The sequence below is a fragment of the Dasypus novemcinctus genome, chromosome 8 (assembly GCF_030445035.2).
Source record: "Dasypus novemcinctus isolate mDasNov1 chromosome 8, mDasNov1.1.hap2, whole genome shotgun sequence".
Classification (NCBI taxonomy): Eukaryota; Metazoa; Chordata; class Mammalia; order Cingulata; family Dasypodidae; genus Dasypus; species Dasypus novemcinctus.
The window spans coordinates 114689352-114761440 of record NC_080680.1 but is presented as its reverse complement, the minus strand read 5'-3'; the positions used below and the strand labels follow the sequence as shown (position 1 = coordinate 114761440).

General features: G+C 39.0%; 1 long non-coding RNA gene across 1 annotated transcript; it reads left to right on the top strand.

The window, feature by feature from the left end:
- Nucleotides 1-31423: 31423 nt before the first annotated feature.
- On the top strand, nucleotides 31424-66132 carry LOC131279631 (uncharacterized). Its single transcript, XR_009187027.1, has 3 exons — nucleotides 31424-32108; nucleotides 52264-52373; nucleotides 65906-66132. It is a non-coding gene; the product is annotated as an uncharacterized lncRNA (long non-coding RNA).
- The last annotated feature ends 5957 nt before the right edge of the window (nucleotides 66133-72089 follow it).

The window sequence follows — 72089 nt, the reverse complement described above, 5'->3', positions numbered from 1 at the left end:
GTGACTGTAAGGTTGTGTTCTCACCTGGAGGCTCGGTGGGAGAAGAATCCACTTCCAAAGTCATTCAAGTTATTGGCAGAATTTATTTCCTTGTGGCCTATAGGAGCTGAGGGCCTGACTTCTTCCTGGCTGTTGGCCAGAGCTCACCTACCAGGTGATTCTCTCCCCAGATAGTTCAGAACACAGCAGCTTGCTTCTTCAAGGTCAGCAGGAGAGCAAGAGTGAGTCTGCTAGCAAGAGGATGTCTTATATACAGTCCCATCACCATTGCCATATTCTATTGGTGAGAAGAGTCACAGGTCCCTCTCCTGCTTAAGGGGCCTCCCAAAGCTGGGTTGGAGTTTCCTGTGGGAAACTATACACTTTTTTACTAAGAGGTGAACTTTTATCCGAGAAAGTTTGATGAGGTGTTGAGCTTCAAAAGGGGGGGCATGATGGGGAGAAGGTGACCCTTGCCTGGGTTTATCACATCAACCAAACCAACTTGGGGCATCAATATTGCAGCCAAATCTTACACTGAGCTGATGCCTGGGCAAGCCACTTACCTTTTTTGAAGTTCCTTGGTTGCTATATTGGGATCTTTAACTACTTACCTTTTGGATTGTGGTGGGATGGTGGATGCCAAAATTTTTTTTTGCAAATATAACAGAACACATTTAGGACTTACATTCCTGCCCAGATTCTGGATGTCTACCCACATCAGCTTCTGAAAGTTGGCCTGTGGCCAGCTTCCTTTCTTTGAATTCATCTGCCCCTCCCCCACAAAATAAAAATGCAAACACTTTCTGGCATGATGAAAAATAATGCAGCGATTTGCACATTTTGGATGCTTAAAAATCAACAGGGGCCATTGTAAAGGGTCTTCCAAGCATCTTTTAAAAGGACTGACATGTCATCATTTTGCTGGGAGTTTTCATCTCTTTTTCATTCCACCTTATAATTTTCCTTCTGGACCAAAAAAAGAAGTTAAAAAGCAGCAGTGAAAGAAAGCCTTAAGAAAACTCTCCATGCCTCACAGTTATCCAGAGGTTTCTGAAATGGTCACTTCCTGCCTAATTCTGGCCTTGAATCCTTATTTGGATGCCTGTGTTGGGAATTGTTGGTTAACACAAAATGACCATAATGATATCTTCTATAAACATATGCTCACTTCTAAAAAGAATTCTTATGGTTACTAGAATATTAATGTTTTTTCATCTCAAGGATTGGCTGAGTTGGATGGTTTAGTTTTTGATGGTTCCAAATCTCTACATTTTCTCTGACAAATGGTTGGATGGACTTGCCTTTAGCAGTCTTAAGCTTGTGAAATTAGGTGGTTGAGCTCAATTTTGATGTGGATTTTCTATACCCCTTCTGAGGTTCCCATGAACAATACTTAGCAATTTTTAAAACAATTGTTCTTGCAGTTTTGTGTGTAATAAAAATTAACTTTCACTATTTTTGACTCAGTGGTTGCATTCAGATTACTCACTTTGAATTTGAGGAGGACATTGATTTTGACACTTCTGGCTCCTCCAATCCCTCCAGAACATAGATTTACTGGTCTCATTTCCCTGTGCATAGATCCCCCCAGTACACTTGTCTAATTATTGGGTTTGGTTTCTTTAGGAGAATTCCCTAAAAAATTCAGTGGTATTCTAAATGAATCTGTTAGAAAGAATCTGCATTTTGGAAACTATTCTCTCAGAAAACGTTTGTTGAAAGCCTATTGTGTGCCAGGCATTCCGCTTCATGCTAGAGTACAAGGACAAATAGTCTTGCAATAGTTATTGGTTGTAAGTTCCACAAAAGCTATAACTTGTTTTACTCACCTTTGAAAACACCAACTACAGGCATTTATAATGTACTAGTAATCATGAAATAATTAGATAACGTTGTTATAAAATTATTGGTAAAATGTTCTGAAGCCACAAGCTTTTAGTGGTGAGTTATTTCAGAATATGTAAGAACAGATGCATGAATTATTTTCCATAGCATACAAAAAGAGGGGATTCTTCCTGTCTGAAGCATCTTTGTCTATAGTTGGAAGGTACTTTATCTTCTGAACCTTCTTCCTGTGTTTTGTGTGAGTCTTCATAAGAGACAGGGCCTATCTCCCAACAACATAAGCTAAAATGGCGATATAGTGTCTTTCCTTGGGCCCAGCAACTGGGCCTTGTGCAAGTGGCCACCCCAGGGTTTTTAATCTGAATGAACAGGGCAGTGCAACAGAGCATAGTTTACAACTAATATTTTAGCCCCGTCGTGGTGGCATCTAGTCCAACAACAGCAAAGCCTCTTCCCATGGGAAGACCCTGGCTGCGGTTTGGCATACCCAGTTGTCCTTGGGTCATGGGCTCGGTCTTCACCCTTGTTACTAATCCTATGAGTGATCCACCACTACCAATCAGACCCTTCTTTGATTAATTTTTTCAGAGTTGGTATCTGTTGTTATAGTACTATTTGATAGTACTTCTCAGATGGACTCTAGTCTTCTCCAGGCTAAACAGTACCTGTTTCTTCAACTGTTATTTTCGGGTTATTAAATTTGAATCCACTTTCCTTCTAACTTGCTCTCACGTAGAAACCTTTCTGTTGTTGTCAACCAAAAACCCCAAATAGTACAAAAAATTGCCACGAGAGGGTTGACCCTGAGGGAAGTAAGGAGATGCAGATGCATGCGCATGTGTACATGTACATATATATATGTGTGTGTGTGTGTGTGTGTGAATTTATTGGCCTCAGGTGACAGTTGGGCACTGAGTGTGCCTCACAATGATCTGAGTGGTACCCTGACCCTATCCCATCCCATAACTGATTTTCTATTTCTTGAGTGTATATTTGGAATACTATAACTTTAGCAATTATAAGAATTCTCACTTTGGCTCTCTGACTCTTGTAGAAAGGGGTTGTATGGCCGAAAGAAAGCCCCTGGAACTCTTCCTCTCTGCTAAAAATATGTATGCAAAGCAATACTCTAACTTTGGGGAATGTGCAGTGAGTAGTGCCTCCATGAAGGCATAAACAATCTGGGGATGGGTATTCCTTTAATATTATATTTAATTCATCAATATATCTCCAATAATGTAAATGCACCATATAAATACATTCTGCATAATTTTGCAGTAGCATAATACTGATTAAAAAAAAAAACCAGTAGACCATTCTCACTAATAACTTTGATACAAAAGTCCTAAATAAAAGGGTAGCAAGCTGCATATAATAGAACATCAAAAGATTCATCCATCATGACTCAGTATGGTTTATTCTGGGGATATGAAGCTAGTTCCTTTGTTTATTCTAGAATGGAAGAAAACTGATTAACCTGATACACAGTAACTCTAGGTTAAAGAACAAAGAGCTATATGATAACCTTAGTAGATAATGAGAAGGCATTTAATAACATACTATTCCAGATTTTAACTCTTAAGAAACTAAGAATATAATTTTTTTCTAAAGATGAACTGTTAAAAACCAAACACCACTACACTTAATAGTGCAACATTAAGGTCATTGCTACTGAAGTCAGAAACCAGATATTTTTATGTAACTTTGTTCTGGAAGTTCTGGGCCATGTACAATAGGACATCAGACAAGAGACATAACTATTGCAAAGGAAGAGACAAAGCCATCACTGTAGGCATGTGTTTATATTCCTGGAAATCCTAAGAATATCTATTGTAAAACTCTTTAAAACTAATAAGACCTCAGTAAACTGCTGAAATACCAAATAAATATCTAAAAATAATAGAATTTCTGTGTATAATAGACAAAATATTAGGTGATATGATAGAGGAAAAGATCTAATTAAAAATTACAACAATAAAAATAGTAACAATTTTGAAACCTGGAGAAACTATTTTTAAAAATTGTACTGTGTAATATACAGAATATTCAACCACATGGAAAGACACAGCCTGTTCTGTTTCTTGAGGGAGATGTCTTCTCTGTGGAGGGAGTTGCTACAATGCTGTGTTGTGGAAACACAGGTTCAGGGCACAACAGAAGCTTTCAGCAAATGGTCCCTTTATTACTTGCACAGACTAAAGAGTCCAGAAGGACAAATAATCTCCTTGTCACATAGTGCAGAGTCCAAAAGAGCAGGGGAAGAAGTCCCATCATGGCCGGTCTCCCAGGATGCCCCAAAACTGCTCCCGATTGAGGCTCTGCAAGCCTCCCTTCACACTGGAGAAGAGAGACAAATCAATTCCATTTGAGTATAGTTTTCATCCAGCTTAAGAGGATGGGGTCCTGCTATTAAGAATTCCTGTTCTGATAAGCATCTGGGACTGCTTGTTCCTTGTTTTTGAGTTTGAGGTCTAGTCAGTCCTTTTCATTAGACTTAACACCTCCCCCAGGTTGTGCAATGGCACACAATAGCAAAGGAGGTTGGGAATAGCCGAAGGCCTGGGGATGGCCACTTAGTGTGTGTTGGCAATTTCCCTAGAGAAGGAGGTGGGGCAGGGAAGATCCCAGTGATTTCCTTAACATGGCTAGTGTGAAAATGTCCTGTTCTCTCAGAGGACACTGTGCTCAGGTCTTCCTAAGTCTTGTCAAGCAGGACATATGTGGTGTGGCCTGACCATAAAACAAGACATCATTACCTTGTTGTAATCCACATGCCACTGCATTACCATTATGTAATCTATGGACATTATAGCACTGTAGTATGGCTTGCTAAAGACAGTTTTTGAAGCAGCTATATAAAATATCAAGGTGACATGGTGGGGATGCATGAAACTTAGTAGGTTCTCACTTGGATTTCCTTACCATGGACAGATCTGTGTAGCCAGGGCTGGCTTCCTGGGGTGTGTGGTGTGTGCAGTAGTACAAGACCCTGCAGTTAGAAGTGCCCCTCACCTGGCTGTCACTATCTTGAAATGCTTTATAATTTTTGAACAAGGAGCTCTGCATTTTCATTTTCTGTTGGGCCTTGTAAGTCACTTAACCTGACCTATGAAGGGAAGTAAAACCTAACTTGTATGCTATGTCAGAGTATTCATCTTTGTCACTCCTCAAATCTAGCTGCTGCAAGATGAATTCATATTTAATGCTATACCAGTCAAAATTATACTTTTGCTCGCCGTCACACCCCAGGATTAACATATCATTCAGTGTGTCATTAGGGACCTACTCAATAAAAATAGTAACAATTTTAGAGTGTGGAGGAACTATTTTTAAAAATTGTACTGAGTAATATAAAGACTATTTGGATATGGAAACAGCATGTTACAGGAAGAAACCTGGATAAATACAAGAGGTTTGGAAGATGGACTGGAGGTAGAGAGATGGATGGGGGCTATGATCAATTAGGAAATTCTTCCCATATGATACATGACATAAGATACGAATCACAAATGAAAAATTATTTCCTTGGGTTTAAAATACTCATATTACGCTATTTCCCCCTCAAACCTTTATAGTTTTTTTTTGGTTTTTTTTTTATTTTTATTCTTCTATTCTTCTGACATCTTACAGAGAATTCTGAGACCAGTCTGAGTTTTATTTCCTTCAAAATAACTACTTTTTTCTCTGGATGGATTTTCTTTCTTGCCTGTATACTTTACAAAATTTCAGATATCTGGCTTTAAGTTTATTTTTCTGCATCAAATATTAAAAAAATAATGAGAATATTTTCAGTTCCAGGAAGTTTTCTTCAGTTACGTTTTTATTTCTTCTTATCCAAGAGTCATGGAATTCTTGTTTTTCTTACATTGTGTCAGTATTTTCTTTCTCTATCTTTTCATTACTTAACTAAATTATTTAAAAATTTTTGCTCATCTTCTTTGATTTCTTAGGGACTTCAGTTTTTCTTCCACATGTGTCTTGATTTTTCACAGCACTAATTCTGACTCTGTCAGAGTTATTATTTATGCCATTGCTTTCTAATCTCAGCTGACTGCCACTTTAGTCTCAGCTAATTGTCTTGCATCTCATTCTATTATCCTTTCATCTCTCTTTTTCCTTTCCTTTTAGTCTTTTATTTAATCAACATCATCATCATCATTATCATCATTGAAGCAGTGCTGTGCCATCTCTAGTCCCATCTGAAATTAACTGTAATACAGTAAAATTCCCTTTTGGTATTCATATATTGTTATTTTTCAGAGATAGTACATGTCCTCTGAATATTCAGGATGATAGTATCCTTTCTTCTTGCTGTGCTTTTATATCACATGCTCTATTGCTCTATATTGAAATTCTTTTATTTACCTCCAAATAAGGGAATACCTCTTTATGCTTGCATTTTCACAGACAGACTGCACAAATTGGAGTTGACCTTTTGGTTGTCTTGTATATAAATAAAACCGTATCTCACATTTAGAACTGGAGGGCACATTGTTGTGAACATATTCTGGACTGGCAGGCTGAGGAATGATCATCTTCTACCCAATCACCTGTTCTCTGATATTCTGAAGCAACGGAGTACATAAAATATGACTATTTCCAGCATGGACTCTCTGTATCACCTTATAGCACTTTACCTCCTAAGATGCAATGAACCACAGATATTATCTATATGTTAGAGGAAGTTTGATTATTAAGCTATAAGTACCACATGTAATAACAGGTTGACCAGATGACATTCTTGCTGAAAATGGTTTATTAAATATTGATGATGATGATGATCATATGTAACTTGGATCTCAGAGCTCATGGTGTTTAGTTATCTACTAGGACCAGGAAGGACAGTGTATCAGTTTCCTGGAGCTGCCATACAAAATACCACAAACTGGGCAGCTGAAAACAACAGAAACGCATTCTCCCACAGTTCTTGAGGCCAAAAGTCTGCAATAAAGGTGTTGTCAGGGCCATGCTCCCTTGGATGGCACTAGAGAAGGATCCTTCTTTTCTTCTTCCAAGCTTCTGGTGGTTGGCATTCCTTGGTTTGTAAACACATCACTCCAACCTCTGCCTTTACTATCACATGATATTCTCCATGTGTGTCTCTGTCTCTGGGCCCAAATTTCTCTCTTTTTATAAGGACACCTGTCATATTAAATAAGGGCCGTCTCTTACCCAGTATGACCTCATCTTAAATGGATTCCATCTGGTTCTATCTTGGTTGTCTTGGATATAAATAATATCCTATCTCACATTTTAGATCAACATGAATTTTGGGGGACATTATTCAACCTAGTACAGTAATAGGAGGCAAATTTCTAGATGTTGTGGTAAATCCAACCATTCTTCCACTTGACTATCTGAAGAATTTCATAAAGAATGACATGATTGTGCTAAAGTTATCATAAAAATATATTCTACAGTTTCTCATTTCCTAGAGGAAAAGGTGCAAATTTTATAGTATGTCTTTTATGGCTCTTCATATTCAGGCCTTACCCATTGTTTCCCTTTGCGTGCTAAGTCAGCCACTTTGAATAGTCCCTCAGCCATTCTTTTTTTTTTTTATTTTTTATTTTATTTTTTTTCATTTTCTTTCACATCTCCATGACTTCGTTCTTATTGTTCCTTCAGATTAGAGTGCCTTTTCTTCCCAAGTCCATTTGGAAAATCCCTACTCAACCTTGGTCAACCAATAGTGACTCCAATGCCATCATTGCATCTTCCATTATTTCTCCACTTGGAATTAAACATTTATTCCTCTGCCCATCTATAATATGATGATAAGAGGACTCAGTTACATTTATGTGTATGTGTTTGTCTCCTTCAGAAAGTTTGACTGTATAAATGGAATGCCATTTTGAATGTGTCGTATGTAGTACAAAAGCTGGTACTCATTACTCAATCAACAAATACTTATTGAGCACCCATGATAGGAAAAGAACTGTACTAGGCACTTGGGGTACAGGGATACAAATGTCCCTATTGTCATTAGGCTTATAGTCTCATGAAGGGATGATACATTATAAGGAAATAAATAAATAAATAAAGATAATTTCAGACCATGGCTGTAGTAGTTAAATTCATGTGTCAAGTTGGCTAGGTTATGGTGTCCAGTTATTTGGTCAAGCAAGTACTGGCCTGATTGTTACTGTGAGAATACTTCATGGATTTAAATCATCAGTAATTCGATTGCATTTACAGCTGATTACATCTACAATCAACTAAGGAGTCTGTCTTCAACAGTGAGAGAAGTCTCATCCAATCAATTGAAGTCTTTAAAAGGAGAATTTATGATTTCGGCAATCAGAAGGAAGAATTTTCATCTGTACTTCAACCAGCCAGCTTCTCCTGGGGAATTCATGGAAATCTTCCCTGGTCTTCCCAGCTTGTAGCCTGCCCTACAGAATCTGGATTTGCCCATCCATCCAGTGAGTCAATTCCTGTAATAAATCTCATAATATTTGCATATAAATAATCTCACATCCCCACTTGCCTGCTGATGTTTCCTTAGATGACATCTCAAACTACTTGCCCTCAAATCCTCAGCCTCAGGATCTGCTTCTGGGGAAACCCAAGTAAAACAGAAGTATTAAAAGTCTACCGCAAGCAGGAAGCCCTTCAGAAGTTCACCATTGTACTAGTAAGAAAATCCCGAGAAACTTTCAGTTTATAGAATTAAATCAAATGCGTAGTGGAAAGAACACAGACTTTAGAATCAGACAAACCTGGGTTCCAGCACTTTCTCCACTACTTACTTTCCTATTTTTCCTGAACCTCAGTTCAGGATAATGCTCACCTTGCAGTGTGAGGACTAGATGCAATAGAAAATATAAAGTGCCAGGTACAGTGTCTGGCATGCAGTAGGTATTCAGTAACTCGTAGCTATCATTATTTTGAAAACACCATTTTCTTTCAGATAATAGTGATAATGACAATATTAATACAACACTGTGAGTAGATATCTCGTACAATCTTAACTCCAAGTCAATAGGGCAAGTATTATTCATATTATTATTATTATTAATTATTAGACCCATTAAGAGACTTACCTAGGATCACTCAACCATCATTCAGCATCAGAAATAGATCCTCCGATTTCACGATCTATATTCTTCCCATTACACCTTGTCTTCCTTCAGCCATTTTAGTTATTTATTCTGTCTTGCCTAGTTTAAGTTCCCCAAGGGCAGGAGTAGATTCATTTCCCCGTGGATTCTGGGCCTCCACTCAGGGAACTCAGTTATTGAGAAAGGAATTAAATAATTGTCAAGGGAGAAGACAGCTTGTAGGAGAATGTGATAAATTCAGCTGAGAAAGTGCCAAGGGCAAAGACACATGCAAAGCTGGCACCAGAGCTCAGGCCTTGAGGCTGTTGCTTAATAATATTAACAACTAATATTTGTCTAGCACTTTACAGTTTTCAAAGTACTTCCTGAGGTTCAGTTTCACTTGGTTCTCACAACAGACCTGTGCTCTGAGGTACCTTCTTTGTCAGCATCTTTACCACAGGAAACTGAAGCTCAGGTAGGATAAGGAATTGGTTAAAAGCAATCCAGCTAGTTGATATTAGAGCCAGAGATCTAAGAGGGTCTGAAATCCAGATCCTCTTTTGGAAAGGCAAGTTTTTTTTCCCCCATCCTGATGGACTTGGACATAAGCAAAGCCAGAGGTGGATTTAGGGGATTAGATGGATGCAATTGGCAAGAAATGTCAATGGTCAGGGATTGTGAGGTAGAGTATTTTCCTCTGTCAATAAAATCAGAATTTGCAAAGTGCTTGGCAATGAAAACATGTTCACAAATATTATCTCAACTATTTTCTACAGCTACAAAGGCATTATCTCCATTTTATAGGGAAAGTACTGTGGTTTGGAGAGATAAAAGGACTTGTCCAAGGACATCCTGAGCCAGGATTCAGATTGTGATCCATTGACTACAAAGTCATGATACCCCCTCTGCCACTTGTCACCCTGCCTGATCCTAAATGCAGCCTCCCTGATCAAATGAAGCCATCATTTCTCTTACTCTAGTACAACCTTGTTCTAAGAGAAATCCTTTCTTTTCACCCTTTGCTCTCTCTAGCCTTTATCAAGACCAGAACAGTCCTCATGGGGGGTGGGGGGCAGGAAATAGGTCACAGGGAAGGTCTTGGCAGGAGACAAGCTAATGGAGATCAACTGGGCCTCTTGAGCGCCTCTCCCTCTGCCAGGAGCAGGTGGCATCTCATGAGTGAAAAGTGCACCTTGAAGCATTCACTTCTCACAAAATAGGAACTGGTGTGACTCCCAGGACATAGTGGAGTTCCCTGGTGTCTGGACTGAACCTTCTATTTCTCAATTACCCACCATTCTCTACTCCTCTTCCCCATCCTTTCATCCTCCATCTATCCTCCCATCCATTCTTCTACCCATCCTCCCATCCCACCTCCCCCATCCGTGCTCCCATCTATTCCACCATCCATTCTTTCACCCATCCCTCCATTCATCCACAGGGATGGATGGCTCGTGGTAATGATGGTAGGAAGGGCAAAAGCCGGCACTGTCCTGCCTTCTTCAGTATGAGAAACAGCTCCCTGCTTGTAAATAGCGAAGGATCAGGGGCAAGATCAAGCTTGGTACCACACCAAGCCAGGGAATTTCTCTATCAGTTGCAGAATCTGGGTGTTGATTTTTCTGTGCTTGTTTTGCAAATTTATAACAAGCTGAGAAAAAAGCAGTTCTCTCTCTTTTTTTCATTTGGCCTCTCACTCTCTTCCCAACAATGTCTGGGTTTCCCTCAACGCTACCAAGTGCTAATTTGAAAAATATGTTGCCGACAAGTGGGAGAAGAGCAGGCATCCAAAGTGAAATGCCCTCTGGGGCACGGAGGAGCGAGAGGCAGTGTGAGAGCCAGAGCTGTGTATTCTTGGCATAATGGGATGATGTAGGAGCAGGAAGAAATGTGCCTGTCTCTGGACTCTGACAGAGGAGCCTGTGTGTGGCTGGACCACTGTGAGGCTACAGAAGAAACCCTTTGCTGTGTGTCAGGCACAGCACAAATCTTGTGCATAGTGTTCATCACACCTCTTGGTGTCACCTGTAGGACACCTCATAAGAGAGTATAAAGTACAAGGAAGTATTTGCTGCTTCTGAGGAACTGAGATGTCTTCTGCTCATGATAAAAAGAACTATGTCACTAATTAGGTTTCCGCTTTTGCTTTGTCTGCCAGGAAGCTTAGAGCCAAATTTTAGTTCAAATACAGCAATTGTATGGATCCCACTGTCCATTTAACCATATCCTGTTTTCCCCCTGGCTTGTATCTTTTATTCTAATGTGATTTTTTTTCTTATATTAGCTTAAAAGGGAATATTTTACCGTTTTATGTATAATAGAAGAATGGCTTCAGATTTTTTGTGGAATGGAGGAATATCTAAGCAAATAAATAGAAATAGACAAATCTTGTTAAAGCAATCTTTAGATGAGCAAATTAGGATGAACAAGCAAGGGAAGAAATCCTGAAATTGACACCAGGCTTTTTCCTCATCTAAAACAAATGCCATTACTTCATTTCCAGCTGTTACCACCCTTGGGAGAGGCAATGAAATGGGGAGAACTTTCAAGAAAAAGCTAAGAGAGTGGTTTATAGGGGGTGGCAGCTGACCTCTTGTTCTTCCTGTCTGCAGTGCACCAAAGTCGAAGGGTAAAGGATTAAATTAAATTTGAGCATGGCAGAGAGATCCTACCCCTGGGGTTTTCCATGTGTTTTCCAACCTCCAGGTGGCTGTCTGATTTTTTGAAGTATTGGAAAGAGCATGGCCCTTGGAGGATAAAGACTACAAAGTTTCTAGCTCCAATTGTGGAGACTTGAACTGATGTCTCCTAACCTCGCTGTCCTTCTGCAAAGTGGTAAAAATAATAACCCTACAGGGTAACTTTAAATATCTAGTAAAAATGAAGGTTTGACATGCTATGTAAATTATAAGGCACTACACAAGTCTTGTAATCAGAGTTCTTCAAGATCTTCCCCAAACCTCCTTTTGTAATCTTATTTCACAACATGCCCTCCACCAGACTCAGTGACTCCCATGCTCCAGTCATTTCTTCACCACACCTCTGACTGGGATTCCCTTCTCCTCCCCTTGCTTGCATGGTAGACTCCTACTCAACCTTCAGAGCCCAATTCAAATTTGTCTCTACCTTGACAAAGCTATTCCCTGGCCTTTCGCAATGAATACATTATTCTTTCTTTACTTTGGTCACCAAAGCAATTTGTTTGCATCATTAATATTCCACTTATCCTGTGTGTATTGGTTGTTTTTCTGCCTGTTACCTCTCAGTGCAGCTCCCCAGTAGCATGGTTTGTTTTGTTCATCTTCAAATCTCTAGCACTTACAGCTCCAAGATGTTAAAACAAATCACCAACTGAATATAAGGTGAATTTTGATAGTAGCCATCAAGACAATGTGGGCGACATGGTCCCAGGCATGGAAGCGATGTACAAGAAGGTAGGTAGTGATGTTTTCTTTCAGTGTTTCATGCAAGGTAAGGATTTTATCTAAACAGAGAAGGGGCCGGGAATAGATTCTCTCCAGTTTCGGATGAAGAACCTGGACTACTCTCTCCCTGTCGACAGGGAGCCACTATCCCCTTTGCTGACCAAGAGCTGCTCCATGGATTATGGAAGATTGTCAAAGAAATGTCGCATTCACTAAGCCAAGGGAGCTGCATCAGCATTTAAAAAGATTGCTGAACTCAACTACTCAGAGAGTCCTACATCTTCTCCCCGACAGGACACCACAGCAGTGGTGAGGACGAGATGGAATGAGACTGTTCTGGCAGGGGCCTGGTGATTTAAACTCCACTCCAGCTCACTTTGATAATGTGCTTCAAAGCACTGGAAATCTTTTCTGTTGGTATTCTTCATTTGGGCAATGGCTGTGTGCTCCTGACAATTTGTGTGCCAGACAGATTTTTGTAAGTCAGATTATTTAAAAACTGTTTTGGAAGAACATCATTTGAAGGAAGTCATTGGGGAGTTTGAGACACTTTCTGCAATGGCAGTTTTATACGTTTTGTAAATTTGAAGTTTTTTAAGTTGTATTGTTTTTGAAAGGTGGGCAATACTTGTGTTAAACAACAAAAAAAATGTGCTTGTTTGAAGCTTTACTACAGATTTCTTAAATAATATATCTTGCTTATATTATCTTGCATTTATATTGGACTTTGTCAAGTATTTCAGAGTTCTGAATTTCATTGGAAATTAATTGGATTAAACTAACCTGAGCAATTGCTCTGCTTGGAACATTGTGTCAGTCCAATTCTTTGGCACTTCGTAGAAACTCATGGATTTCCCCCAAAGCTCTGCAACACTCATGTTTCTCAAATATTCTCTCCAATGGTGGAGCTGGCTCTTAAATATTCACAAAATGTTTCCATAAGATAGCTACAGAATATAGGGAATTATGTTTATTTAACATTACATAACTTTAATATGTATCTGATATGTTGGGGCATGAGTTTGCCTGTTAGCTTTGCCCTGTGCTGCCACATACTGAGCTTCAACACTGTACCTGTACTGTACCAAGCGTTTTCATATGCGTCATCTCACATCTCATTTAATTATCACAATAGGCATAATTTAACCTATTTTCCAGATGAGGAAACTGACAAACAGAAAATTTAAGTCACTTGCTCAATACCAGAAGTCTAGGAGGTTGCAGATCTGCATATTGAGAGCTCAAAACCAGAAATTTTGTTTTTTAACATCATTGAGTAACCAGTGGGAAAAAAGGGAGAAATTTCAAACTAGTGACTAGTTGGCAAAGAATGGGAAAGGCTTCTTAATATGGATATCATAACCATATGGCTACCATTTATCAAGTGCTTACCATGGGACAGGCCTTGTGCTAAGTGTTTCTCATTAAACCCACAGAATTCCCATGAAGTACTGTCTTATTATCCAATTGCATACAGATGAAGAAATTGAGGCACTAAAATTTAAAATGTCTTGCCTCTGGCCAAACAACTTAATAAGCAGGGGTGTTTGGACTCCGACCCATTTCTATCTCCCTTTAAAGCTTGTGCTTTTGCCATAATACTCTGCCACTCACCATCCAAACTCTTGAAATGGAAATGCTTTTGCCCGTTAATAACAACTGGAATTCAGGCCCATGTCCAAGACTTGTTCAATGATATCTAAGGCCATGGAGCCATACAACAATGTACTTTGAAGCTTAAAGACTGGCATTTTCTTAGAATAAAAAATCTTTGATGTTCTGAAATTAAGAAAAATACAAAACTTATCTTCATAAAGATGCTGCAGAGGCTTAAAACATGGCAAGATGAATTTTTACAAGTATATATTTTTTTATAAAAGCTGTAAGTGCATATAGTTTGAAAAGTCAAGCAATTCTACTTGGCATATAATGGAAAACAGCAGTCTCTTGCCTCCCTCGCCTCTTCTATCCCCACCTCTATCCCCACTTCCCAGACGCCACCACTTACATTTATGATTGCCTCCATGTTTAAAATAGCATGTATACACTGCCACTTCTTAAATTTAGTTTTAGTTTTAGCTAGTTTCTATTTTTTTCCTAACATAGAAGATGAAGATTTAGCTCTTATCTTCTTTATATCCTCCCTTCTACTCACTTCTGCCCTTCCCACCTTTCTGATAAAGTTAGACCATAATTTTTTGTTAGTACAGGAATCATTGTTTACTTAATGCTGGATATGCAAATATTATTTACTTCTGAACCATGCAATGATTTTGAGAAAATCTCCTTTCCTGTGCAACTTTTAGATTTCATGGAATTATTAATTGCCTTGTATTATTGTTTGATTAGTTTTCTAAGCCAAAAGGGATCGATTTTTAGACTGTGAAAGGAATTGCTGTAAATCAGAAAGGAAAAATTGGGCAACTAGTAGAAACATGGGCAGAGGTATGAATAGGTAATCTAAAGAAGAAAAAATCTATAAGGCTAATAAGTAGATGAAGAGATGCTCAAACCCATTAGTGATTAGAAAAATGAAAGCATCAAAATATTACTTTACACTTCTCAGATTGGCCATAATTTGAAGCTCAATGATGCCAAAGATTGGTAGGCATGTGGGAAAATAGGAACTTGAACATGCCATGAGTGGAAGTGTAGAAGAGGCAGCAATTCTGGAAAATACTGTACCACTACTTAGTCAACTCCTTCATATTCCAGAATGTATATCCTATAGAAATTCCTTGCCCTGGAGTTGGAGATAATCTAGGTGCTAAGAGACCAGAAAAGTAAATATTGTAGATGGTTGTATATTAAGGTGTACTCATGAATTAGCAGCAATATTAGACATACACACAATAACAATATGGATAGATCTGAAAAATAGTATTCCTGAGTGGGAAGAAAAAAAGAAAAGGGATGAGATGTTTAGTAAAATCCTACTTGTGTAAATTAAGGTGCAAGCAAATTAAAACAATACACATTTAAAAGGAACTCATATAAATAAAATGATGCACCTCAAACATATCAGGGTGTTTGCATATGGGGGGAATGAAAATAAGAGAGAATAAATGAATGAATGAATGAATGAATGAATAATAAATAAATAAATGAGAGGAGCCATGCTTGGACCCCTGCTGGGGAGCCAGGGATTGAGGAGTATGATTAACTCAACCATTACCACCTAAGGTCAAAAACTAAATCCAGCGTTTACTTAATTATGACTAAATGAACATGATTTACACCTAGGGGATATCGTTTTTTTTTTTTTGTTTGTTTGTTTCAGTAGAGTTGGTAATGATCTAAACTTTTTTTTTTCTTGCTTAGTTTTCTATGCTCCTATCACTCATTCATCCGTAAACACTCAGCGGTAAGTATATGTCTCCTCCTTTTATATTCAAAGTCCTCAGGGGATCTATCAATTTCATGTTTTCCTTTTCTCGGTGATATCCTCTTGGAGCCTTTGGTCTTCTTGTTCTAATGTGGGATTTTTGCTTTGTAGAACTGATGTGCAGTTGATCCTTTAGGATCATCTTGGGAACTCTATTCATTTTTTCCCTATTGAGGCCCTAATTTTTTTCTTGATACCCATGTATTTCTCTTTATTTGTTTCCTCCCTCTTTTGGTAGAGCATACCCTCTAGTGCCTTAAAAGTGTGCTTGGGAAGAAAAATGTTTGTGACAGATTTTCTAGGAAAATCTGTGTTTTACTCCTTTTTAATTAACGGATTGTCTGGGTGTAGACAAGCTATTTTACCCTCATCATTTTGAAGGCATTTCTTCTGACAGTTCTTGCTTTCAATGCTGCTATTAATCCCAAGAAACTGTATTCCATTCTTATTTCTGATCATTGGTATATGACATGTTTTTGTTTTTTTGTCTGTTTGGAAACAATTTAGAACCTTTTCCTTATGTTTGGTATTCTTATAAAGTTCTAAATACAGTACTTTGGTGTATTGTTTGTTCTTTGATATTTTCTTTAATGAGTTCTTTGATGATTTTCTCTCTCTTATTTCTCTGTTCTTTAAAAAAAATTTTTTTTTTAAATTCCCCTTATTTGGATGTTTGACCTCCCAGACTGTTGCTCTGATTTTCTTATTTCGCCCTTATTTTCTATCTCTATATTTCATGCTCTCTCAGTGATATCCTCAACTTATCTTTCCATCCTTCTATTGGTTTTACTCCTGTTCTTCTATTGTTTTTAAAGCTCCTCTTTTATGTAGATTGTTCCTTTTTTATAGATGTTTACTCTTGTTTTATCTTTATAATATTCTTTCTTATTTCTGGGGAGAAGGTAGCTTTTCGGAGAAATTTCCTTCTGCTCTACACATTGTTTTTCTTTCCCATGAGATCCTTTTACTGTTTGTTGTTTTAGTTTCTTTCACATCAAAAGATTTCTCTAGACAGTCTGGTGCTATGGAACTACAACTTAGGGAAATGAACATTCTCTGAGCAGGGACAGGGCTCCTTAAGGGGTAGGCTTCTCTAACAGATGAGCTGGGTGGGCCATGCAGGACCAAAGCAACTATGAGCATCTTTAGATGTTCTCTTTTGGCCTGATCACTTTCCTCAGAGATGAGTCTTCCAGTCTCCCTCATGGGGGGCAGATACTTGCCTTTGTGCACTCTTGTTGCTGAGCTGGGTAAGGAGATGAGGTTCTTAGCACTCAGTGTGTAGGCCTTCCCTGAGTCTTTCAGTTTTCAGTGTGAAATCCCACCCCTTAGCTCTGCTGAATGACCCAAGATCAGAGCTTCTGGTTGATAAAGTTCACATCTAGTTTTCTGCTGGGATGGGAGGAGAGTCACCCTGCTGGAGCTTCTTCTCTGGACTTCCATCTAAATCTCCCATTTCAGCCCCATCTGCCCCCTGCTTTTCAAAAGTTCATGGAGCCATGAATTCCTGAGTCTTTCAAGAATTCTGTGGTGTGGGTAGGCCTGTTTCTAGAATAGCTATCTCTGTAATCATTTTAAGATTAAGTCATTCCTACCTTTCTGTCTGATTTTCAGTTTCCAATATTTTGTTGCTGTCCCTTATCTTTCCTATTCTTTTGTTTTTTGGCACTGTCTTTTTTATACTTTTTAGTACTTGCTTATCATTGTGTTGTGGTTTTGAGGGTGAGAAGTGGTAAAACATTTCTGATGAATCTTCAGTTTTAGTTACATAATAAAAATTTTTTTTTCAATTTTGAAATACTTTCAAATTTATAGGACAGTTAAAAAAATAATACAAATTTCACACAGAGAATTCCAGTTTACTGCCACCTCTTCCATATACCCAGATCCACTAATTTTAACACTTTGCCATGTTTGTCATATCATTCTATCAAATCAGTCTCTTTTATCAGTCCATCTGTATGTGCATCTATTTATCAATCCATTTTCTGAACCCTTAAATGTAGGTTGTAGATATCATTCTCCTTGAACATTTAATACTGCCATGTACATTTCCTAAGAACAAAGATATTCATGTATGTAACCACCTTAAGTGCAGTTATCAAGTTCAATAAATTTAACATTGATATAAAGCTTATAGACTCTATTTCAAATTTTTCATATGTTCCAATAATGCCCCTTTGAGCCTTTTCCCCTCCCTTGCTAGATCCCATCCAGGATCATGTATTGACTTTAACTGTCACTGTCTCTTTAGTTGCTGTCTATCTCTTTCTTTTTAATTGTAGAAACATATATATAACATAAACTTTGCCAGTTCAGCTACTTCCAAGCATACCATTCAGGGGGATTAATCATATTCACAATATTGTGGTATCACCACCTTCCATTATTAAAACTTTCCTATCTCCCCAAACAGAAACCCTATACCCATTATGCATCCATTCCCCATTACCCCTGCTCCCTGCTCTGGCAACCTGTGTTCTAAATCGTTTCTATGAGCTTGCATATTCTCTGTATTTTCTTTGTACTTGCCATGGAACTTAAGCAGCCAAAATCTCTAACAATCTTGTTTGTTTTGATACAACTTAACTCCTGTAATAAATTTTTGAGAGAATTATTTAGGAATGTTTGGAAGACTTTCATATTTAGCAAAACAACTTCATAGCCACAAACTTGAATTTCAAATCCTGGTTCAGATTCTTAATAACCATGTGTGATGGTTAGGCTAATATGTCAACCTGACCAGGTAATTGTGCCCAGTTGTTTGGCTGAGCAAGCACTGGGCTAACTGCAATACAAGGGCATTTATGGACTTTAGTCACCACTGACTTTACTGCAGTGGTATATCATAGCTAGCTGATTATAATTACATCAATCAAGGAGAGTGCCATCAGCAATGAGTGATGCTTTATCCAATCAGTTGAATGCCTTAAAAGGGGAAGTGATTCCAGCATTGAGCGAGAATTTCCCAGTTTGTTTTTGGGTGCCAACATCTCCCAGAACTCATCAAGAACCTTCATTGAACTTTCATTGCAGCCCTTGGTTGCAGCCTGCTTGTGGAACCTGGACTTGCGCATCCCCACGGCTGCATGAGACTCTGGTAAAATCTCTTACTGTTGACAGACATCTCTTGTTGATTCTCTTTCCCTAGAGAACCCTGATAATACACCATGTGACCTTGGGCATGTTACTTATCCTTCCTTAGTCTCATAGGTAAAAAGGAATAATAACACCAACCTCAGAGCTTTGTTAGAATTAGAACTTTGTACATAAAGCATCTAGTTCAGGAACTGACATATAGTAAGTATTCGATAAATGGCAAGTTTTATTTTTTTTATTGTTGGAGTTTAGCGGTGCCAGTTACTTGCAATTTCTTTCCTCCAGGAAAAGGAACCAGAAGCAAAAAGGAAATCTAAATGTCAGTGTCATGAGTGGTTTCAGGCAAGGGCCAACTAAACCTCCCTCCATACTTCCCAAATGTAAGATTCTCTAATAATGACTAATTGGAGAATGAGGTAGGATCTCCTATTTTCCAAATAGAACAGAAGGCAGTTGTCTGTGTCCAGTAGATGCAACTTCATTAGTTACTGCAATCAGGCAGAGAGGCTGAAAGTGGATTTCTTCCTCCATGCTCTTCAGAGTCCCTGCCCGGGTACTGTTATCCTCTCTGGAGACTGAAAGTTCATCCAAACCTAGGCAAGTTTAAAAAGAAGCAGGAGAGAAGAGACATCTCAGACAAGGTGGCCTTTTTTGGTACATTGCTCCCATCCTCTGATTAAACTATAATCCATTGGGTGACAGACTCCCACTAAAAAATTAGTTCTGCAACATGAGTCAGGTGGTAGAAAGAGAAATGGGAAGAGTTTACTCCAGATCCACCTCCCAGGTCTGTGCCATGAGGAGTGAAGTAGAGATCCACCCCAATGATAAGGATGGAGGAATAAAGCTTCCCTCTCAAAAGAATTACTGACATTAACAAGGTCAAATCCACGTACTATCACATGTCACTCTGTTCCCTATACCTTCCGAACATTACTTATTATTGCTTTATACTTTTTGGTCTGATTTTCATCTGTCTATAGTTAATTTGCATTATGCCCCTAGCCTAAAGTGTATCTGTTTATCTTTCTTAAGTTCTTGACGTGGGTAATGGAGGAACTGCTTTTTCCTGGAGTACTTCATTCACATCAATTTACCAAAGAGTGAAGACTTCAGACAAGTTAAAAACACACTAAGTTTCTGCCTCAGTGATGGAAGTTTGGTCCACAGAGGCCCCATGTGACAATAGGGATCACACATCCAATTTTCTTCTAATCCCTACACTAATAGGAGGTTTCTTTCCTGAGGATGGAGCACACAGTTGGATGGGTCCTTCTCTGGGTTCTTAGAACTTCTTACACTTTGGGCTTCTAACTTGAGGTTAAGGAACACTTTTTCTTTGGGATGAGAATGGAAAACAAGCATTTTTCCAAGTGATTTCCTTTCTTTGGAGGTTGATGATTAAGTTTGTTTTGGCTGAATCTAGCATTTATAAAAGTGAAATTCCTGTTCAAGAAAGATCCTTGTTGTGAGAACAATTAATGTAAAACAAACAAAAATCATATTGAAATAGATTTCTGCTCATTGCCAAGAAAGAATTTGCACCTCCTACTCCTTGACTTTTCCCCCTTTTCCCCAACTCTTCCTTCTCTCATCTTTATTCATTTCTTTTTCTTTTCTTTCTTTATCTTCTTTCATCCCTGTTTGTACCTTTTAATTTGCTTGCTTTTTTCTTTTCATTCTCCTTTTTGTCCTCCTTCCCTTGCTCTCCTTTTCTGTCTTCATCCTCAGATTGTCACCACCTCAGCTGCATGAATTATGTAGAACAGTGGGCAAAGATTTTCCGGAGTTGCTTTAAAAAAAAGTGACTTCTATTTCACATGAAGCTTGTGTTGGGAACATACACTGGAGAACAGAAAGATGTTTAAGACCAACTTAGAGATGACTCTCAGGCCAAATCTTTGGACTTCTGTTGGAATTATTTCCCCAAAGAGCCCATGGGTGTCAATATAGGGTGGTGACTACAAAGTGGTGACCTCCACTGGGACTTCCAACTCATTTCTCTGAGGGCATTAAGACTCCAGAAATCCCGATAACTTTGTGTAACTTCCAACGTCAGACAAATCTGAACTGATGACCTGAGGGTGAGAGGCTCTTTATAACTTGATTAGGTTTTTTAAAAATTCCATTTTTCTCATGAAAAGATACCTTCAGAACACAATGTCAGTTTATCTCTGCAATTTTAGACATCAAATAGCTTATTTTTCAGTTCTCTCTGGGTCAAAGAATGTTATTAAGAAGAAAAATGTAAAAAATATTGGTTTTGTAACAATTCAGTATCCAAACTGAAAGATCTAATAAACTCACAGAAATGTTCTTGCTTTGAAATTTTTTAGAGTATATAGTGAAGATAAAAATATTGTGCAGGGCAAGAGTGTCCTAAAATTTACATTAAAAAAAAAAAAACCTAGCAGATAAAACAACCAACAGAGTTTTGAATGTTAATGTGCTGAGATACCTTTTTGGTGGGAAATATCATTTAGATTCTAGATGTTATGAAGATGCAATTTTACTATTTTACTACTGTGGAAGTTCACTTTGGAATCTGGAATGTAGATTTTGCATGAACAGGAAAGAAGAAAATGAAAATTACTCCTCAGCTTCTCTATTCATGTAAGGATCTGTCAACTGTGATGTTTGCCCCATTTCTCAGGGCAGGTGAAATACATTGGATCTAATGTCAAAGCCCCAGGATTAGAACTTTGTCTCCAGGTATTGTGAGGTTACTTTATCGAAACAGGCACTAAGAAATTAAAACAACTGGTACAGTGTAATGGAAATGAACAGACCGTTCTTTTTTTTTTTTCCTTTGAAGTGCATGAAGGAAAAATCAATATTTTGTCTTTACCTGTTTACACCTATGGAGGAAAGAGAGGTGGAAAAGAGAATTGTTCCATCTGTAATTTAAAGCAGGAAAAATGAGTTATAAGCATATCAGCAAAACACAGACAGAGGTAGACCCCGCGAAGCAGAAGGAAAATGACTAGCCACCATTTCCCCTTATTCCCATAACTGATTGGACATAAACAAAACATTCAGCCCTGAATGAGAGGCAAAAGTCTGATACTGAACAGTGGCTACTTCTCAAGATATCTTTGTCAGCAAGATAGGTTCAAGTTATGATTTCACCGTTTCTATGATTGACATTGTTACGGTTCTTAGAGCAGTTTCCATGGAAACAGAAGGGCCTTGCATGTATTCGAAGTAATTCACCTGACCCAGTGCTCCGAATGAGGGAGGGCTGAACTCTAATATTTCTCCCAAGTATTCCCCATGATCTGGTTGAGGCAGGCTGCCTCCTTGGCCCTGATCTGAAGAGGCTGTTGAAGAAGGAGGCAAGAAGTGGCAAATCCCTGCATCTACTTTGACAAATTCTAGCCTGAGCTTTTCCCTAGGGAGTGATGCTGCCAGTGGCCTCCAGTGCCCTCTCCTTCCTAACTATGGACTTGAATTCATGATATCTCTTGGAAAGCCTACAGGAAGGATGCTTCGGTCAATTTTTAGCCAGACATTTGTGTCCCACGCCTGGGCCAGAGGATAAGGGGAGATGGACTGAGATTGAGAAGGACATATTAAGTGAGTTTAGGGTGGTTTTCTGCCTTGGGGCAAGTGTATCAAATTCTACTATTAATGGTATCTGGACTACCATAAAAAAAAACCCAGCCTATTGTTCCCTATCTCTTTCAGAGCAGAGGGCAACACTCAGAGAGCACTGATGATCACACCATCTCTTCAACCTTGACATTGTTTGACCTATCCAAGATCCAAAGTACTTCTCCACATTCTACTACCTCCCACCCCATCACTAATGTACTCCTCTGGACTTTTTCATCCCTCGTCTCTACTTCAAGATTCTCCCATTTCTTTCAAATCCTGGAACCAAAAAGAGGTGCTGGCAATTTCTTCACACTTTATAGCTGCTTTGGATAATTTTTCTACCAACGCTCATTCTTTCTTTGGAGAAACTCAAATTACCCCTTGGGCCATTTCTTTCCCATGCCCACTCCTGTCATTGACTGACCTTTGTGATCTTCTTCCATTCCTCTTGGTGACCTTAACACCTGTCTTGACATTTTATTTCCTGTCTCCCCCACCTGATGCTCAAGGAACTCAATTTCACATCACTACCGCTCCTACTACATTGATATCTCTCTTTCCTGGCTTCGTGAATTCTGGCTCCCTCCATCTGTCCTTTAGCCATGGTCCCTGGGGTAGACATAACAGCATTCTGATCTCATCTTCACTCTGAACTGAGATGTTTTCTTCCCTACAACTTCCTCTCCTATAATGGAATGTGCTCTCGCCCCCATTGAGCCTCCTTCTCCCTTTTTTGTCTTCATATTCCTCCTCGCCTCGTGGGCATTCTTACTTATCTTGGTCACTACAATTAATGAGTTCAGCCCTCTTTTCAGCAATAGCCTGGTCTCCCTCAGACCCTACATCCTGAAAGGGATAGTCATTCTTTCATTCATTCACTCATCTTTTCATCAAAATTGATTAAGCATCTAGGCATTGTTGGAGGCACTGGGAATATGGACCAGTTCTTTGCCCTCCTGGTGCTTATGGAATAGTGGGTAAGCCCGAGACTAAATATGATATAAAAAGTACAAACTAAAGTGTTAGAGGAAGTTAACAGGATACTATTATAATGATAAATTCTCAGTGCACATTTATATGGACCAGGCACTATTCTAAGTTTCTTATGTTGATGCATTTAATTCCCACAACCAGTCTCTGAATAACTATTGTGTATTATTTCCATTTTATGGTGATAGAACTGAGGTGCCAGATAATTAAGTTGCTTGCCTGGAGCCACACAACTGATGGAGCTGGGACTTGAAATTAGGCAGCCAGGCCCCTTAATGGGCCCTCTTCACCATTAAACTCCTGCTATAGGGAAGCTCTCAGGGTATTTTTCCCAGACAAGCTGGTCACTAAGGACCTCTTTGAGAAGATGGCATTTAGCCTGGGGCTTCAGGAAAGAGAAGGAGCTGGCAACACAGACATAAATAAAACAAAAGCCAGGGAAGGGCATTTCGGTGAAAGCAGTGTGGAGAAAGGCCTAATTAGTAAGAAGAATACTGTGTTTGAGAAATAGAAAGAAGATGGGGGAGAGAATGGCGTATGATTGGGCTGGAGAGGAAAGCTGAGTCAGATGACCAAAGACAATGTTGGCTGAACAAAGGTATTCTTTCTATTGTATTTAAAGAGCTGTGGAGAGCTGGAACAATTTTCACTTCTGGAAGACTGTGTGGAGAATGGATTGAGGGTCAATAGAGAAAGTAGGGAGACCAGGTGCAAAGCTCTTGCAGGTATTCAGCCTATGGGTACTGGTGGTTTTGGGATGGTGGTGGCACTGGACTTGGAGAGATGGGACTCTGTTGTTGGTACACTTTGGAAGTACAATCACCAGGACTAGGTGATGGGTGGATGTGGGGCATGCGGGAAGGGGCAGAAACAAGGAGTCTTAGGTTTCTGATTCAAACCAGCTGACTTTTCCCTCATTTTACTGAAAAGATGAGGACATGAGGCAGCCCACTCATCAGCTCCCTTTCTTTCACCCTTTGCATCACTATGCCCCTCTTTTCTCTTTTTTCCTACATCACGGGATGTTATCTGCTTATTCCATGCCCATAAAACTTTTCTAATTGGCAATTTCAAGCCACTTTTTCCAACCTTCTCTAAGGTGTTGCTCAATGACTTACCCTCATTCTGTCATGTACTTCTAAGTTGGACTCCCTGGTTTCTTCCTTACCTTACACAACAAGCTCAAGCTTTATCTACTCTAAAACAAAAGGAAGACTTTCTGTCAATGCTGATATCTCTTGAGGTACTCCCACAATCTCCCATCTCCCTTCTAAAGCATGTTGCTTTAGTCAGTGGTCTGTACTCTTCAGCGCTGTTTCCCAGAATAGATACTCTCACCTTGGTGCCTCAGGAACAAAGAGTGATGTAGGGCCATCCTGGGTGCTCTCCAGGCATGCGATGTAGCCAACAGTTCTGAACACTTTGTGGCACATCATGTTCTTTGCTGCATTCCCACAGCCATTGCTGGTCAAGACTTACCAAAAGGAAAATTTACCTGATGCAAACCCACCAGGAAGAAGCTAATGCTTTCTTCCTCAGAGATTCCTCTCTAGGGTTTCTAAAATTTAGTAAGCCATGTATTTCCTTTATTTTCCTGTCACTTCCACCCAACATAAAGTGCATGGAATATTGGGTAATGGGCTTTTCCATTAAGATAATAAATAAGTTATAGTGTGGTCTCTTCCGAGATGGCAAAAAGGTGACCTTAGCCACATGGCCCTATATCTGGGATCATTTTAAAATCCCCATTGTTCGGTGTTGTTTTAGTTTCCCAGAGGCTAAAACAAGCACCACACACTGGATTGGATAAAGAGGAGAATCTTCTGGCTCAAGATTTCAGAAACTAGAAGTCTTGCTTTCTGCCAGAGTTGGTATCTTCTGACTGTCCTGCAATCTTTAAGGTTCCTTGGCTTTTCTATTTCATGGTAATGCACATGGCTGCATCTTTTCCTTTTTCTTCTGGATTCTGCTGAATTCCAACTACTGGGTACTCCCTCTGTGTCCAATTTCCTTTGCTTATAAGGACTTATGCAAATTGGATTAAGACCAATGTCATTCAGTTTGGCCACACTTTGACTAAAAACATCTTCAAAAGGTCTTATTTACAAATGGGTTCGTACCTATAGCACCAGGGATTGGGACTTGAGCATACCTTTTGTGGGAGACATGAGTAAATTCCCAATAGGTAGTTATCCAGATAACATCAAACAGTTCTGTTAGAAAGCAGATTATTTATGAAGGTGGGTACTTTTGCTCTAATCCCTTACAGATTTGCTCTGGTGAGTCAGGTCAACATGCTGACTGGTGAATTAACAGGGCCCTAAAAGGAAGGCAAAAGACTGACTTTGAAGACACAGGAAGGGCCATTTAAAGTAACCCAATTATAATAGAATACCTGGAAGAGAAGGTTAGGGAGGGTCGTTTAACAGGAAACATTATCAGCTTTGGCTTCCCCCAATTTGACTGTACACATTACATCAATTATCTTCATATACTGAGATTTCATACCCTAGGTCGATTTGTATCTTCTTCACTGACTATTCTGGTCCTCTTTCCTGGTTTGCAACCTGCTTATCGTACAAGTTATGTCTAATGTCACCTTTCCTCTAAAGCATCCTTCAATGTCTTCAGTACACTGTAGTGTTTGAAGTGCACGTTCTGGAGCCAGAATGCTTGGATACAAATCCTGACTCTGTCTCTTGTTAGCTGTGTGACCTTGGACAAGTGACTTGACCTCTCTGTGCCTCAGCTTCCTGATCTGCCTTGGGAAACATAATGGAAATAATCACATTAACTGTTTAGTAGTTGTGATTTCATAATTGTGATGCATGATGAGTTGGCACACATAAAGTGCTTCAAATATTGGTTGGCACACAGTGCTCAATAAATTTTGGTTAGTATTTTTCCTCAGGTAGATTTGTATCTTTCTCTAGACTCTCAGTACATTCTTCTAACACAGTGATTATCATAGTGTGGTGATTATTTGTTTTATTTGTTTACATGTCTATAAGCTAAAGGCCTGCAGGAGCCAGAAACAACAATCTTGCTCTTTTCATCTTCCACAGCATCTTGCGTGATATGTGGCCGGTAGTGGAAATTCAATAAATGTTTATTAAATTAATGAGTGAACTATGAGAAATTTTTTGGTTCATTTAAAGATGAATTAATAGAGAACCTAAGGTGAAGCTATTGCTAATGAAATCAGCTATGGTGACTAACCAAATTTCATAGTCAATTCTAATTTTGTAATTTTTATCTGGCTGTAGTATGATCAAATCCCTATGTACATATGTACTAAGGTGAAGAAAGGAAGTAGAGATTTATTGAGCACTATCTATGTGCTGTGGGCTTTGTATTTCATAATTAGTGCCTTCCTTTAATTATGATTCCCATTCTATAGTGGAGGAAATGGATTCAAAGAGGTTTAGTGATTTATCTAGGGGTAGAAAACTAATGAGTGGCAGTCTGGGTTTCAAAGGCATAGAGTCAAACTGTAGACTCTAAACTACCTGCCCTTTTAACTTGATTTTCTCAATGGAAGTATCCCTTTCCATTGTTGACAACTCTACACCATCACCTCTACCTCCACCCCCTTGGAAGATTCCACTGTTTAATTCATAAATGTCCTCAGGCCCATGAAGCTTATGCTTTACTTCTTACTGGTATATTTCTCTACAGAATTCAAAAGATTGTTCCTGCTTTGTCAGTAGATGATAGTTTAAAAATGGTTTTGTGATCAGATAAAGAAGTTTGGGAATGAACAGGGAGCTGAGGTGTTCAACTTGGCTTGATAAAAACTTCAGCTTTGAAGCTCTGCTCTGTTTAGCTTCCTAGTCCTCCGCTGGCATGATAGAGCCTCAGCCACCCAGGAGGGTTCTCCCTGAAGGCTGTCACTTCAGGGAGAAACTAGACCTTTTGTTTTTCTCCCAGATTCTCTAGACCTACCCTCAAAGCTGTCCCCAAGCTCCTGAGTAGTTAGCTCCCTTGGTTGCCCATACAGCTATGTTATTGAACTTTTCTTTATCCTGGGCATTTCCTGCTGAAACAATTTCCCAACAGTGACTCTTCTATGCTCCCAAGTCCTTTCTAACTGATGCATGAAGATTAACAACCTGCATTTTGATTGTCCCTGAGGTCTTTCAACCTGGAAGATGACATTCTATCTTTTGAGATCTAGTTTCTCCAAACTTGGATTCCTTCACCTCCATGGGATAGTTCAACTCTTCATGCTGCCCAAATTGAATTTTATCAGTGATGAATTTGGCCCTTCTATTCTCAAACTTAGTCTATAGGAAAGCAGATGAGATTGCCACATCATTGGAGAAGGTTTGCTTATTCTTTTTATTTACAATACTTTGATGTATAGAAAACATTAAATAGTGCTTGACAGCAAAAACTTGAGGGTAAATTTCCACTATTAAAAATGTATCTCTTTCAAAAGATCTGTTAGGTTAACTAGATTACCTATTTACAGATAATAAATACATGATATCTCTGGGGCAAATAATAACCCAGTAATTAAGCGACAAGATGATGGATTTTGTGCAGTGCTCTTTTTTCTCCCCTAACCCTGCCCTCCGCCCTACCATCTACCAATTTTTGAACAATGGTGAACTTTCAGGGATCAAAATCAATGTAAGGAATTATGCCAAGGGCAGATCGTCTTTACTGATTTTTCCACAGACTTGTTATGATGTTGGGCAAATCAACCATTGCCCTATGCTCCAGCTTTCCTTTCAGTGGCAAATGGCAATGGACTCCCATCTCATCTTCTCGCTTCTGCCCTTGCCAAATGAGTAGTCCTGTGAAAGCCTAGGTCAAATAATCTCACGCTTCTGCTCAAAACCCTCCAGTGGCCTCCCACTCCTTACCCAGTAAAAGCTAAACTCTTTGCAATGGCCTACAAGATCCTCCATAATCTTGTCCCTACTCTGACTTTACCTCCTATTACTACCTTCTTAGAACCCTCTATTCCAGCCACATTGGGAACTGTGCCGTTCCTGGGACATGCCAGGCATTCTTTTACCTCAGGATCTTTGCAACCTCTTCCTGGATCTCTTTTTCTCCAGTATCCTTCTGGCTTATTAATGCCTTCAGGCCTGTGGGAGCGTCCCTGATCATCCTATTTGAAATCACCAAAACTTAGCTTTCCTATCCATTTATACTTCATTATTCTCTACCATCTATCATACTATTTATCGTACTCATTTAAATATTTTGTCTGTCTCTCCCCACTAAAATATAAGCCCATTGTGGCCAGGCATTTTATCATTTGTTCACTGCTGTATTCATAGCATCTAGAACAGTGTCTGGCACATGGTAGGTATTCAATAAATGCTTGTTGAATGAATAGGCAGTACAATCTGGGATTTTGGAATTTGAGTTCTCTGATATTGTTTTGTATAATATAAGGCTCTGGGTGTGTGTTATCTGGCTTCTTTCTGTCCTTGAGGAACCTGCCAGCAATTGGAACCTGTCACAAAGATCTAGGCAATACCCAGATCTGTACCTGGGAGGGATGTTAGGGGATGGGCCCTTGTTCTTTAACTGCTTTCCTTATATTTTTCTTTCTTCCTTCTTGTGATATCCCACGTATAGAAGAATAGGTAACAGCCAGTCTATCCCAGATGATCTCAATGTTCACATCAATCCTGTGAGTCAGGTGAAGGAAGGAATGAAGCCAACCATAACTGGGCATCCCTTTGTGCCTGGGACTTTCCCAATAGTTGTTTTATTGAGACATCAACCCTAGGATAAAACATTCTTCCTCAGTTTTACAGAGAGCTGGTGACTGGCCACGTGTCTGAGATCACACAGTCAACTTGACTCTAAGTGTCTCACTTCCTCTTTCATCCCTTTTCTCCCATGTTCCCCGAGCCACTGTTGTATGAGTTTGGTGTCATTTAGATCGTTCTTCCCTAGAGCCTTTTTGGTAAACAAGGTGTTGTAGGTTCTTCATCCTGGTTGAACTTGAATCCAGGAAACAGCAGTCAGACAAAATTTAATGGACTGCAAAAAAGAAATGAACTGCTTAGGAGTTTAAACTCTTTGGGTGAAAGGAACCCTATCAATCCAGGGGACAGTAGGTTGCAGGAGTGAGATTGTTATCAACATTTGGCTTGGCATTTGATGATGAGCACTGGGGGTGGGTTTTTTTTGCCGGTGGTGGGGGGGAGAACATTGAAGATCTTTTATCCTTTGAAGGAAAGATTTAAACTTTTTTCAAGGAAGAATCTGAGTTTGTTCTCTGAAAGAGCATATTGGTTGGGAAGAAGCAGATCTGTCCCTGGCAAAAGTGCACACAACTTAAAAAAAATAGAACACGGAATTCAGCCAAGTTTTCTCTGTTGATGGCATCCAGGACATAGCCTCATCTTACAATCAGTCCAGTCCAAGGAGAATGTTTCAGTTATAAAAAAATAAGTCCCCAAATTATCTCAATAGTGAAGCTTGAAAAGCAGCCAAGGAGAATTGCATCTTCCTATTACTACCACATGTGCTTCCCCCATACTCCATTTCACAAAGAGCTGAATAATGGTATGCCAGCTCCCTCCCGGGAACACAGCCCCACATCATCTCCTTGGCATGACGGTGTTCTAGAACAGAAAGCCCCGGGTCTGTGGCTTTCCTTGTACAGGTTTCCTGACTCACTCACTGCCTGCTTTGTTCTCATTCAGCTCATGTACTTTGAATTTCAGTTCTTTCCCATACAGTTTACACATGTGGCATTTACAAATAGTGTAGGGATTTTATTTTTCCTCAGAATAATCATCTTGCTTTAGTGCTTTCAGGACACACCCATACAAACAGATAAAAAGTTTTACCACCCAACAGAACATATTTAGAAATTGTCCAAGTACAAGCATACCTGCAAGAACTGTTCATGGTGAGCCAATGCTCCTGGGAGAGCAGAAAGATTTTAATTGGGTGTGCAAGCCTGTGAAGACATGAAGGTCAGTGCAAAGTGTCTAGTGACTTATTTGTCACCTTGTTTGGGACTCCATTGTCACTGTGGAGTGTTTGTATTCTCAAAAAAAAAAAAAAAATAGAAAGAATAAAGAAAATGCTCTGACTTTAGAGTGAGAAATACTTGGGTTTAAAATATCAGTTTTGTCCTCTATTTGCTGTGTGGTCTGTCATTTAACCTCTCTGAATCTCAGTTGCCTTGTCTTCAAAACAGGGGTGACAATCTTTTCCTCATAGGGATTTATATGGAAGAAATGATAGCCATTTAACCATGATATATGTAGCCTATTTCTTCCCTTTCTTCATAATTCTGCGCTCCATTGATGGTTCATTGTCTCTCTCGGTGTGGTTGTGCATTTCCTCTTCCTCCCACTGTGTAAGCACTGCATCCTCCTCCTTTCTCCAGAAGACATGCTTTCAGCTGAGCTATCTGGAGTGGATGCACTGCAGGTTAAATCCTCTGTGGATCCCAGCACTGAAAGTTGTATACTTGTCCACTGTTAATATTAAAACTAATATGTACATAGCACATTAATGTTTGAGAAACACTTTCAAATATAACATTCGGCTTAATTCTTAAACTTATTCCATGCAATTGTTAGTGGCATCTATTGCTCTCCATTTTCCAGGTGGGGGACTTGGGGCTCTGGGAAGGTAAGGGACTCTGCCAAGCTCATACAGCTGGAACTACTGGAGTAGTAAGTATGGGTTGCACCCACTGTACCTAACGGTAACAAATGGTACTTTTCAGGCACTGTGCCCATTTTCTCCTTGCTGCTAGTAGCTCTCCTGCTCTCCTAGTATTTCTGGGAATCCCTGGGAACTCATTCATAAGCCTTCACAAACATGCTTTTGGCCATTTTCTTCCTTTCCAGATTTGGTTTATTTTGGTGAGGTCTGCCGCCTGAAAAGCAGCATTGTGAAGGTGCCTCCCTGTTGCTATGGCTACTAGAGCCTGCCATCAACAGAGCTGCATAGAAGGCCTGGCTTCATTGTGTTCTCAAAGCCACTGGTGCTGCTGCCCACAGTGGTGGCCTCACTAGCTGGTACCTCTGTGCTAAGACCACCCGAATGGGAAGAGACTCTCTTTCTGTTTTGAGTCTACCTCCATACTTGGAGCCTTGAAAGCCTAGGAAGATCTCACTGAGAAAAACGTAAATCCAAGTGATAGATTCCTGACCCTGGAATTATCCTCTGCCTCCCATCATTGATCAATAACTAGTGTGCCTGATGGACTACATCTAAATGTCCAATGAATGTTTTCTCCTCTTACTTACCTTTGTCCCTCAAGCAAGTAGACTTACTTCTGGTGGGCCCTACTTGTCTTCACTGGCAACTGAATCTTTCAGCAATGAGAATGTTAGCCCACGTTGGGATTTCTACAACCTGCATGTATATTTAGTGATACTCTGATTTTTGGGTTTCAACGATCAGTTACAATTCAGAAACAATTTGTGGAACTCACATTGAATTGCCAACTCTTTATTTTGCCAACTGAGGAAAATAGCAGAACATAACAGAACCGAAAGCAAAGCCATTTCCCAAAACCATACAAAGAGAAAGGACTGGACCTTTGTCAGCTGTTTAATTTAATAACCAGAAGACAACTATTTTGACACCAAAAAAAAGTGGGAAAGGCATACTCCCAGAACCAAAGATAGCCCTTTAATTGAATAATTCCTCATTTTGCTGTCAACTGTAAAATATTTGTTACACTCTGGCATTTGGAAACCACTGTATTGCTTCATTTGCTATTCATAACAACACTATGAAGTAAGTGTTATCATATCCCATTTTACTACTGTAGAAGTTCAGGACTAGAGAGGTGAGGCATCTTGCCAACAGTCACAGAGATAATAAAGAGAGGAGTGGGGACTTAATTCCAAGCCATCCACTACCAAACATGTCCTTGCTTGGGTGACTAAAAGCTGATGATGATTGGGATACTCGACTGGTACTCAGTTTGCTCAAGTATTTATAATGTTTTGATGATTTTAAAAATTCATCTCTATAATCCCTGAAGATGCTTCCGAAATTGTGGGATTGTTATTGTAATTCTAAGTGTTGCAGAAGTCCAGCTATTTCTCTCTGTAAATCCACACAAAAATGGGCAAACATGAAATCTTTCTTGATTTCATTTCACTTCCCTTTCCTTTTTCTTCTCTACCTCATTCCTCATTCCTCTTGAGTCTTTCTCTTACCCTGGCCTTTTCTGTCTCTGAGATTGGTACAATCTGGCCATTGACGATATCTCCAAGTAATAAGCTCTTGAATGACCTGCCTCAAGATTTACTTATGTTGGATGTTCCTTCTGTTCGGGTGAATCTCCAGTTTTCGTTAACCATAAACGTGTACAAAATGGGTTATTTTATGGGGATGGCTGAAGGGATGGAGAGAATCAGGAGATTTACTCTTGGAAGGCACAGATTTAACATTTCATAGTTCTACATTTTGTGAGTGACTCTAGAGGTTCATGCTCTATTGTCATTCATAGTTTTTCTAGGGCAACAATTTGAATCAAGTACATGAGCTACAAGGATTGCCCAGCTCCTATACCTTAATAAGGCTTTTGTTGTTTATATTTACTTATTTAGCTCTTATAAAATGTCAGTGATGCGGATCTCAGAATCCCCATTTTACAGATGAAGGAAACTTGACAAAGGTAGTCAAAAGTTAGAGGATTCTGAAAACCTTGGGCTCATTCTTCTCAAGCATAAAAATTATATGATATATTAGAGCACATTTTAGTTAAATTATGTAGGAATTGTATATATTAGCTTCTAGGGACTTCATTACTCTTTTGAAGCTGAAACCTTTACAAACCATTATTTTGGTTGTTCACATATTTATTTCTAACTGGAGAAAGTAAGAAGAAATTGGAATGTAGAAACTTGGGAGAGTGGAATATGAATTATGTGAGTTTTTGTTTTAAAGGGAAATTATTTTGACTTCTTATCTTTATTAGGACATATGATGATCGTGATACTAACATATCAGTGTTCTGTCCATAAGTTACATTTTACCTAAGATATATCCTTGACATTTCCTTGAAGCATTTTGCTTTTTCAGGTGGAAGGAGATCTAATTTTGAGTTTAAGTTGGGTTTAGTGGAGACCATTTCTTGTTTTCTCTTACCTTTTCCCAGGAAGTTTTTCATGATTACAGAAACGTTTATGAAAACACTGGTATCCATTTTTCTCTTTTGGAGAAACCTCTCTTGAGGTTCTGTGGGATGAAACATGGATGAATGAGGATGGGTGGGTGTTTTTTTTCAGAGTATCAACTGTAATATAGTGGAATTTTAGGAGTAACCATTTTAGAGTTTGGAAAGTTATGTAATTTCTCCAAAGAACAAGTTGTTTAAGATGAGAGGATAGATTCCTTTGGGACAGATTGATAAAATTATGTCTGATAAGATTACATCCCCTCCCCCCCCATTGATAATTTACTATTTACCCATGAGAGAGGGCTTAGGACATCAACTGTTTGGGGATGCCTAGGAGATTTCAAAACACAGATTCACTGGAGCCTATGAGATTAAATGTCACTGGCCCATTCATTCATACAATCAATGATTCATTCAACAAATATTGATTATGAACAACTGTTCTAGGCATGACACAAGAGGCTGGGTATAATGTGGGGGAATAGTGCAGATATACACTCTGTACTCCTGTGGAGCTTGCTGGCTGGGGAGAGAGATAATAATCACACAAAAAATATAATGAACAGTTTGTTGAGGATTTTGAAGGAAAAGGGTTTAGAATGTACAGGGAAAGAAAAAGAATCTGAGTTTCTGCTCAACCTTGTCCCTTACCTTTAGTGAACCCACCACCCACCACTCAAAACCCAACTAGCAAGAGAGAGCTACCATGTACCAACTGCATTCCCAAACATCATTCTGGACACTCTCTGACTTCCTGCCTTTCTCCTTGTCTCTTTTTCATCTAGCCATTCATTCACTCACACATTCATGCAGATGAGCATGACATCCTTTTCAGGCATTTTGCTAGGCACTGGGAACACAACAGTGGAAGGCAGGCATGGTTCCTGGCCTCATGGTGACCACAGGCTGATGAGCTATGGGGTTACCAGGCAGTTAAAATACAGTGAATTTGGGCTTTGGTAGAGATGGTGCCAGAAAGTGGGAAACTAGAGAAGGTACACACTCTTACCAGGGAGAGGGACAGTGTGTTGAAGACCCTAAGAGAAGGGGGTGGCATGGGGCCATAAAGTGTTCTAGGCAGAAAGAACAGCAGATACTAAAGCCCTGGGATAAGAGAAAGCAGGGTTTTCCAGTGAACTGAAGAATATTAAGAGCAATGGAGTGAGGATGCAAAGGAAGAGAAATGGAAGGACAGAAAATTGGAGAGGAAGGCACCAGTAAGATTATGCAGGACTTGGAAGGCCATGTGAGTGAGTTTGCATTTACTCAGTGCTTGGATATCTAGGAATCTTCTCCTGGTTAGGTCCTCAAGTCCTTTATGATTTTTATTTTTATTTCTGAGAATGCCATTGGCTTGGTTATACCTAAGTCTCCAGAACCCAGTTCTCTTATTCATCTACTTTCTTGGTATTCTCAAATAGGTCTGCCCTGGGTTTGATAAAAATGGCCTGGGTATAGAGGCTTAGGCCAATGGGAACTTCAGAAATCACCACTTACAAGGTGGTCTTGAGTATTTTCATGAAATACACTGAGCATCTTAAAGGATGAGTAGCTGGTTTTACCTGAACAAGGGGATTAGGGTATATGGGTGTTATATTAGTCAGCCAAAGGGGTGCTGATGCAAAATACCAGAAATTGGTTGGTTTTTATAAAGGGTATTTATTTGGGGTAGAAACTTGTAGTTACCAGATCATAAAGAATAAGTTACTTCCCTCACCAAAGTCTTTTGCCATGTGTTGGAGCAAGATGGCTATTGATGTTTGCCAGGGTTCAGGCTTCCTGGATTCCTCTCTTCCTGGGGTTCATTTCTCTCCAGGCTCAGCTCCTCTGTTTTCTCCACAAGGTAATCTGTAGACTAAGGCTCTCTAGGCTTTGACTCTCTCCACAATGCCAGCTGAAGACTGTCAAGTGACTGGCTCTGTGTCTCCCCCTGTGCTCCTGCTGTGTCTAAGGAGCCGTCTCTATTCCTCTGTGTTGTTCTCCTGTATGTTCACTTCCTAGGCTCCAGCTCAAAACTCCAGCATCAAAACTTCAACTCTGTCCTTTGCCATGTCTTTTATCTGTAAGTCCCCACTTACCAAGGGGCAGGGACTCAACAACCTACTGATGTGGCCCAATCAAAGCTGTAATCATAATTTAATCATGCCCAGGTACAGACCAGTTTACTAACATAATCCAGTATCTATTTTTGGAATTCATGAACCATGTCAAACTGCTACAGTTATAGTGACAGGACTTTTAAGGACAGGGGGCCAGGAATGTTTACAATCACTGCAGTTTATAGTATTTCTGCCTCCTGCCTTCTGTAGGTCAAGCCCCTTGGGGAAACTGAAGCAGCTCAAAGACTAAATGGTGAATTTTACTTGATTCCTAAAACCCTCTCTTACCCTTGAAGAGTAACCAAAGTTAGAAAGAGTTTCAATTAGGTCCACAGTCCTATATCTGAAATCCTTGGAGCCACATATGTTTTAGAAATCAGATGCTTACGATTTGGGGAAAGTAAAGTGAAGCTTATATTTTGTATTTTCTGACACCCTTAGAGTGTCTGAAGAGGCACTTTATAATCATTGCATTAATATTTCTGTAGCCAGACCATAAAAATTAGGTAAACAAAGACTAAAAAAATGTCAAGTTAGTTCAGGCCAAATTTTGTCCCCAGGTGAGTTAAGTTCACAGCAGATTTTGCTGCCAGATGAGTTATATAAAGATGCTTAGTTTTCAGAGCATTTAGATGTCAGAATTGCAGATTAGAGAGCTCATGGACCTGTAGCATATCCGTTTGTTAGGTGTGATGGTGATAGGAACTGAGAAACTCTAGAAGATTCTTAACCAGGGAGAGAAGTTCTGGCTGGAGACTGACTAAATCAGACCGTCTGGGAATTAACCTGGAAAAAGATACGTTTAACAAGCTTCCCAGGTGATTCTGATTTACACTAGAATTTAAGAACCTCTGCTTTAGAAAAAAATTTCTGAGGGAGATCGTGAAATCTTCTCTATACACTTAAAATGTTGATTTTCTTGAGATTTCTGTGAACTGCTATATGCATCAACTTTGCATCAAACAAGCCCCTGCCAGAGCTAAGATTCCAATTCAGGTAATTCAACATTTGATGTTTCATGGCCCTTCTAGGGACAAGCACTGCCCTCCCGGAAGACCCATGGGAACTTGGACAATGCCTTGGTTGTCCCTACCTCTGCTAGACACTGTGGAAAGCATGACTGATTCCTGCTCTCAGACTAGCCACTTCTCCATGAAGAGAAAACACCTACACTTATTAATAGTAATTGAGTTGGTTACAACTCACCTCACTACTTGTTGGGGATTGAATCATGTGCCTCACAAAAGACATGTTCAAATCTTAATCCAAGTTCCCGTGGGTGAGAACCCATTTGTGAAAAGGACCTTGGAAGATGTTACTATTGGCTGAAGGGAGACTCATTTGTGAAGAGGATCTTAGGGGATCCTATTTAGATGAGATCAAATGGCATCCATATGCCCGAGATCCTAATAAGCACAGGAAATTCGGACACAGTCAGTAGAAGCTAGACGTCAATAGAAGCCAGAAGTTAGCAGAAAACAGAGAAGCAGACACAAGGAGAGGGGATTGCCATGTGATTGCCAGAATGCTACAGACAGGGGAAGAAAGCAAGCCCTGCCAATACTTTGAAGTTGCATTTCTAGAATCCGTATCCATGGGACAATAAATTTCTTTTGTTTAAACGAACCCATTGTGTGGTATTTGTCATGGCAGTGCTGATAAACTAAGAAATGACTGTTATCGCTTCTTTTTGACTCAGAGCTACACTGAAACATGTCCTTTAAAAAATTAACATTTTTACTTTTGACTTTTGGAGAAATAATAAACTCATATGGTAGAGATAATAGAGGGGGAGGGAAACCATTGAAAGAAGAGTATGTGAGGCACATTTTTCGATATGTCAAGATATAAATATGATTACCCAATATATGAATGTAATATATATTATATATATTTATTCATATATGTATTCATATATATAATATATCAATATGAAACAACAAAATCTATAAGGGGCTAATTGAAAGTGGAATGAAAGAACAAGGACTTTGGTGTCAAGCCAGCCGTGCCTGTAAATCTCAGTCCTATCCTTATCAGATTTATGACCTTGGGCATGTTAACTGAATCTTTGTGTTCCAGTTGGTCCATGTGTAATATGGATATAATAGCACCTACTTAATGAGATCAGCTTCTCTTTATGGAATCACCTGGAATAGTGGATGTTGGTTTATTCCATTCTCTCTGCCCACAGCGCTATGGTCATTTGGGTTTCTGCATTTACTGCCCCGCCCTGCTGGTGTCTTACACCGGACTGTGAGCTCTCAGAGGACATGGACTTCATCTTTCTAATTCTTTCATTCCTTGTGTCTGGCACATGTAGCCCTCAGCAAGGGTTTGCTGAAAAGGGAGGGAACAGCATGGATTACTGTGAAAGAAATGGGCAAGTATTTAACAACCAGCTCATCGATCAAGATGTGTGCACATGCATGTGTGTATATAAAGAATAAATTTTGCTGATATGAAAGATGTATAGCATAAATTTACAAGTAATAATAAAATGCACAGTACTTTTTATTGCCAATTCCATATAGTCAATTGATTCTCTCAGCTTTCTTAAGTCTAGACCAGAGGTTGGCAAACTACAGCCTATGGGCTCAAAGTGACCCACCATATCTTTTTGTAAATAGAATTTCATTGAAACACAACCGCACCTTATAACTTTTTTTTGCTACAATGGCAGAGTTGAGTATTTATGACAGAGATCATACAGTTTGCAAACCTTAAAATATTCATCTGGTCCTTCACGAAAAGGGGATTGGCAAACTTTTTCAGTAAAGGGCCAGATACTAAATATTTTAAACTTCTTTTTTAAAGCCCTAGTCTAGACAATCAACAGACTACATTGAGCCCTGATTTGTAGTGTTTGCCTGTTTCTGTGTGTAAATCACCATGAATGATTGCAAACTACCAACGTGATATCAATGAACTTGGAGTTGGGAAGCCAGTGCAAGCAGGCTCTAGCACATTCCTGGGTCTTTGAGTTGGTTCCTATCAGAGGTTTGGATCTTGAGAAGTTTAGGAGAGAGTCAGGCATTCCAGCAGTCCACCCCCTCTCTTTGTCCTCTACTTAAAATACTAACGATGCTATTGCAGAATTTGATCCAAGCTAGACTTACTCTTCGTGCAAAGAACAAAATGCACTAGCAGAGGTAGGGATGGAGGCCAAACCCAATGAAGGAACCACATGGAGACTCTGGTTGCTAACACAGTGCTCATCACCATTGGGTTCCCTGGTCAGTCCTGCCAGCTCTAGTGATATCCTGATCACCTGATTCTTGTGAATAGGATCGTGTCAGTAGCGCTTTGGAGAAGGGGTGAAGTTTTTGAATAGTTTGACTTCATTTACTTGGCTACCTATTTGTAACCGGGCATTTGGCCTCTATACTTGGGAGGCTTATCATGTTCTCTAATGGCAATGTGGTGCCCTATTATTTACAATATTACGCTTTTAGGGGAGAACAGGGAAGAATCAAAGCCAGCTGATGTAGTTATTATCGTGAGCAGACAACAGGGCAAAACCACATCATCCCATGCCTTTCATGCAGAGCTTGTTAATGGGTGTAATTTTGTTAGTCTTGCAGTAAGGATTCTTTAGGTCATTCATGCTGTGAGAGGTAAGAAGGAAAAGCTAATTTAACAAGGTTGTCACCTTCTTGAAAGTGTATTTAAAGGCTTGCTTGTTGAAGAAATTCGAATAAAAGGGAGGGGTCAGTGCTGAAAGCTTTCTCTTCCTCTCATTTTACTTTCTCTTCATTCAACAGGGACTTCTGGAAATAAAATGTGTCTAAGGAATGGAGAAAGAAAAGGAAAGCGGGAGAAGCTACACTTCTTTCTTCTTTTTTTTTCTTTCCCCATTTATTTTCCTTTGAAAGCTGTATGTGAAGTATCTGTGGCTTGCGTGGAGTGGGTGAGGTGCTCCATAGCTCTCAGCGACATTACCAAGGGGAATCAGGGGCCAGAGGTGCGCAGGTGGGGCTGTCAATCAGAGACAACATCAAGGGCTCTTACAAAAACAAAAGGAAAGAAAATGGATGTTTAATCAATAAAGTTGCTCTCTGCTTAACCTTTTGTGTTTTAAGCAACATTCACTGGAGCCCAGCAACGGAGTCCAATATTTAACATATAAAAGGTACTCAAAAAGGTGAAGCCTTAGAGAGCAGCTAGAAAGTGAAGATAGAACTGAGAGTTAAGGAATGGAAAGAAAAAGACTTGGAGGAGAAGGAGGTCAAATGGATGCTCACAGGCTGGGATCCATTAAGAGCAGGCTGGGAAGCGCTAGAGGGAGACACAGGAAAGTCTCATGTCAGACATATGGGTGGTGGGCACCTGGTCTTCCTGAACTATTTTCAACTACCTTTCTTTACTGTGGAAGGTAATCATAATTCAAACCTTGGTTCCGATGCTCCGTGGTTAGATCCCTCTCCCTGCTCTAATCGATAGAAGACTTAGGGTACATAATTCAAGATGGTGGACAGGGACTTATCAAGCAAATGGGAGAGAAAAAAGCTGGACAGGAGACTTTGGCTAATTGGAAATACACAAGTTAGACCATTCATAATCTGCTACCTGGACAATTAAAGGAGCTTCCTAACTATCAGCTTGCCTTGACAGCAGGTCTGTCCTCCGTGGTGTCACCAAAGTCATGTTTTAATTTTTAAAATATGTGAGGTCAATTTTGAAAATTTGAAAATTACAGAAAAGTTTGAAGAGAAAACTAATAACCATCCATATCTCACTCACCACATTTTTTTTCCTTCCTCTCTTTGTCTCTCCCATCCTTCCTTTTTTCAACATTTACTGAATACCTGTTAGGAGGCAGGAACTGTTTTAGGAGATACAAAGATGAATATCATTGATCCCTCACCTTGGTCTGGAATGAAAGACCTGTAGGCAAGTAATTGCAGTGCTTTGTTTTGATATATGCACATATTTTTGGTTTTATTTTGTTTTTTAATTATGTTGATTATTCATTTTGATTAAGCCATAGAGGCAAACAGTGAAAACTTCAAAGTTATAAAAGAGCAGAGAGAAAAAGGTAAGTCCCTCTCTTACTCCTGCTCCTGCTCTCTAGCCACCCAATTTTCCATACCTATTCCAGAGGCAACTATAGGCACCAGTTTCTTATTTCTCTCTCACTGTGCTTTATGTATATACTTGCAAGTAATATATTATATACCTAATTTTACATCTTGCATTTCACTTCACATTGTACCCTGGAAATCATTCAGAAGCAGCATACTGTCTAGATAGCACTCAATTGTATGGCTGTACCCAAAACATAAAAGTTTAAAAATGTACCCTTGACTATTTATTTAGTTTTTTTTTTGTGCAAAGTGTGGAGTTAATTTTGCTCAATTCATGGAACAATGGTTCTAGTAAGATCCTCTCTTACTTTCCACTGTTTTTATATCTATTCATGTTGATTTGTGCATATATAGTTTATTTCTTCTAAATAGTGCTTATGGGAGTGGATGTGGCTTAAGGGGTTGTGCACCTGCTCCCCACATGGGAGGTCCCAGGTTTGGGTCCTGATGTCTCCTAAAAACAAAAACAAATAAGCAAATGAAAAACCAATTCGGGGGAGCAATGGTCGTGTGCTGACTTCCCACAACGAGGTCTTCGGTTCAATCCCCAGCCCCAGTACCTCCAAAAAAAAAAAAAAAGGCTTAGTGTGCCATAATATGTATTCAATACCTTTTACTCATCTGTTCTGCAGTGGTGGACATTAGATTGCTTCCAGCTTACCACTGTTACAATCAACTCAAAGAAATATACTTGAACATGTTTCCTTATTGGCCTACGTGATTATTTTTAATGGGATATACACCTAGGACTGGGAATTTCTAGGCCAAAGGATATATGCATTTTTTTTTTTAATTTTTAAATTTTTTATTGACTTTGTAATAATATTACATTAAAAATATATATGTGAGGTCCCATTCAACCCCACCCCCCCCCCTCTCCCCCCCCCCAACAACACTCGTTCCCATCATCATGACACATCCATTGGATTTGGTAAGTACATCTTTGGGCACCTCTGCACCTCATATACATTGGTTCACATCATGGCCCATACTCTCCTCTATTCCATCAAGTAGGCCCTGTGAGGATTTACAATGTCCGGTGATTACCTCTGAAGCACCATCCAGGGCAGCTCCATGTCCCGAAGACGCCTCCACCTCTCATCTCTTCCTGCCTTTCCCCATACCCTTTGTCCATTATGTCCACTTTTCCCAATCCAATGCCACCTCTTCTATGTGGACACTGGATTGGTTGTGTCCATTGCACCTTTATGTCAAGAGGAGGCTCAGATTCCACCTGGATGCTGGATGCAATCCTCCCATTTTCAGTTGTAATCACTCTAGGCTCCATGGTGTGGTGGTTGTCCTTCTTCACCTCCATCTTAGCTGAGTGTGGTAAGTCCAATAAATCAGATTGTAGGTGCTGGAGTCTGTTGAGGCTCAGGATCTGGCTATCACATTGTCAGTCCAGAGATTCAAATCCCCTAAATAGATATATGCATTTTTATCTAAGTACTGCCACATTGGACAACAGAATGGCTGTATTCTTCTACATTCCCACTAGCAGAATAGGAAGTGTCCTGTATTGCCACATCCTTACTAACTCTTGGTGCTAGTCAGCTTTCTAATTTTTGCTAATCTGATGAGAACACAGTAATACCTTATTATCATTTTAATTTGCATTTCTCTAAATATAAATGAATATGAGCATATTTTCGCATACACATTAGCCTTTTGGACTTCTTTTTATTCCTTTTCTGTATATTACTAATTCATATCCTTGTCCCATTTTCCTCCTTGACTTCCTATTCTTTCTTTATTGATTTTAGGAATTTCTTGTATATTCTATGGATTCTTGATATTTGTTTCTTGACATTGAAAATCTTTTCTCTCATCTGTCATCTGCTTGTTAACATTGTCAAGGATGTTCTTTATTAAATGGAAATCCATATCTTTGATATAATTAAGTCTACCATTTTTATGCCTTATCAGTTAAGCTTTTCATAGGTTTATTTTAGATGTCCTACCTCAACCCCAGGTTTTAAAAAAAGTATTCTTCTACATTATCTTTTACTGATCTTATTGTTACACCTTTCCCATCTACATCTTTCATTCATCTGTAATCACCTTCGTATATGGTGCAAAGTAGGACTTCATGATATATGTATGCAAACTACTTCATGTATGTGAAGTTTTCAGTTTTCATTCATGTACATGCCAGTTATTTCTGTATCTATACTGATACTTTCCTTATTGATTTGTAGTGTCACCTTTATTCTACATTAGGATCCATAAATTTTTGGATCTGTTTCAGAACTCTCAAGTACTGATTTTATTACAATGGTTTTGTAGCAGATCTTAATATTCAATAAAGCAAGTTTTCTCTCTTTTGTAAAAGGAAAGAATTATCTGTTCCTCAAAAATTTGGTAGGAATCACCAATAAAGCTTTATGAGCTGGAGTTTCTTTTTCCAGTGAAGAGGTCTTTGTCATTTTAACTTCCTTATACTTATCTGTCTAGTCAAGTTTTCTTGCACCAATTTTGGCATTTTATGATTTTTTTTTATAGACGTGTATTCATTTTGCTTAAGATTTTCAAATTAGTTAATGACAATTGTTCACAATATTGTTTAACAGGTTTTTAAAAATTCTCTTGTGTCTGTAGTTTTTTATTCATTTAATTCTATATAAATTTACTTAAATTCCCCTTGGACAGTCTTGCCAAAGGTCTATCTTATTATCTATTTTTGAAGAACCAGATTTGATATGTTAGGTATGTTAAGCTTGTTCAGTTCCCTCTTCTTTTTTTGGTCTGCTTTATTGATTTACACACTTATCTTTTACTATTTTCTTTCTTTGCATTCCCTGGAACATAGTTCTCTTGTTCTTTTTCCAACTTCTTGAGTTAAAAATCTTAGCTTGTTTTTATAATCTTTTTCAATAATAAAATGTATCTTAAGCTATAAATTCCTAAATACATTTTAACTGTGTACCCCAAATTGTGGCGCATTATGTTTCATGGCCATTCAGTTCTAATATTTCATAATTTCTCTTCTAATGCCCTTTGATCTCAAGAGCTATGTAGTACCATATTATTTAGTTTACAGATACATGGAACTTTTTTGCATGAAGGCCTTATTTTATAATTGAGAAATTTTTGCATACTTAGAAAATTTTGTATGTATACTGCACACAGGAAATATAAACCATCTCCAACAAACTTGAAACCAACAAATGTGAAGAGAGGGATGGGAAAGAAAAGATTATTACCATTGTCCAGGCTACTCACAAAAATTCTGGAAAATTGATTCTGTTAACTGTTAAAATTCAGGCTTTTAAAAATTGACCTCTTGATTTTATTATATTCACCAAAGAACTGACTAACCTAGCCAATTGTGGCTCTTGGTGTTGAGTTCTATATGACAGTCTTCATACCAGGAGCAAATAATCCATGAAGGGGTATTAGCTGTTTGTAGAATCTATTTTTTCTAGTCTGACAAGTAATAGTGAAAATACCCCCTTTTTGTGAGATTCCTTCTTGGAGACATGAAGCTGTGGCTCTTATCTAAACCCCATCCACTTTGGGAGGAGCAACTCAGGATCTTCTAACCTGATCGGAGTCACAGATTTGCTAATCTCCAGCTTCATCCTTGTGAATTCCCAAGTCATGTTTGAGAGCAACATTCAATAAGTGAACATTCCATTTCTTTCAGCTCCTTGGGGGACGTTATCTTAATCACTGAGCCTGTTAGGAAGTGCTATCCCTCATGAACTTCAGGTGGAGGTGCCCCAAGGGGCTAGGCAGCAGGCTGTGGACTGTCCACTTTGGAGGCATAGTCATGCATGGCAACAGCTTTAGATACAGGAAAGATTATGGGGCATGAGCTGAGAACTTCTGCACATGGTGGGAACCTGGATACAGGGAAGCAGAGACCAGAGCATGCCAGTTGGAGTTAAGGAACAAATGGGTGGGCATGGTTGAGACGATGGCATTAGCCTTTCCTAGAAGTCTTGAGGTCTCACTGGGCCTGTGGAATTGCTTTGGTGGGCAGCTCTCTCACTCTTGCCCACCTTGGATGTACTGGTTAGCAGAGTGATCCTTTCCTTCTTCCTCCTTCTGGGTAAAGGCAATATATTTGAGCCCACAAATTATCAGTTCAACTCAATCATGGTTTGAAAACATCTTTGGGAGAGGAGACAAATCCTTAGTTTCTCTCATCCTGCAGCATCATCTTGGCACCAGTCATTGATACAAATTTTAAAAAATGCTTCAATTTTCCTCATAAAATTTATGGCCACCAAATCTATAACTATAGACTTTAGGTCCTCAGCAGTTTGAAAATGAGTGGGTTTCTGCTAGGCAAACCCTCATGATGGTCTCTGAGCCAGGTGTTCCTCCCATCCAGGTTCTAGGGATGCTCTGAGGAAATCAGGCTTGTGGCTGGACAATGCGTAGACCAGACGTAATTGGATTTGCAAGCTTCTAGATGCAGGCCACTATAAAGAGGTGTGATATCAGAGGGACAAGAGTCTGATATGCAGCACATGAAGTCAGAAGGAGAGGCGTATATGTGGTCCACACAGAATATTTAAGTCATGATAGATAAAATTATCTGTACAAAAACCACACACGAGTAGGCAGGAAGCAGGTGGTCAGGTACAGTTTACCATGAGACGAAGTGCAGCGGCAACTCAAGAGGCGAGTGTACAGGACAGATTCATGGAAAAGTGAATTCCTAACTGTTCCTTGAGAGGAATTATGTTGTTAATTTTTTCACAATTTATGACAATCCTTTTTCCTCTTTAGTCAATGGAGTGTGAAAGCAGTAGAGGCAGTGGTAACTAGGATGATATGGATTTTTTATGCCATCATTTTGTTATTTACTTAAAATTCCATTGCATTGTAATCTGTATGATACTAATTACTTGGAATTCGTTGAAAATTTTTTGTAGTTTTTTACATGATTAATCTATGTAAATGTATGTGTGACCGAAAATAGAGTGCACTCTTTATAGTGTAAAAATACTTCTATATATCTTATGAAATAAGCTTCTAAATAATTGTTATTTGTATCTTGTATATATCTGGTTACTTTTTGGCTTCTCGAACTGTCAGATTTTGAGAATAGTGCATTAAATCTCCCAAATATTCTACCATACTGTTATTTTATCTACTTCTTTTTGTAGTTCTATCAACTGTTGTTTTGTATAGCTTGAAACTATGCTGTTAATTCCATGTAGGTTTGTGATTGTTTTTATAATTGCTCTACTATTTGTTTTACAAAAGTATAATCTCTTTTTTTAATCTTTTATATTTTTAGAGTTGAATTATATTTTGAAGTATTTTATGCATAGTAGATGGTTTTTGTCATTGTTGTTGTTGTTTGTTTGTTTTTGTTCCTCTTTGCTTGCTTAAAACTTTTCTTACCCTGAATCTGGGGGCAAAGAATCTGAAAGGATTAGAGTAGGATTTCTCAGCCTGACACTATTAAAGTTTTATGCTAGATAATTTGCTGTGTATGTGTGTGGTTATCCTGTGTATTGTGGATGTTTAGCAGCATCCTGGCTTATTCCTGATACATGTTAGTAGCACCCTCCCCCAATCATGAAAATAAAAAATGTCTCCAGATGTTGCCAGGTATCCACTGGAGGAAATTTCTCCTGGTGGAGAATGACTAGATTAGAGGGAATGATTCCTAGAGCTCAGTCAGGGTCAGGAATAATTTGTGTTACCACCAGCCCCAGTGGAAAAATCTAATTCATGGGACATCAAGTAGAGAACTCAGAGGGTGTATTGCCTCAGCAGTGGGGTAAATTATCCCACAATTAAAGGTTGCCATGATTTGCTTACCAAAGCTTAAAAGAAAACAAAAAAAATCTGTCTCCAAAGAACTTAACTGCAACCCAGGACAAGGCTCAAGAATTTCTATATGCATTGAAAATTATCTAGTACCCAACAAGATAAATTCATAATGTCTGGCATTGAATAAAAAAACATCAGGCATGCAAACAAGCAGAAAAATACTATCCATAAAGAGGGAAAAAAATCAACCAATAGAAAAGAATCCAGAAATAGCATAGATGGTAGAATTAGTAGATAAGGACCTTGAAACAGTTGTTATATAATAACTCTATTCTATATCTTCAAAAAAGTAGTGGAAAGATTGAGTGTGTCACATAGATAAATGAAGGATTTTAACAGAGTGAGAAGATTATGTAGACACTCTGCTTTTGATAAAGTAACGGGATAGATTTATCCTCTGCCTGAAACCAAAATAGGCAAAGTGTATGAAACAACAATTGTCAAGACACTGGACATGAGGCAGCAAAGGTAGTGATTCTTGAGAGATGGGAAATAAATGAGATTAGTGCTATGTTTGCCCCAGTTTACTGCCTTGAGTGAGTTCCCAGGCTGTGGCACAGGGAGGGAAAATCCAAATGCATTCTGCAGACTTCCTGAGTTGAGGAGACCAAAGCAGTTAGAGTTTGCAGAATAGAGTACCAAAAATGAGAGAGCCACAAAGAGAGAGAACTCAGGATTTTCAGAGGATCCCCTTTGAGTATTCAGCAGGGAACTGATCAGCACATGTATATGAGGGAACTATTTGAGGCTGGGTAAGAACCACCAAAGGGATTAAAGCTACTAGTGTCTGAAGCTCACTCAGGGCCAGGAATACTTCCCATTCCAACCAGCCAAATGGGAAAGCCTTAAGCGTTGGGTAGAGTACACAAAAGGGTATTATGTAGTGGGGAATAATTATCTCTAACTAAGCAATACTTCAGTCCTGTCTAACAAATCATAAACGCAAGACTGGAAAACTTTCTCAGTTTGCCAGGGCTGCTAAGACAAATACCACAAACTGGTTGGCTTAAACACCAGGAATTTATTGCCATATGGTTTTGTAGGCTTGAAGTCCAAAATCACAGTATTGACAGGGTTTGCTTTCTGCTTGAATTTGTAGTACCTGGCAATTTTCCATCATGTGGTGATCTCTCTCTCTCTCTCCTGGTGCTGGCTCCTCAAATTTCTGCTGACTCCTGGCTTCTACAGATTTCTGTCTTCTACTGTCTGACTGAACTTTCTTTGCTTATAAAGACTCCAGTCATTTGGATTAAGGCCCACCCTGATTCAGTTTGGCTTCATCTCAACAATGTCTTTAAAAATTCTATTCACAAATGAGTTCCCACTTTAACTAAAAATAACATCTTCCAAGGTCCTATTTATGAATGGGATCCCATCCACAGGAATCCAGATTAAGAGTTGAACATGTCTTTTGTGAGGTACATGATTCAATTCCTAAAAACCTGAAAGGATTGAACTGTTCCCAAGTAAATTAATTGAACCCCAGAACATGGCTCAAGAATATTTATAGGAATACAAAAATATACAGCAACTGATAAGGTCTGGCAACTCAATACAAATTACAAGGCCTATAATAAGCAGGAAAGTATGATTCATAATGAGGAGATAAAATGATCAATTAAAACCAGTCTAGAAATGACAGAGAATTAGCAGACAAGCACAGTAAAACAAAATTAAGCAAAAATATGGAAAAGAGAAAATAACACTAATTTCTAGAGATTAAAAGTATAATGTGTGAGATAAAAATATATTGAGAAAAAATTACAGAAGATTAGAAAATACAGAAAAATAGATCAGTGAACTTAAAGACAGCAATAGGAATAATTCAAAATGAAACAAAGGGAAAAAGGAATATTAAAAATTGAGCAAAGCTTCCATGAACTGTGGGACAATTGTAAGTGTCCTAATATATGTGTAATTGGAATTTCTGATTAAGTGGGAAGGGAGGGATGTTTGAAGGAACAATGGTGATTGCGGTAGTTTGAGGCTTTTGTGGACCCCAGAAAATTATGGTCTTAAATTAATCCATTCCTGTGGGTGTGAACGTATTGTAGGTGGAACTTTTTGATTAGATTCAGTTAAGGGCCATTTGATTAGATTACTTCAGTAAGGCATAGCCTGGAGTGGGTCTTAATCCTTTTATTGGAGTCCTTTATAAATGAGATGAATATGGAGAGAGAGACACAGAGGAACCCCAGAATGTGGAGAAAGAGACAGAGAAAAAGCCACAGAAAGAGAGAAAGCCATGAGAGCAAGGAGCTGAAATCAATGGAAACTAGGAGAGAGGAAGCCAGGAGCTGAAGCAACAAAACCCGAAAGAGAAAGGAGAGACCAGCAGATGCCTCCATGTGCTGGTCTTTAGGGAAGAAACATTATTTAGTAATGTTTTAGTTTGAACACATACAGGGTCTCAGAACTATAAGCTTACAACCCAATAAATCTCCATTGTAAAAGCAAACCCATTTCTGGTTTGTTGTTTTTGGCAGATTTTAGCAAACAAAGACTGGTTTGTTTCCAAATTTGATGAAAATTCTAAACCCACAGATCTGAGATGTTGGATAAACTCAAAGCACAAGAAACATGAAGAAAACTACTGTATTGCATATCATAACAAATTTATGAAATCAGTGATAAATGGAAAATCTTAAAAATAGCCAGAGGAGAAAGATATATTATATAGAGGAGCAGAATATGAGAATGACAACGTATTTCTCTTTGGAAGGAATGCAAGAAATAAATCAATGAAGAAACATCTTACAGCACTGGCAGATGCTTAGAAGTCTATACCCAATGAAAATACCTTTCAAAAACAAAGGCAAAATAATTTTTTTTTTTTTCCAGAAGAGTGAGATTTGGTAGTTTGTATCTTGCAAGACTTTTGACTATTTCTAAGTTGCCATATAAATTGGAATAAATTTGTTCATAGTATTTTCTGATTATCCTTTTAATCTGTAGGATATATAGTATAGTGATGTATTCATCATTCCTGATGTTGATATTTACTTTCTCTCTCTCTTTATCTAAGTAGTCGGACTGGAGTTATACTTATTTTATTGTTGTCCAATGTGTGAAAATCTTGTTTCATATTTTCCCCACCTTTTGTAATTTATTATTTGGGAAGATGTTCTAGTTTGCTAAAACTGCTCAAAGCAGATACCATAAAATAGATTGGCTTTAAATATGGGAGCTTATTATCTTAAAAGCTTACAGTTTCAAGGCTGAGAAGAACGACCAGATCAAGATATCATCAGGTGATGCTTTCTCCCCAAATACCACTGCTGGTGACCTTGAACTCCTCTGTCACATGGCAAAGCACATGGTGGCATCTGCTGGTCTCTCCCTTCTCTTTGGGCTTTGTTGCTTTCACCTTCTTGCTGCCATGGGTTTTCTCTATATGACTGAACTTCATTCTTTTGTAAAGGATTCCAGTAAGAGGATAAAGACCCACCTTGAATGAGGTGGGTCACACCTCAACTTAAGTTAGGAAGGTGCTCCCCAAAAGGTCCTACTTACAAGGGGTCCACACCCACAGGAATAGATTAACTTTAAGAACATATATTTTTGGAATACATACAGCTTCAAATCATCACAGAAAGTAAATATGGTTCTTATTACTCTGTCACCTCACCTTTAAATGATACTTTGGTTGGGTTGAATAAAATTTGTTGGTCAGTTTTTTCTTCCCATGATATGAAGATAAGGAACCACTATCTTCTTGTATGCAGTTTTTGTTCTTGATATATGTGGTATCACTATGATTTTTCTTCTTTTTGGTAATCTTTTTGGAAGCTTAAAAACTAACAACTTATCTAATTTTATTTTTTCTTTGATGATTTAAAATTTATTTTGATATGTCAATGTGGATTTTTCTATATCTGTTCTGACTGGCACTTTGTGGGGCCTTTAAATTCAATGTGTTCCATCTTTTCTTAAATGTAGAAATTTTTATCATTTTTTTCTTCTCATATTTCTTCCCTTATTTTTTACATATCTTTCTGGGACTTAGATTATCTGAATATTAGTATTTCTAGTTCTCACCTCTATATCACATAGCTTTTCTTTCTTGTTTTCTATGTTATTATCTTTTTTGCTGCTTTCTGAAAGCAGTCCTGAATGATACCTTACAGCTCACTAATTAATTTTCCTGTGATATTCACTCTACTATTGATTCTATCTATTTATATTCTTTACTTAATTGTTATAGTTCTCACAGTTAATATTTTCATCTAGTTCTTTTTATGAGTTTTTGTTTCTGCTTCATTTAACAATACTTCCCTTATTTCTGTGAGAATATTTATTATGTTTAATTTAAAATGTTTATCTGTATGTTTCTATAATTATGCTCCAGTGGCTATGATGCTCAACTTTTACAAATGCTGATTTTCCACCTCTAATATCTACTTATTTTGGCTTATGAGCTAATGATTTTCCCTGGAATGTCAACTATCCTGTCTTCTGATATGTATGTATTTGGGAAGAGACCAAAGCTGAAGCTTTAGGTTACGTTCCTAATAGTGAGTATAGGAAGGGAGATAATTGAATTGTTGATTGTCCTTTTTTGCTACCTCTCTACCAGGCAACATCTTTGGTTAGGGATTGTCCCTTAAACTATTTATAGAAATAACATTGAGAAGACATAGTCTCATTATTATCAGTGGTTTTGAAATGGAAGGTTTAGTCGGATCCAACCAGGATTTTTAAAAAAATGAGGTGTATTAGATAGAATGCAAAATAGCAAAACTTATGTTTAAACTCCATATACATACACATAAAAAGGTGTGTATGGGAGAAAGTGTATTCCTTACTATGGATAAAGATAAAAGCACTTTAAAAGCCATTGTCTTGGATTATAATCCACCAATCCTTAGGTTGGAGTGGGGAAGACCGCTGGTCCTACTTTACCTGCTTTCCTTGATTGGTTTCACCCCCAACAAAGCTTGGGTCTTCTCTGATAGTTTCCTGTTGGCATCCTGATTTCTATTTCACACAGGTAATGGGGCACCTGTTGTCCTTTCCATGGAGGCAAATGCAAAATTTAAAAGCTGCCTTCTATCTTACTCTTTGCTGCACCTGAGTTATCTAATTTATGATTTCATCATCTCCCCACTCCTTTCTCCTAAGATTACTACATGCTTCAGTCTCTTCAGGGAATTCTCACAGTATTTAGATAGTTCCTCAGACCCTTATTTTTTTCTCTTCTATTCTTTTGCTCTGTATTTGCTCTTTGGGAGAGAGCCAGATACATTTGTCACATTTCCAGTTTGTTAAGACCTAGAGCCACATACATTCTGAATATTAAATATAAACCCTATATTAAATTCAGAATCCTGCATTTTAAACTTAATATTATAGCATGCATTGTCCTTTATCACCAAAGAAAGTCTAAATGTATACCATTTTAAATGGCTACATAATAATACCTCATGTGATTTTGCTTCAATTTATTTAGACATTTCTTTATTGGACATCTAGATTCCTTCCATTTTTTTCCCACAATGAAATATAACTTTGCATTGGAAATTTTAATGCCTATGTCATTGTCTTCTTTAGACCAGAATGACCTTTTAAATCTGCAAGCCTGACCATATACCCTTTCCCAAATTACAAAGAGCTATTTTTTTCCTACTGATGAATTATTGTAGCCAAAAGAAAAAATTGCAATTAAAGAATCATAAAATCCCACTTTTGCATACTAGGGTGCTGGAGAATTTATTTTCTACAAAATAAAATAAATGAAGGTAGAAATTGTTCTGCTATGTAATCATTTTTTATTCCTTCAGAGTGTATCCCTGACCAGCAGTTTTTAAGAGCCTTGATATTGGGAAGAGGAGAGGAAGTGGAAGGACAGACCTGATTCTGTCAATGCAGACCCTAGAAACGATGAGAGAAGGTAGGTAGTTAAAGTAGAGGAGGATTCCAACAGGCAATTCCTTGCGTGTGGGTGGGAGCTGATGCAATGATGACTGAAACCTAATAGCTCCTGTTTCAATTTCCTTCTGCTATTCCTTTTTCTCTTTCCCTCCCTTCATCCATTCCATAATTTCAAAAGAGCTGTATTTGTGACCACCTTAGAGTTGGCCTTGTATAAATGTTGCCATGGACAATGAAGGGAACCGTCTTTTGGCTAGGGGAAACTCAAGCAGAGAGTACTGGAGCCGCGTGGGAAGTGCTGAAGAGGTGGTCCAAGGTGATTTAGATGAAGCTTGAAGTTGAGAAGAAACCCCTGTGGAATCATTTGCCCCAGGATTTCTTGGGAATATTCAGGTAGAGACAGGATTTGCAGTCAAAGAGAGAGGAGCTTGTGTTGTTTATTCTGGTCGTAAAGGAAAGAGAGTCCTTGGAAGGCTAGAGAACTTGGGTATGTTTGAATAACAAGGCTTTAGCAAGCAACCAAGATCCTACTGTGTGCTTTCTTAGCACTCTTCTTTTTCATGTCACCAATCCCAGGTGTAGCCAGATACTTACGTATTTAGTTGTTTAACATCTGCTTTCCCTTTAGAATATGAGCAACACAAGGCCAGAAATGGGTCTGTTCTGTTTGCCTTTATATCCCCAACACCTAAAAAACACCCTCTGGCATAAGAATATACTCTATGAATGTTTATGGAATAAGGGATTGCAATATGTTGTCCTTGTTGCCATTTCTCCTGTTATTAAAATGAGGCACTTAGGTATAGCAATTATTATGCTGGATATTAGGACTTTGGACAATTTCTTCTTCTATTTTTTAGACTTCTATGCACTTTTTATATTATTTTCATTAGGGTTAAATTGAACAATGACTCGTGCTGAGATATGTTTAAAGTGGGTTTTAGAATTTGCCTCTGTTTCTATGTTCTTTCTGATAACTGAGATTGATTGGTGAAGCTAATAAGATGCCTAGATTTATCCACCACAGGCTAATTACGAGTGCATTCAGTAGCATTCTCTACCATTTGGAGCTCCAAGTTTTCTTCTCTGGTCGACCAATGTGGAAATTTAAGCTTAAATTCTGATTCTCCTAGTTGTATCTTTTTTTTTTTTTTTTTTTTAAGATTTATTTATTTATTTAATTCCCCCCCCTCTCCTGGTTGTCTGTTCTTGGTGTCTGTTTGCTGCGTCTTGTTTCTTTGTCCGCTTCTGTTGTCGTCAGCGGCACGGGAAGTGTGGGCGGCGCCATTCCTGGGCAGGCTGCTCTTTCTTTTCACGCTGGGCGGCTCTCCTCACAGGCGCACTCCTTGCGCGTGGGGCTCCCGCACGCGGGGGACACCCTTGCGTGGCACGGCACTCCTTGCGCGCATCAGCACTGCACATGGCCAGCTCCACACGGGTCGAGGAGGCCCGGGGTTTGAACCGCGGACCTCCCATATGGTAGACGGACGCCCTAACCACTGGGCCAAAGTCCGTTTCCCTCCTAGTTGTATCTTGATAGACAATGAAAATACTGCTCTGATGAAAAATATTATAAGTTTAAGATTCATAGGTTATGTCCCCAGATGTTGTATCCCCAAAGAGGTCACCATAGATCAAATAAACACATACTTACTTCTTTATTTGGTTGCCTTAATTAATAACTAGTTGAGCTTCATTTGCCTTGAAAAATGTTATAAATTTTTGATCTGCTATTCTTTTTCTTAATTGAAGAGGGAATCTGGTTCACTGAATACAATGAGCAGACTGGTAAATCCAGATTCTCTTGCGTCATTGGCATTCCAAGTTGAAGTTGACATGCATGTTTGTTGTAGGTCTTCTTCATGGCCCTTTAAAGCAGCTTCTTTCTGGCAGAAGTATCTGCAAAAATCCAATGGAGATTGAAATTTCTTTTTTGAGAATAGGCTGAAAATGAAACAGAATCTGAAATACACAACACTAATGGTACAGAACAATATGGAATCTATTCACTGTACCCCAAAATATGTTGAAATCCTAAACCCCAGAGTAACTGTGGCTATGACATTATTTGGAAATAGGGTTATTGCAGTTGTAATTAGTTAAGATGAAGTTATAATGGATTAGGGTGGGCCTTAATTTAATGTGACTGGTGTGGTTAAAAGGGAAATTTTTAGATTGTGTAAATTGTGTATATATTACTAGAATAAAAATTAGGAAAAAAGAAACCATAGGACTGTCCAACATAAACAGAAAAGCCTAGTGTAAATCTAGGGCTATAGTTACTCATACAATTACAAAAATATATTTTCATTAATTTTAACAAATGTACCACACTAATGCATGGTGTTAATTATGGGGGCAGTATATTGGAACTCTGCATTTTCTGCATGACTTTTCTGTAAGCCCACAACTTCTCTAATGAATAAGTAAACAGAATCAATTATACTCAGTGCTCTATAAGTAATTCCTGATACCTAATTTCTGACACTTTTAAGACTGCCTCTTCTCCCCAACATCAACAACATTAACCTGTCCAGTTTACAGCTCAATTCAACAGTTGTTTCCTGAACATCTACTTTGTCTAGTCACAATACCAGATACTGAGAGGGACATTCAACCAAACAACACTAACAAGTATTTACTGAACACTTACTAAGTGCCAGATATCATGCTAAGCACTTTGCGTAAGCCCAGTTAATCTTCATAATAACAATGTGAGGTAGATATTATCCCAATTTTAAAGACAGGAAAACTTACGCCCAGAGGGGTCACTTGTCCAAAGTCAGGCCGACGGTAAGCGAGAAGAGAAGGCAGGCAAAACCAAGATCCTGCAGCAGAGAAGAGACACAGTCAGCAACACAAAGCGGAAAATGTAATGCCAAGATGGGTGCAGAGGCTGGAGTGATGCAGCTGCAAGCTGTGGAGCACCAAGGATTTCTGCTCACCACTGGAAGTTGAAAGAGTCTGTCAGAGGGAGCATGGCCCTGCTAATGCCTTGGTTTCAGACTTCTAGTCTCCAAAACCGTGAGAGAATTAATTTCTGTTATTTTAAGCCACTCAGTTTGTGGTACTTTCTTATGGCAACCCTAGGAAATGAATATACCACCTTATAAAAGTAACACCCACTCTCTTTGCTTCTCTTCACTTTCACACTTGGTAACTAGATCTCCCCTGGCTGTGGGCCCTCTCACCTCTCTCTCTTCCCTCAGCTCACTGCAGCTGGATTCCATCCCACATCACCTCACTGACACAGCTTAGGTGACTAATATTAATCTCCTAATTGACAAATGGGAAGTATAATTTTCAGTCTGCCGTCAATGTGCTGTCTCTGCATTTTATTTTTATTTTTTGGCCCCCTCTGTTGATCTTCTCTCCTTGAGAATCTTTCTTTTGTGGATTCCGTGATCCTGAACCCTCTAGGGTGTCCTTTTCCTTTTTTGGCTTCTCCTTGTTAGTGCTTTTCATGCTTTCTCTTCCTTCACCATTCTTTATAGGTTGGTATCCCCCATAGTCCCATTCTTGGCTGCCTTTCCTACTTTACAAGCTCTCTAGGTGATCTCCTTCAATGCTGTGAGTATAACTAGCGCATGAATGCCAGCATTTCCAAAATTTATATTTCTGGCTAGGACTTCTCTCTTAGAACTTCAGTTGCACATTTCCAGTCACCTACTTGACACATCCTTCAACTATTTAGCCCAAAGCATCTCAAATTCAACACGTTTAAAATTAAACATTTTATTCTCTTTCTCACAAAACACTTGGATCTTCTTCCTCTATTTTTGATATTAGTTAGTAGGACTATCACAAGCCTTCCAGGTTGGAAGTTATTCCCAACCCCTTTCTTTTCTACATAGTCACCAGGCCCTGTGACCACTAAGCATCTCTCATGTGTATTTTGTCCTCTCTATTCTACATGCCCTTGTGCCCATTAATCTTCACTGATTGCATCTTCTTCACTGCCATCAAAATTGTTTTTTTCTAAAATAGAATTCTGAATCTTGGCAAACACCTGTTTACAAATTTCTTTTGCGTAGATGAGGTCCAAATGCTTTAGCAGGGCAAACGAAGTCCCTCCCACAGGGAAAATTAGTCTCCTCTGTATCATCATGGCACTTTGTACATAACCCTATAACAGCCTTTGGAATATTATATGTGATTATGTGTCTCTCTCAAATGGACTGCAAAGTCCTTGCAAGCAAGTACTATGTCTTATTTATTTTTGCATTTCCAGTACTAAACACAAGGAATGAAACTGCACTTAAGTAAATGGAGGAATTGATGACCTGGGTAAAATATCCCCGCCCCGCCGCCCCACCCCCCACTCCGCCCCGCTGGTTTTTGCTGTCTGTGTCCATTTGCTGTGTGATCTTCGGTATCTATTTCTCTTTTTGTCTTCTCTTCTTATTTTTTTCCTCTAAGATTCACCAGGATTCAATCCTGGGGACCTCTGATGTGGAGAGAAGTTCCCTGTCACTTGTTCTGCCTCAGTTCCTGGTTTTTGTTGTGCCTCGCCTTGACTCTCCCCTCATCTCTCTTTTGTTGTGTCATCATCTTGCTGCATGATTCACTTGCACGGGCCCTGGCTCGCTGTGTGGGCACTTGACTTGTTATGCAGGCACTCGGTTCGCTGTGTGGGCACTCAGCTTGCAATGCAGGCACATTTTTTTTTTTTTTTAACCAGGCGTCCCCAGGGATCGAACCCAGTTCCTCCCATATGGTAGGCAGAAGCCCAATCACTTTAGCCACATCTGCTTCCCAGGGTAAAACATTTTAAAGATTCTCCCTTCAAAAGGACAATGACCAAAGGGTCACAGTGTAAGAAGTAGTTGGGAAAGTGTGGAAATAGCAAAAAATGAGAGAGGTCACCAGATTATAAAAGTCTGTTAACTGGAACACTGGATACATTGTCTTTCTAGAACATTGCCTGTTGCTTTTGAGTGGACAGCTTCTGTGGTGGTTTTAAAATTTGTCTGTGAATTCTTTGACATTCCTCCTTTCAAAAGGTGGAAACTAATTCCCCTCCCTGGAATGTGGGTCAGATTTAGTGATTTGCTTCTAGGAAGTAGAATGTGGAAAATATGCTATATTACTCTGGAGAAAGTCAGCTGCCATATTGTGAGGACGCTCAAGCAGTCCATAGAGAGGCCCATGTAGGAAGGAACTGAGACCTCCAGCAAAAGCCAGCTGAGTTACCTTGAAAGAGGATCTTCATGCCAGCCAAGCTTTTAGATGGCTTCAGCCCCAGCTAGAATCTTAACTACAACCTCCTGACAGGTCCCACATTAAAATCATTCAGCAAATTTCCTGCTGAATTTTGGACTCTCAAGAACTATGAGGATAAGAAATGGTATGTTTGCTGTAGGTCCCTAAGCTTGAAGCAATTTGTTATGCAGTAATAGATAACTAATACATCATTCACTAAGAATGCCTGTTCTCTTGATCTTTTAGAATCCTATGTATTCTTTTAGATCTAGTTCAAATCCTTCTTTGTCTTATGTTATTCCCAGTTTCCTCTGATCAGAAATGATATTTCTGTCTTTCAGTTTTACCACTTTTTGTTGTTTAGTATTGTTTATTCTTTTAGCAAAAAAAGTATTCATTACTAATTCTGGTCTGCATTCTATGCTAGGTACTAGATACCCAAAGATGAGTGATTCAGAAATTTTGAAAATGTTTCTCTGCCCAACTATATCCAACTTTCTTTGAGAAAATAAATCACATCTGATTGTTCTTCATCTTTAGGTCATTATTGGGCTTAAGGGTCTGAGCTCTGAGGTAAGGCTCTCTGGGTAAAACTCTCAGCTTGTCTGCCTTCTGTTCTGGCTTATTGTTTGCCTGACTTTGGACAAATTATCTCTCTAGGTTTAAGTTTTTCTGTCGTAAAATGGGCAAAAAATTAAAACCTAGCTCTCATTTTTATTATGAAGATAAATGGGATTAGCAAGTGAATACCTGGCACTTAGTAAGTACTCAATAAATACTTGTTAGTGTTGTTTGGTTGAATGTCCCACTCAGTATCTGACCTTGTCACTGGACTACAGTGGGTGTTCAGGAAATGTTTGTTGAATTGAACTGTAAACTGGATAGGTTAATCTTATTGATGTTGGGGAGACGAGGCAATCAGAAAGTGCCAGAAATAAAGTATCAGGCATTACTCACAGAGCATTGAGCATAATTGATTCTGTAATTTATTTATTTATTTATTCATTAGTTGTGAGCATACAAAAAAAATCATGCAGAAAATATACAGAGTTCCCACATATTGCCCCCATAATTAATACCTTGCACCAGTGCGGTGCATTTGTTGAAATTAATGAAAGAAAATTTTTATAGTTATACTGTTAACTATAGCCCTTCATTTACATTAGGGCCCCCTGTTTGTGTTGTACAGTCCTATAGTTTCTTTTCCCCCCAATTTTTATTCTGGTAACCTATATACTACCTAAAATTTTTCCTTTTATCTACATTCAAATACATATTTCAGTACTGTTGCTTATTTTCACAATGTTGGGCTACTATCACCAAATGTATTACCAAAAGTTTTCCATCACCACCAAGAGAAACACTGTACCATTTAAGCATTAACTCTCCATTCCCTACCTCCAGCCCAACCCCTGGTAACCTGTATTCTAGTTTCTCACTCTATGACTTTGCTTATTCTAATTATTTCACAACAGTGAGAGCATACTATATTTGTCCTTTTGCATATGGCTATTTCACTCAACATGATGTCTTCAAGGTTCATTCATGTTGTCATGTATCAGAATTTCATCCTTTTTTACAGCAGAATTATATTCCACTGTGTGTATATACCTCAATTTTTTAATCTGTTCAACAGTTGATGAACACTTGAGTTGCTTCTGTCTTTAGGTAACTGTGAATATAAACATCAATGTGCAAATATCTGAATCCCTGCTTTCATTTCTTTTGGGTACGTACCTAGAAATGGGATTTCCAAGTCAAATGGTAATTCTATACTTAACTTTCTTAGGAACTGCTAACTTGTCTTCCACAGTGGCTGCATCATTTTAAATTCCCACTAACAATGAATGACTATTCTTATGTATTCACATTCTCTCCAACACTTATAATTTTCCATGAAAAAAAAAATAGTAGCCGATCCAATTAATGTGAAAAGCTATTTCATTATTGTTTTGATTTGCATTTCCCAAATGGCAAATGATGTTGAACATATTTTCATGTACTTTTGGCCATTTCTGTATCTTCTTTGGAATAGTTATTTGCCCATTTTTTTTTACTTGAGTTGTTTGTCTTTTTGATTTTGAGTTGTAGGATTTTTTCATATATTCTGAATATTAAATTCTTATCAGATATGTGGTTTCCAAATATTTTCTCTCATTGTCTTTTTACTTTCATGATAAAATTCTTTGCTGTTTTTAATTTTCATGCAGCTCTGATAGACCTGGAACAGTTAATATCTGCTGTTACAGATGCAAGCAAAAGAAGATCCTCATACTTTCTCTCTGTCTGGTTGTGGCAGTCAGGATTGAATGGGGGAATATAGGAAATTCTAAAAACATGGGGAAGGGGGAATAATACTTGCAACTCAGAAATAAATTTGTAAGCAGTGGATAGCCTTTTTACTCAAAAAAAAGTTTTTAATTTTGATAAAGTTCCATTTATCTATTGTTGCTTTCATTGCGTGTGCTTTGGGTGTAAAGTCCAAGATATCATTGCCTAACACAGGCCCTAAAGATGCTTCCCTATGTTTTTTTCCAAGGAATTTTATTGTTTTTGTTCTTATACTGAGGTCTTTGATCCATTTTTAATTGATTTTTGTATATGGTATAAGATAGTGGTCCAACTTCATTGGATAGCCAAGTTTCCCAGCACCACTTGTAGAAAAGACTATTCTCTTCCCATTGAATGCACTTGACACTTTGTCAAAACACAGTTGGCCATTGATGTGACGGTTTATTTCTGAACTCTCGGTTTGATTATATTTGTCTATCTATATGTCTACCCTCTGTCAGTACCATGCTGTTTTGGTTATTGTGACATTTTAATAAGTTTTAAGATCAGGAAGTATGAGTCCTCCAACTTTGTTCTTTTTCAATATAGTTTTGGATATTCAGGGTCCCTTTTCCTTCTGGATAAATTTGATGATTGGTTTTTCCATTTCTGCAAAGAAGGATGTTGGAATTTTGATTGGGATTGCATTGAATCTGTAATTTGCTGTGGATTGACATCTTAACAATATTTAGTCTTCCAATCCATGAACACAGAATGTTCTTCCATTTATCTATGTCATTTTTTTGTGTGTGTGATGTTTAGTAGTTTTCTGTGTAAAAGTGAAGGTCCTTTACTTCCGTGGTTATATTTATTCCTAGATATTTTGTTCTTTCAGTTGCTATTGTGAATGGATTTTAAAAATTTCTCTTCAAATTTTTCATTACTAGTGTATAGAAATACTACTGATTTTTACATGTTGATCTTGTACCCGTGACACTTTGCTGAATTCATCTATTAGTTCTAGTAGCTGTGCTATGACTTTTTCAGGATTTTCTGTATATTGGATCATGTCATCTGTAAATAGGAAAAGTTTTACTTCTTCCTTTCCAATTTGGATGCCTTTTATTTCTTTTTCTTGCCTAATTGTTCTGGCTAGAATTTCTAGTACAGTGTTTCTTCCTACTGATCTTAGAGGGAAAATTTTTAGCCTTTCACTGAGTATGATGTGAGCTGTGGGTTTTTCATATATGTTTTTTATCTTATTGAAGAGATTGCTTTCTATTCTTAGTTTTCTGATTATTTTTGTCAAATGCCTTTTTGGCATCAATTAAGGTGATCAGGAGTTTTTTTTCTCCTTCATGCTGTTAATATGGTGTCTGACTTTAATTGATTTTTTAATGTTGAACCATCCTTGCTTACCTGGGATAAATCTCACTAGATCATGGTCTGTAATTCTTTTAATGTCTTGTCTTTGGTTTGATGGTATTTTGTTGAGGTCTTTTGTATCTACATTCATAAGGGATTTTTTTTCATTAAAATAATTTAAAGAATTTTGAAAATGTCAGTTATTAAAATGAATATTTTATTGTCATTTAAGGTCTTTTATAGGAGATTATTAGAAAACGTATTCACAAATAAGATTAGAATAAGTGGTAATTTTATAATGTAAGGATATTTAGCTAGTAAACTGCTCTGTCAAGGTTAACATAGTACTGTAGGACATAAGCTAGCAAAAATAGTTCTATATTTTACCTGGACTCTTCCCAGACCACAAGAAACAGTGGCCTGATCTTGAAAATGTGAGGTATTTCTTTTTTTAAAAAATTTTTTTAATTTTAAAAAAATTAATAGATCACAAAGAATCATAAGGGATATTGATCTGTAGTTATTTATTAATTGGTTAATTAACTTGCCAGCCATTTTTTTATTCCCCACTATATGTTGTAGTCAGGCACATAAGAAGCTGAGTTTAGGGCATTTAAAAAGGTATATGCCTGAACACCAGAGAAAAATCCCTTCCTATAGAAGGGGCTTCTATAGGAAATCAAATCCTTTGCCAGAGTCAAAGATTCAACAAATATTTATCAACCATGTGTTACATGTGCTATTATAGGAACTGAGGATACAAGTCATTTACTCCTTTTTCATCCATCCCATAAATATGTATTGAACACCTTCTATGTGCCAGTCATTCTTCTAGCTTCTTGGGACACATCTATGAATAAAACGGATAAGGATTTCAGGATCTCTCACAGGGGAAGACAGATAATAAACAATGTTCATAATAAATATTTAGTAACAGAATATGTTCAAAGATATTAGGAGCAATGGGATAAAAAGGAAAAATAGAGCAAGGTAGAGAGGATCAGGAATGATGGTAAGTGTGTGTAAGGAGTGTGTAGTTTGAAATATTTCTTATTGAGCAAGTAGGATATGAGTAGAGACTTAGGGACGTGAGGGAGTTAATCTTAGTGGTGAGCAAGACAAAGACCTTCTTTTACCATCTAGTGGAGGAGAGAGTAATTAAGTAAGTAAATAAATAATTTCATTTCATGTAGTGATAAATGCTATAAAGAAGATAGGGTAGCCTGAGAAAGTCCTGGTCCTAGGCCTGGGGGAGCCCAGATGGCAGCGGCTGATCTCAAACTCACACCTGTGAGGAGATTATTACCACCTGCAGGTCTGTGAACAGGACGGCAGGGCTGTTCACATGCTGTAGAGTACAGCATATTCCAGCTGAATAGAGGAGAAACACTCGTAATCTATTCGTCATACCTCTGGTTGGTAAATGGAGATGATGGATCATTTTGACTCCCACACAGACTCCAGGATCTCTACATGGGCCTGGAGGAGAAACCGCAGGAAGCCTGCCCCTGCCCATATGGGGGGATATTGTCACACATTGGGAAGCATCCTATCACCACATTCGCAGCTCCTGAAAACAGAATTTCTCATAGGTCTAAATTTGATCTTTAAATGAAGTCTCTTAAAATAGGATGGCTATTTTCTATTCTAAGTTTTCTAATGTAAGTTTTAATTTCAGAACTAGTAGATGAGATATGGCTAGTTCTCACATTCAATAAGGATGGTCTTGTTATAAGATGTTTGCCTCTTTCATTTCATTTGAAGACAGGAGGAGCCTGGAGTTGACGTACTCTTAAAAGAGATGTGATGAGTGGGGAAGCCACAAAGGCGATTAAAGGGCTTGGGGAAGAGGGAAATAAAAATCATTAGGCCTGCAGAAATGCAAGTGTGTGTGGCCAGGGCTGGGGGAGGAGAGAAAGGGATCTGGCTTAATAACTGTTCTTTCTCCACTAGGGGTAGAACACCAGGAAACAGGCTTAAATGAAAACAGGGGAATTTGATACACATCAGTCTGGTCTAGTTTATTTTAACTTTAGTAAACATTTTACCCAAGGTGCTCAGCTCTGTACTTCCCTTTCAATGCTTCCAGCTGGTAAACTGAGAATATGTATGATGTCCAAAAGCCACATTAGGCTAAAGAAACCTGAAACTGGAGTCAGGTATTGAATTTCCAATTAGAATGTTCATTTATCCTTTGTGCCACATACTTTTGGCCTTGGGTTGATCTAAATGGGATATTTTAAGTGGGGTGATGGTCTCGAGCACATCTTCTGGTTTTCTTTATTCCCTACTTTCTGTGGCGAACACTATTCCTACATTTAAAACTATTGAGTCTTGGATTATACAAATTTTTTTTTCAACTCATGTTGCTTGACACTTTTGCATAAGATATTTAATATTCCCAACTTGAAATAAAACACATATGAAATTATCCTAGTTATATAAAATGTGAACTACCACACACACAGTCACAAAGACGTATAAAAAATGGCCAAGGAAGTGTTTATGGTGGTTTTTATACAAAGGAGTGAGATTTCATGTGACCTCTATTTTCTTTTAATAGTTTCATGTAATTTTTGTATGTTTTATAATGGGAATGTGTCCTCTATATAACCAGAAGGAAAACGACAAAACTATAATAAAGCTATTGAGGGAAAATACTACCAGCTGCACTGCGAGGTTCTGATGATGCCTCAAAGAGGTACAATGATTCACTCAGGATTCAAACCCAAACCTGACTCTGTGCCATGTGAGTCACGCTTTATTAGGCAATTTGGGGGCGATGCAAAAAAGCCAAAGATACAGTGCCTACCAACAGGGAACTAACTAATCTGATTTGAGAAAAAAAAAGACATGTGGACCTGAGGCATGAAATAAAAAATCCAGTGGCAGAGCCAGGGACTGGCTTAGTGATCCTGTAAAGAGGCCAAGGAGGGCCTTGGGGGACGTTAGGGGGGCTTGAGGATGGCAAGATGTATCTAGACTGGGGAGAAGGAGAAGCGCATCCCTAGGAGGAGGCACAGCATTAACAAAGCCCAGAAGCAGGAATAGGCAAGTGTGGCGGAATAATCTGTTGCGATACTAACTTATGTTTTGAGGTTTCTCCAGGGCTTTATTAATTGCAGGGCTGAAAGCAGAGGTTGCCTGAAGAAAGCCTCGGCTTATGGGAGCATTGAAGGAAGGGGAGAGGGAAAAGGCAAGTGCTTTTGCAGGGGATGCAGAAAAGCGAGAAGCCATCTTCTCCAAGAGCAGCCGTGGGCTGTGGCTGGGTTTGTGAGGCACAGGGCCTTTGCCAAACCGTGGTAGAGAAGAGCTGCTGGGTGCTTCCCAAGAGGCTCGGCTCTGGGTTTGCTATGTACCCTGCCTTAGCAAAGACCCCGTGCGAAGGGTGAGATTCCCACATGTATACGGAAATCAGAGTAATTCTGAAGAGCTGAAGAAAACACCTAATATACATCCATAGCCATGACTCAGAATATATTGCCTTGATAAAGTCAGTCAACTTCTGAGAAATCAGTTTCACCAGCGATAAAATAAAAGGGTTATTCGATCTCTTCCAGTTCTAAAAGTAATTGAGCCTATGAAATCGGAACATCTTGTACCTGGAGTCACTTCATCCCCAGCTGAAAGGCAATGAGAATGATGTGGAGACCCCAGCTTTAAAGAGAGACCAACAGAATCTGCACATATGCATAATGTTTTCCAGCAGGAAGTAGGAGTATGCTGCATGGTAATTGAAACTGCCTTTTGAATCTTCTGAGCCAGCAGGATCTGATACCTGATCGGATGAGCATTGTTTTTTCCTTCCTGTAAAATCAGCTAAAACAGGAAGACTCAAGTGCAAATTTCCATCACAACTTGAGAAATCTTTCCCCTCCACTCATCCACCCACACTCTCATCACCTGTGCCCTTTATTTGTATAGATTTTCACTTTCAACTAAAAGGGCTCAGTTCAGAGTGAGAGAGTGAGAGAGTGAGAGAGAGAAGAGCGAGAGAGCAAGAGAGAGAGTGAGAGAGAGGAGAGATCGTGTACAAAGAGAAAAGAAAATCACTTCCTAGACCTGCATATTTAGAGAAGAACTAAACCTTCTGAGAGGGGAAAAATATGATTCTGTACAGAAGGGAAAATAAATGTCCTCCAAATCAAAGTGAAAATGGAGACCCAGGGAAGTGAGGTTCGCATCTATCCTTAATGCAGCTTTGAAAGGATGGAGATGGAGACAATAAATGATATATCAGACATGGCGCTCTGCTTAGAAATTGCAATTCTAAATGTCATATGCTGTAAGCCTTTCTCGCTCCCCCCATAATTCAAGACAATTCACAAGAGATAACTTCTTTTCTCTGCCATGATAATATTCTGTAGCTTGTATCCCAAATAAACAACATGGGTTACTGCTTTAAGCAATAACTTCTCGATTTTCCCACACCACTTAAATCAACAATCTCTTTTGCGTTGTGATCCGAATCCCCAGCCCCCAGCCTCGTATTTTGCCGCGGGTATGTGCCCCATTCTGCGTCCCCTTATCTGCAGTGTTATTAAAGAGCAGGTCAGCCTTGCTCCGTTTGTGCAGTAGTTTTTCATTGCTCTAGATAAGATGGGGATATTTTATATCTTCCTCCTTTTGAATCACCTTTATCTTTATCATGATCTCTTTTTTTTTCAAATGTGGTGTTGATTTTTTTTTGTGTGTGTGTGTTAATCTTTGCAGACTCCAATCCAGCCATCTCCTTACTGAAATGAGAAACCTGGTATTCACATCACTCAACCTGGTTGGTTTCAGAGCTCGGGGAAGATTAAAAACACGGGAAGACTTGCAAGCGACCTAGAGGGAATAGAGAGGTTGCTGTTAATGTGTTTCTTCATTCAAGAGAACTCGGCTGTGCATTTGGAAATAAAGAGAAAGTGACTGTTCAAAGACACAGGGAGAAGTGCTTACCTGGGACGGTTATCCTAAGATTGAAGAGTGGCTCAGAGTAAAATGTGGCCTTATTGTAGACCATCCCACGAATGCTCATTAATGCTGGCTGCTGGACTAAGAGTAGTAGCCAGAGGAAGAAAATGTCTCTGGAAAATGGGGCTAGTCTCAGGGAAGAAGAAAATGCTCTGGGAAAAATCATAGAAATGGCTATACTTTATGAGACTCTGAGCTGTTTGGTGTTTGCAGAATATGCAGTCTCTGGCATCCCTTGGGGCCCTCAGAATTTGTCTTCTTTTTCTTGCACAAATCAGTTATAGTGAGAGATCCTCAGAGCAAGGTCATGAGGCCACCCTCTGAGGGTAAAGTGCCCCCAATCCCAAAAGAATTAAAGAACTGTCTTCAGATATGGTCCATCCCCTGAAATGCTCTAAACCTGTATGAGTGAGTGAACATGGGAAGTGGCCATGGTATAGTACAATTAGTAGCTATCTTTATCTTTAAGGCAAGAATCACAGAAATTGAAGAATTAAAACAATAGTTAGGATATAACTTGCACATGCACTGCACTAAGTATTTACATATGTTAGATGTCTTTCTGTATATCTATTCTTGCTAAGCCCCACAGCAACCTATGAAGCAGAGATCCACAGAGAAGTTGGGTGATGTTTCCAAGGTCACACAACTTGTTGGTGCTGGAGCAGGGATCCAAAATCTTTACTGTATGGAGGAAAGCATTCTGTGTGGATTTGGGGAAAGGAAAGCACAACTTCAGCTCTGCACATTGGAAGGAGACACTGCATTTGGTGGATATGAATATTAAAGACTCAGATTGCTTAGTGGGTGGAGTCTATTGGGGCAGAGAGAAAGCCTCTCTGGTTTTGGCACATCCTGGGTAAGCTACCCCCACTGGACCTTCCAATTCCCTGTGAGCTCCTGCTCGCCAAGTCATCTTCCAATGGCTAATTTGGTTTCCTGTGTACTTGATATGCCTTTGTTACTGGAAATGGGTAGCTGAATCTATAAATGAATATGTTTGTGTCTGGTTTCTCTATCAGTATCTCCTGAGTTGGGAAAGTTTGTCCAGCCTGATGCAATTAGGGTCACCCTTGACCCTCACTTAGCACATTCTTAATCAAATTATGGGACTTATGGAGAGGACCCTTCATCTGAACTGATGACTAGCATAATGCTTCCCCTTAACAATAGCCTGGCTTTGCTATACATTCCCTCTTTGAGTAACAAAAATCAAAACAACAGCGGCACAATAATCATAGTGATGGTTGCTTTCATTACCTGAGTGATTCATATGTGTCAGCTGCTGCATCACAGACTCTCATTTAGCCCTTACAAGTCTCCTCTGGGATACTTCTATTTTAAGGGAAACAGTTTCTGAGATATGCGGAGAAATCTCAAGTATCAACAAGGGAGCTGGGGTTCTTGTCCAGATTTATATGCTCTTGGCCACTACAATATGATGACATTTTTGTCCTAACTTCACTTCTCCAAGCTGAACCAGACTTTTGCCTTTGAGATTAAACAATGGCTCCCTGAACGGACAGCTTTGTATCAGACTGCCATGGGGAGACGCCCCTCCCAGCTTGCCAGATTCCCTGAGATGTTCCTGTAGGGAGGGTCTCTAAGATCTGATGGCTCTGGACGGATGGACACATCTGAGTTCCTGGGCCTGTGAAATGGAGGACTGGAACTTGAGCTCTGGTCCTCCCACCAAGGGGACCTGGCTTGTGAGAATGCGGAGGGTAGGGCAGCAGGAGGGCATGGGCGAGACCCCGTCTGAACAGCCAGCTTGCATCCCTTTCTGACTTCCCTCTATCTTCATCACTATCTTCCCTCTCCTATTTCCAGAGATTCAAAGCCTCAGTCACCTACTGCCACCGTGTCATTGAAGGAGGCCGTGATAGGCTTCCCTTGAGGAGCCATGCATGATGACTTATGATTTCTCCAATATCCGTATGATGATGATCATTAACGGCAACCCCTTTGATTTATAAAGCACCTTTCTCCTAACAACCTCTCTCCTAGAGACTGTATCATTTATCCTCACAGATCTCGAGGGATGAGCAGGAGGCAATGTTATTATTTTTACGTTATGGATAGTCATGATCAAGTTTTTTTTTGCAGTACCTATTTCCATGTAGTACTGTGTTAGGTATTGCATAAAGAGATTCCACTAATGCAACAGGTCACTTTTGAGTGCCTTTTACAAAAGTGCCAAAATAACTTGGTGACATTCAGATTATGATCCCATTTCATAGACAGAAGAAGGAAGTCTTGGCAAGCTTAAGTGACTTTCTTAGCAGCCATGGTGGTTTGAAACTGTTTGGGCCCCAGAAAAGCATGTTCTTAAAGTTAATCCATTCCTGTGGGTGTGGACCCATTTGTAAATAGGATCTTTTGAGGATGCTGTTTCAGTTAAGGTATGGCCCACCTCCTTCAGGATGGTCTTAATCTTCTTCTGGGCATTCCTTATAAATGGGACAAATACGAAGAAAGCCAGCCATGGAAGCAAGAAGCTGAAAGCAATGAAACTCATTAGAGAAGGGAGAGACCAGCAGATGCCACCATGTGCCTTGCCATGTGACAGAGGGGTCTAAGATTGCCAGCAGCTGGTCTTTAGGAAGGAAGCATTGGCTTGATAATGCATTGATTTGGACATTTTTGTGGCCACAAAACTCTAAGCTTGTAAGCTAATACAATCTATACAAATTACACATTTTGTCTAAACTTATAAAGTTGTATGGTGCAAAGTGTAAACCATAATGTAGACTATAGACCATGGTTAGTCATAATGCTTCAGTATTTGTTAATCAGTTGTAACGAATGTAGCACACTAATGTAAGTGTTATTATGCGGGAAATGTGAGGTGAGGAGGGGGTGGGGTATATGGGAATCTCCTGTTTTTGATGTAACTTTTCTGTGATCTAAAACTTCTTTAAATATAAAGTTAAAAAAGAAAGAAAAAAGCCAACTCATTTCATGGTATCTGCTTTAAACACCCTAGGGAACTAAAACAGCAGCAGACATGGATGAATGAATAAAATGTGGTTCCTGCCCTCACAAAGAAAACAGGTATTATAAATAAACATTGAGCATTGCCAATGTGCCAGACACTGTGCTGAGAGAAGTACATGAGCTATCCACATTAATTCTTTTAACAAATCCTACAAGTCTGCTGTCCTTTATTTCTATGTAGCAGGTGGCACATAGAGAAGCTGAATACCTTGCCCAAAGCCACACAGCATGTGTCACCCTTAAGAGGGAGGAGAGCAGAGGGTGAAACTGCATTCTAGCTCCAGTACTTTCTATGTGATGTAGGGCCAGTTACTTAACTTTTCTATGCCTCAGTTTTCTCACCTGTAAAATGATAATGATGAAAGTATCTACTTCATAGTGTCGTTCTGAGGTTAGAGGCAATGATATATGTAAAGTGCTTGTACAGTTGTGCAAGCAACTGTGAAGTGTTTGTAAATCTACACCTGGGATTAAAATCCAGACACTCTGATTCTAGAACCATTATATTATTCTGCTCCACAAATAATGCTCCCAGGGAAGAAGCAAAAACATTTGAACTGAGTCTCTAAAGGACAGTCAGTTGCTTGGTTCAGAGACCTGGAAAATGTGCTTATCAAAAATCTCTTCACTTAAGCAGCTCTGAAAATTCTAGTTTTCTACTCTTCGTTCTTAGATCCTAGAAGGACAATAACCAGACTTTCTCAGTTCTGCTTCCAGGAGCAACAGGACTACGATAACATCTTGAAGCAAAACTACAGGGGGAGCGGATGTGACTCAAGCATTTGAGTGCCCATCTCCTACACAGGAGGTCCAGGTTTTGGGTCCCAGTGCCTCCTAAAGACAAAAAACCCCAAACAGACAGTGGGCAGACAACAAGCAAATACAATGAGCAAACAGACGAGGGAGCCATCTTGGGGGTGACGGGGGACGCAAAACTGTGGAATAGCATCGGGAACATCTTCTAACCCAGTAAATCGGTAACTTTCCTCAGAAACAAAAAATCCTGATATCCTTCAGTGGTCACTCATCAATATCCACTTACAACAAGCAGGAGTTTGGCATGCTTAAGAGAACAGAGGATTAAGAAATTTACCCACATCCTCCTTACAAAACCCTTTAAAAAAATTCAGCGTCATCACCAACACGGCTAGAATGCATCACGTGGTCATCATTTGATCCTCAACCTCTACCCCCTTTTCTTTGCCTGTGAAAAACCCTAGCCCCCATTCTCACTTTGAACTGGTTTAGGGAAGATTTTCCCCAGTTCTTTGATTGGGTACTAGCAATAAATCACCTTCCCAGTGAGAGACATCTTTCTCCTCTGTGGCTTTGGATTAGGCAGGCCCTTCTACTGAAAATAGCCATGCAGGTAGTATCAGTCTAGCAGTCTAGTTCTAGGTCAGTCACCTCTAATGATTCAGGTATAAGGAGGTAAAATAGCTTTTTATATTCCCTTATTAGTGCCCCAAGAGTTAATTGGGGCCCAAGTATCCTTGGATTTCCTCCATCTAGAGGTCGTTTACTTCCTTAGAAGGTGCATGAAAACCCTACCAGCCACAAAGGTTCTTGTTTAACCCACAGTGTTTAAAAGGTTTTTTTTGTTTGTTGTTGTTGTTGTTATTTTGAGGATATTCTAAAATTGTACTTGGCCATGTGTTTGTAAACTGACTTTTCTTTGGAGAGTCAACCTGATGAACATGGGCCGACCTCTCCATTACAAGCAGAGAATCCCAGAAAATGCTAAATTACCCTCAATGAAGACAGTGAAACTACTTAAGTATGGAAAGCATAAACTTCACCTTCAAGTAAATTCTAAGTAATTCCTTTTAAAAGACATTTATCAAGTATTTTACTTTCTTTCTGAATCCTCAAAATAAGCAATGCCATGTTCTTTTTGCAATTAAATAATAGTTTACTCATATCCTTCATGTAGTGAACTCTACCAGCTTGAAGCAGAATTATAATCTATGTTTAGTATATGGCCAGCAAATTTAGAAGCACTTACCAAATTAGACCTTTACAATTAAATAAAAGAGGATAGCCAGGTGATGTCTCATCAATGTCGTCATTGGGAAAAAAAACCTTCTATGGAATAGCTGGGCTATTTAAGTTCCAAGGTTTTCTGTTTTGGCAAAAGCTATCATAAAATATATTTCCACTGAAACATAGACCAAGCAGACCTAATGCACACCCATTACATTACAAATCTCTGTGTACTGAAAAAAAGAATTTTAAGTTCCTATTCTTGACCCACTACCTTAATTAAGAGGGTATACATCCACATTCTAGTACAGCTAACGAAGAAAGGCAGGCCCTTGAAGTTTAATTTCTTGGTAATATAATTTTTGTACCCAAACACCTAGAGTATGTAGAAATAAAAATCCTCATTTGTTATAGTTCTGTAATTTGAAAGGTTTGAGAGAGGCAGTGTGATGTATTTAAAAGAATACTGGAGTAGGAGTCAAAGAATGGAGGCTTGCCTGGCCCTGGATCTGTCAACTGGGCACATCTCTGAATTTCTCATCCCTTCCCTAGTAAAGTGCTTCTCTGCCTTGCCATCCACCCAGGGAGGTAACAAGGGTCAAATGAGGGAACACACACGACTGGAGAAAACTACTGGGAGCTCTGGCGACTTAAGCAGTAACGATGGTTATGTCAGAGAGGGGAGTGCGCCTTAACTACGGGGTGCGCTTGTCCTTTACGTCCTCTCTCCCCTTCCTCCTGCTGGCTCCCTGTCTCTTCCCGTAATTCGCTCCCTCTTCCTCCCTCCCTTTTATCCTCTGCCTCCTTTTCTCCCTCCTGCTGGAGTTTATGACCTAGGCTAATGAGGCAAATATGGCTCCTCTCATCAAGGGTGGGGAATTAAGGCCTGGTTATGGCCCAATTTAATTTTCATGATCTCTTGAACAAGTGAAGGAATGCTTGGGAAACAGGCTGCTGCTGG